At 49.1% G+C, this 70,611-nt stretch overlaps 4 protein-coding genes across 6 annotated transcripts; 2 read left to right on the top strand and 2 right to left on the bottom strand.

Annotated features, from left to right (window-relative positions):
- Positions 1-30,939: 30,939 nt before the first annotated feature.
- Positions 30,940-45,709, top strand: LOC120658319 (serine/threonine-protein kinase STY17-like). Of its 3 annotated transcripts, XM_039936574.1 has the most exons (15): positions 30,945-31,266; positions 32,358-32,472; positions 33,282-33,382; positions 33,632-33,686; positions 34,709-34,819; positions 36,238-36,285; positions 36,637-36,812; positions 36,888-36,995; positions 37,457-37,530; positions 37,637-37,809; positions 38,421-38,516; positions 44,789-44,869; positions 44,961-45,014; positions 45,204-45,335; positions 45,411-45,709. In XM_039936574.1, exons 1-15 carry the CDS (start codon positions 31,067-31,069, stop codon positions 45,480-45,482), a joined length of 1,596 nt encoding a protein of 531 aa, XP_039792508.1. In that variant the 5' UTR covers positions 30,945-31,066; the 3' UTR covers positions 45,483-45,709. The 3 variants fall into 3 exon arrangements, with proteins under 3 accessions (XP_039792509.1, XP_039792507.1, XP_039792508.1); XM_039936573.1 differs by having other exon boundaries at positions 30,943-31,266; positions 36,637-36,995; XM_039936575.1 differs by lacking the exons at positions 44,789-44,869; positions 45,204-45,335; positions 45,411-45,709 and having other exon boundaries at positions 30,940-31,266; positions 36,637-36,995; positions 44,901-45,014.
- A 3,594-nt stretch (positions 45,710-49,303) lies between these two features.
- Positions 49,304-49,891, bottom strand: LOC120662809. Its single transcript, XM_039941878.1, has one exon. It carries the CDS (start codon positions 49,889-49,891, stop codon positions 49,304-49,306), a length of 588 nt encoding a protein of 195 aa, XP_039797812.1.
- Positions 49,892-55,734: 5,843 nt separating this feature from the next.
- Positions 55,735-58,013, top strand: LOC120658391 (probable rRNA-processing protein EBP2 homolog). The gene is made up of 2 exons (XM_039936665.1): positions 55,735-55,900; positions 56,904-58,013. The coding sequence occupies exon 2, from the start codon at positions 56,909-56,911 to the stop codon at positions 57,770-57,772; it is 864 nt and encodes a 287-aa protein (XP_039792599.1). The 5' UTR covers positions 55,735-55,900; positions 56,904-56,908; the 3' UTR covers positions 57,773-58,013.
- Positions 58,014-62,728: 4,715 nt separating this feature from the next.
- LOC120658455 (auxin-responsive protein SAUR68-like) lies at positions 62,729-63,603 on the bottom strand. Its single transcript, XM_039936736.1, has one exon. The coding sequence runs from the start codon at positions 63,503-63,505 to the stop codon at positions 63,164-63,166; it is 342 nt and encodes a 113-aa protein (XP_039792670.1). The 5' UTR covers positions 63,506-63,603; the 3' UTR covers positions 62,729-63,163.
- Positions 63,604-70,611: the final 7,008 nt, after the last annotated feature.

Here is a 70,611-nt window from a genome sequence, read left to right as displayed (position 1 = left end):
ATATGGTAATCGGTAAGCTTAAGTACCTGATCGGCCCGGAGAGTGGACTTTTCCCTCACCCTCTTTGAACGTTGTTTCTCATGCGGCCACATGCGGGTGCAAGCGTGGTCACGACCCGGCGTCGACCGTGGCGTGGGGCTCTTGTAGTCGAAGGGGGTGACCCTAATCCACGAGCCCATTACGTTGTTACATAATATTCTTTCTGCTTGTTTGTAATTTGCATTTGGCCTTTTAGCCCACTCCATGTTCTATGCATGCCTGTTGCTTTTCTTAGTGTTCATGTTTGTCACGAGAGTATATGGTTAAAATTAGTTCAATCTCAAAATGTAAGATTTACATGTTGAAACATATGTTAGGACATTAGAATACAGATGTGCATGAATCATGGAAGCAAAGAACCACTTTAAAGAAAAGCTGAATATCTCATATTTATTTGCATGAGTGTTAATATTTGGATAAATCTCTATTTGATTCCCTTATGTCTTTGTGGATTTCCACCCATGAATTTATTCAACTTTGGGGAAATTTTGTCGCTTGATGATTCATCGACATTTCTCATGGCGGAATGCATATTCATTTTTTTATGGGAGCAAATGTGTATATCATCTAGCTTATCTTATGGAAACAAATAAATAAAAAGGTTATCATCCACCAAAACTATATTTGTCCAATACACACAAAAACAACCATAAAAGTAGGCATATTGTATCAGTACATTTTTCCAATAATGGTTAGCTGAGATATAACTGGTCAGTGAACCTCATAGTCTGAACTTATCATGTATTCCATTGTACTGATCCGATGTTTTTACTCTTGCAAGTTATATAAATACCAGCTTGTATCTGAGGACTTCGATTATTAGGGAATTATGTATAAATGTTATTGTTTCAGATAATTTGTTTGCTTCGTTTGGCATTATTTTATTTGATCTTGAACTATAGCAGGTTGTCGAATGATGATTCACATTTGTTACAAAATGATGTTATAAATTTTGGGAATATGATTATTGGTGACATTGCCATCGATATTTCTACCCTTGAACGAGAGATTAGTTATTGGACTACTTTCATTTTCTTGACATCGAATGATGGAGTTAGGGAAAGTTTCTCACTTCTAAAGAAACATGTTTCAGATCTGAGTAAGCTTACAACCATACAAAGATATCCCCTTACATTTTATGATCTGGTACATCACCCTAAGATGGTTCATGTTCTTAAAATTCTTTTTGGTAATTAGCTTCTATGCCTAACACAGATTGTTATTATAAGAGCAGGATACTTGCCAACGATTTTTGGCTATCTATGTAATTGTTCAACAAATACTCAGAGTAGCTACAGATTTTGCAAAACATGCATCTTTCAATAATAAAAAGATTCAAAGTTACCCATCGTTTGGTTACATCAAGATAGGATCTTCAGATATTCACACTGTTCAGGTACAGTTTTCATTGCACATACAAGGTTCATAAATGCATCTATCTGAACTGTTAGTGTCATTTTTTTTAGCGAAACTGTTAGTGTCATTTTTAGTTTCTTTTATTTTAGAACAATACAAGTAGAACAGCATGTTTGAGAACTTAACTGAAATGAAGCAAGTTCGTGTAATGTGCCAATTTGTAATGTATTGATCAACAGCAATGCATAGTGTGAATTTACAAAAATATCTCTTTGCTTTTATGAGAAAGATACGGATACTATTTTGTCTTTTTTGTAAGAAGACTCCGGATACTTTTGTTTTTTATGGTAGTTAGGTCAAAGCATCAATTTTTATGGAATAAATTTTAAACTCTATATATGTAATTATTTTGAAATCGAGGGAGTATGTTGAACTCTCTTTTGCCTCGAGCACAGCTGAACGCCTGCTGACCATGTTGCTGGAATGCTGATACTCGTTGGGGGCAGCAGCAAATCAAGGCTCCAGCTAGCTTGCTTCGCGTGCACCGGCCGGGCAGCGTCGACGAGCCCGGCCACATGCCTAGCCTATGCATCACTGTTATCGCTTTACAGTATCGACGAGACGACGCCGCTATCAGACTCGAACACCTGTGCTTGGATTCCCCGTCTTGCACCTGCGAGCAAGCAGCTCCGCGCTTCCGCCCTCTAATCGTTTCCTGTGGAGGAACTATTCCAGTGGTAGGCGCCCTGCCTCTCTGTTGAGAAAGATGTTCAGAAAGAGTGCAATGCAAATTTTCAGAGTCTTCTTCACAAGGTAAGAATGAGGTATTCTCTATGGAGTAATCTAGAATTAATAATAAATAAATTTAAAAAATACTAAAATATTTAGAAATTCTCAAGAAGGGGACACTTGTCTAAATATCATGCCCCCTTTGGCCTATAAATAGAGACCCCCCTCCCTTGCCATGACATCCAATCCAAGAGTATGGTAGATAAGAAGGGTGAGTGCTATAATAGCCACAAAGAGAGGATGTGTGTTGTGTACTCTTGTGTAATACTATTGTGTTGTAATAAAGTAAGTGTTTTGTAAGTGTTAGTCTCCCAGTTTATAAGTACTTAGTGTATAAGTTGTGATCTATCGTAGGCTGGCTCTGCCACCCGGGATCACAAAGAGTATGGGCTTTATCGTAGGAAGGCTCTGACTCCCGGAAGCTAGCTTCATCTGTTGGTAGGTTCTGCCACCCGGAAACAAAAAGGCGGCTCTGCCGTCGAAAGGATTTTATACACTAAGTAGCTAGAAATTGAAAATGCTAACCGACGCTAGAGTGAGTTGGTGTGTCATAGGTGTAGGTCCTCAACTTAGTGGGTATTAGGTCCACCTTGATTCCCAACACTCTCCGATAAGAAGACATCACCCCCTCTAATTCTGCTATGTACTTATTCCCGTTCATGAAAGCTGCTCCTAGCCTCCTACCTCTCTGATTTCCCTGCTATAGCAGTTGTATGCCACTCTGTACTCCAGTTTCGTTGCCGCCAAATCAAGTTCTAGATGGGAAATTAAACCGGCATATTTTCAAATGGAGCTTTTCATCATCAAAATTGAGCTCTCAAACTGAGCAGTAGAGGTATCTGATACTGTTGCACGGCAAGGAACCGATCAGTGCAACCGAACACTAGCTACCTGAGTTGGAGCGAGGAGGGAGATGTGAGGGAGGAAGAGGGTGGAGGGCGCGGCATTCTAGCGAGGAGGGAAGATATGAGGGAGAAGGGCGCAGCACAGCACTAACTGCGTCGAAGGCCACCTTTGTGGAGTGTGCACGATGACCCTACGACCACTGCCTCAGTGGTGTAGTGGAGCGTGGTCCGCGCTCTGGCGACGGGCGCCACACCACATGGGCATTGCATGAAGAATGACGGACCCGCGATGCGAGGAGGCGGCGGCGGAGCCCTCGGCAGCGCGGACTTCCGCAGGGAGACGAGCACCGACGACGCCCGCGGGCGCCAAAACGAGCCGCGCCGAGCCGAACCCCATGGCGGGCTCAAGGAGCAGGAGTCGAGAGCCAAAGCTGGTGGCAGGAGCGCCCATAGCATCGGTCGCCCATAGCTGGTGAAGCAGTTGTTGCTGGATTTCGAGGGGGTGGCATGGGTGGCTGGGTGCGATCGTGTATGCGGCCGGGGCCGAGCAGCGAGGAAGGGAGACGTGGGGAGAAGGGAATGCCAGTGCTGGGGCAGGGAGGAGCGGCATTTTTATGCCAGCTGTGCTGCTCGTGCGATGACAGATGGGGACACCACATGCTGTGGCCCACCAGTCAGTCGGCGAGGGAAATATCTCTCATCTGAACCCTACCGCTCCTTTCCACTACAACACAAACCACCCTCTAGCAATGGATAGGTCGGAACGGAACACTATAGCGTTGCAAGCCCTTTGCCGTAGCAACGCTAAACCACGATGCCCCTTGACCACGTCAGAGAGAAAAAATCAGGGCTAAATTCTGGCCCACACATCGTCCTTTGTATTTTTTATTTATTTTCTAAATCTGTTCAGTAGGTTCCTATCTCTATATGTACCATATGCGGCAACCACCACTGCTCCAAAATAGATCGAAGGGGCGGACTGCCTAGGGTTGCGCTGTAGTAGATCAACACTGCGATTGCGCCGCCGTCCATGTTGCGGCCGCTCCCCGAGCGTGAGTTTTCCGTCCAGTCTGATCAGTGGTGCTCCATTATGGTATGGTTGCTCATCTACGTCATGGCCTGTTGATTTCCCCTGATCTCCCATGTCTCTCTCACCGCTTGGTTCCTGGTGATTAAAGGATTGCATCAACACAACAGCATTGATTCACGGAAATTAACCATGTGCGATGGCTTTAGATGGTAAAATTTTGTGTTCTTTTCCTTAATTTATTTTGATCGCACCACTACTCTGGTCTGATCTACACTGCTTTGATTAGATCCAATAGAGCAGTCGTGCAACTGTGGTGCCAAGGTGGAGTTGTTGATTTTTGACGAGGATGATGCCTGCTGCTTTAATCATCCCATATTTGTCTTTCTCCCCTTGCCCTCTCGGATCATCCCAATATGTTGACGGCAACCTCTTAATGTTGCAGCTTCTGCTATCATTTCTTCTTTTAAAATTTTGACCTTAACTTGGATAGGAGTGGATAGTTGGAGTCGCTTTATCTCCTGTGCAAGATATCCACCGTGGTGGTGTCCCTGACAGATTGTCAGCCTTTGCTTTTTTTTCTCAGGTAATTACGTACACACATCCTGGTATGATTGTTTAGAATATTCAATCCCTCAAGCACTGAAGAATATTTTTTACAAAAAAATTGCTTGATTCGTCTTGGCAAATATCAGTATTTTTCTAAGAGTCCTCTAATTATGATTTCTTTGTTATGTAAATCTGGAATTCAGACTCTTTCAAGATCAATATGACTATCAAAAACAAGAATGATCGATATGTCTGACAAACAACATCAGATATCTATAACCATCTTACTTCTTTGCAAATATTTATTTTTCAGAAATCTCGTGAGTCGTTGGTATCAGTTATTCTTGAAAGGCAGATCAAGCAAGGTAAATTAATTTTGATCAAGTAGTTAGAAGATTGATCTATCCCTAGTCTTGTCCCAAAAATACTAGAACATAATTACCCTGTACAGTACAGTACAATTTAAATAACCAGATACAAATTTGTTGGCATATTTTCAGAACTAGTTTTTACCCAATTGCTTATATTCGCGTACTATTTTTTCCATACAGGATTGATCAAGTGGATATATCTTCTATTCTTGCTGAGTGCCTGGTTTATATTGAAGGTCAAGATGGTTTCACTTGAAGTTTTGAAGGTGCTGGAGCGTAGGAAATTCAATCATGCTTGTAGAAAAAAGCACATTGCAAGGCATATTAGATATTACGCATGTGTTTGTCATGCTATTGAGATTAGGAAAATAGTGGACGATCCAAGCGAGCGCATTCCATGATAAATTAGTCATATACGTTTGATTTTTGTTTTTTCTATTTGATAAATTAGTCATAGATGATCCTTGTAACTGAAATTATATGTATGTAATAAGATTATTTCAATTTCAGTGGACATGTTCAATGTTTTATAATTTTGGAATGAATACACTATTTAGGATTGTCTAGTTCCTGTGGAAAAAGCTATGGTGTATATGAAAACTCTAGTTTTTTAGTCACCAACGCATAAGATGTGTTGCAAATATGTGTTGTAAAGCTTGCAAAACTTTTTAGCACTAGTTACCAACGCATGTGTATATGTTGCCATAGACCATTGCAACGCCACCTATTGCAACGCATATATAATGCGTTGGTACAAACCTTTGCAACATTTATTTTTAGTTCTAGCAACGCATATATGCGTTGCTAAAGGGGTGTTTCTCTTGTAGTGTTCACACCGCAGGCCCGCAGCTCCCTCCCATGCGGGGGGGGGGGGGGGGGGGCGTTGCCGCTCGACGTGGGTGGGCATGGTGGAACGACGGCGCGCGGAGGCTGGATGGCTTGGAGGCCAAAATGCGTGTGGGTCCGATGCGGCCCCACCGATGGCACTGCTGGGGCTCGCGCAGCGTGGAGTTTGTTGGGGGCTGTACGGCCAGCTATCAGCGCAAGATACGATATTGATCGGCGTGACTGGTTGCCGACACTGGCCAGGCATGAGACATTTGTTGGGTATTTTAACGACTGCGAATAAATCCGCAAGCGCACGGATACCGTTGTAGTTTTCACTCGTAAGTATTCAGGGTATCGTATCCACAGGTAACGTGTGTGCACTAACTTCTAACTGAGTCGATCCAAGGACATACCAAGATAAGTGGCTAGGATAGAGAGGATTCCTGAGATAGTACTAGAGGTGAGTTAAGGTCGATCTCTCGGGCTAGATACTCGCTTCGGGTACTGGCTTACCCCTGAAATGGTCAGGAGACTCCGGCCAATGGCTCTACGCTATATCCGAACGTGGAGGGCTACAAAGGACCAACAGGGCTGTCACCATCTGTGGACTACCACACAGACCGTGGTGTATAAGGCAAACAAAGGTAACCCTTAACCTAGACACCACGTCTATGCTACTGATTACTATCGCAGTCTAGCTACGTTTGGTACCCCGTAGCAAACTACGACACTATGTATAGATACAGAGCGACGAACTCGCGAGTAAGAGAACTGATCTCACTCAAAGATAAATACTATGCAAGAACAGGAAATCACAAATACTAACTTACTTTACTCCGAAAAAAGCCAGTATCCGTAGAGGTACAGCTTGGAGAAGAACACCGACATGCCCATCGCTTCTCCGAACTACTCCTCACTCTCCTCCTTTATTCTAAGCACTAGCGAACTAGCGCGTCGCCTTTGCAATGTGGCACTACTCTACTCTTGGATGGTGTGTTGAGAGGGGGTAAGGAGGTCCTATTTATACTGCTTGGAGGTCAGTTCCCGCCACGCGCACATATGGAAGGTTGTGAGGTGTCTTGGCCGTGACTCTTCCCCAAGATGCACCTGGACGGGAGTCGGGCCAGGTTCGGCCGACCCCTAGGGTTGGCCGACCCTAGGTGAGCTCTCCCAGGTCCACCTTCCTCTGGTAGGCTGACATGTGAGTCCAAAGCCTTATCCTCATATGTATCTTGCGTGGCGCACCCGTTTCATCTGGTTTGTGGGCCCTTCTTGTAAGTGAGACACAAATCAGGATCTTTTGCGTATTTCTCCTTGTGTTCACTTGTGTTTTCTTCCATGTTCTAGCTGAGGGTGGCTGCAGATCACAATTCACCAAAACTCGTGGAATTTGATTAGATATAAGCCCTACAACTAAGTTTGGTGATGCAATGCTATGAAAAGCTACAGAAAGTTGACAGTTGATTTTATGACTTAAGGACTGTCAACAACATTGTAATGTATGGAACGACCTGTTGCAATGCTGACGATAATGCTAACGTGGTATATACTAGCCTAACGAAGATTAGAACAACAATAAAAATGGAGCAACACTCCACATCAACTGCTAATCAAGTACCTTAGATCTGGACAACAAGAAAAATGGAGTGTAGAACCACTCGCTGGCATGTTGCGCTGGGCCAAAAGCTAATTGGGCCGTCAATTTGGACCCGGCCACTGGCCCAACGCTATTTATCTTCCTCCACAAGGCCGCTTTGAGCTTCAGTTGAAGTTCCAGCTGCCTAGAACACCATTAATTGGGGAGGGGGGTTGTGCTCCAACAGACAGCTGCCCACCGTGCTAGGGATGAAAACGGTCGAGAACGGTTGGGAAAACTCCCTAACTGTTACTGTTTCTGTTTTTCTCATCCCGTTTTCATCCCTACACCTTGTTGTATGGGGAGCTACGCCTCTGCTTGGAGATATATACTACAATAATCTGTCTTTTAGATTGTCTCTTGTGAGGTATAGAAATATTAAATTTTTTACATATAAAAATAAATGAAAGCTCATGAGATGCGTGCGCAAGAGACGGGTTGGGCTCTAAAATTGACTCTTATGCTTTGTCTTCCGTGCTGGAGGTGTCTCTTGCAGAAGAGCTCGTGATACTCTTTTACCTCATTTTTCTCTTATCCACGTAGGGCTGATGCTAATATGAACGGGCTAATAAATCCTTATTGTATCTGGTCTGAGATATTATTGAGCCTGTCCAGGCGCTGCTAGCTTCACGGGCTGGCTCTTCTCGGTCCCGAACGAATTAAAAGGCTCGGGCTGACGGCGGGACGCGATATAGGCACATAGGGGTGCCAATTGATATCCATTAAGTGTCCCTCCAACTCTCTCTAATTCAAAATTTTATACTAATTTTTCAAATTGAGATATGATTTTAAAAATTTAGTATAAAAATTTAAACTAGAGAGGATTAGAGGAGAACCCATTGGCACCCTATACGCACACGCCGCGCGGCCGGCCTAGCGGGGCGGGCGTTGAAAAACGTACGGATGATGACAGACGTCGTGTTATCGGCCCACTAATCTCGTTACAAGAGGGATTCAAATAGTGGAAAACGCCCGATAGATGGATAGAAAAACCGAAAAAATAAGCAAGAATGCCGACAGGTTCTCAGCCCAGGAGGCCGACTGCACGACGGATGGGCCGGGCTGGGATGTCGGCAGGCTTTTAGCCCACCGGTTGTTGTTGCTGGGCTGGTCCAGAGGACAGACCAGGCGCGTTGTTAGTTGGGCAGCAGGTGATGATGTTTGATTACTATTGGTTTACGTGTGGTCTCTCGCACGCAAAATCCTTAAATATTTTTATTGTTTGTTTTGTGGATTACGATTGCGATTTTCGAACAGCGCTCGATCCAGATCAACTGGACGAGAGCAGTGGGAGTCCGCTCTTCACAGCAGCTTCCCAAACCTCTTTAATTAATACTCTCCCTTCATCCCAGAGTATAAACATTTCTAACTATGCACCATATTCATACCATCTTCTATATACTTGGAGAAATAATTGCCTAGATACACTATAGATGCTACGAACCTGGACAATTAGAAACATAGTAATATTTATATTGCGGAACAGAGGAAGTATTTTTAAACACACCCATAGCACGACGTAGCGCACTCACGCCACCACAGACGCACACATGCTGACATGCATGCCCTACCCACCTACTCTGCTATAATTAAAATTGATTCAATCACCATTTTGGTTGAAATCGCGATGAGTTCCACGATATTTTGTTTAAAAACGGTTTTAACAAGTAGTAATTTTAAGCTGCTTCCTACGTTCCAAATTAGTTGACACTGTAGATTTTGTGCCGCTAGCACCATGCATACTATATACTTCATCCGTCTAAAATTATTAGTCGTTCTAACTCTTCGGGATATATAGATTTTGCTATGCAATTTAGATGTATAGTAAAATTTATGTATCTAAATAACAAAAATAGCTAATAACTTAGTAGGAAGGAGGGATTAATTATTAAATCTCTCCCTATCCATCCATCTATATATATTATTGAGAGGTTGATTCGCATAATCCCAACTTACTAGTAGTAGGATTGATAGGAGACCCCACACCTAACCTAACACTCTAACACAGCTTCAATTTCACTACTGTTCACGCCGCCGGCGCGCATCCATCTCGGCATATTCGTCCTCGTATGCCGCCGTACAATTTCATATTTGATTAGGCCAATCGCCGAGCGCGGCAAGGCGACAACGTACGGTCGCGACGCCCTAAACAAGATTATCCCTCACTGCTCGATCGGCTAATAATCTAATCGCCCTCCGATCCTCATCTTCAATTCCACGCAGCGTTGTTACTTGCGCTTGGATGGATATGCTCGCTCTAGTTTATGACCTCTCTGCAGCTATCAATGATGCCGATCTATCCTTATTGCAGGCCGGCTGCATGCCTCTGCCTGACAGTATTGTCCCATTTTCTAACCTGCATGCAAGATTAAGGTGCAAATTGATAACCCTTTAGGTGCTTCTTCGATCCTTTTTAGTTCAAAATTGTGTACTACTTAAAGTAGTACAAAATTTTGAACTAAAAAGGATTGGAGGGGCACCTAAGGGTCACCAATTAACACCTCTAATGCAAGATTTCGGGTTCAGAATTTATTTGGTTCGACAATCACAAACAGACCCAAACAAGTAAGAGCATCTCCAAGAGCTCTTGTATAATATTAGCTAAACATAAAGATTTGAAGGCTATGTAAAAGATATACAACTTCCAAAATTGAGGGCTAAACCAACAGTCTTTCTAAATTAGACTCTTCATATTTTACTTTACTAGTGGGCCCCACATCTCCGGCGCTCACGCCACCTCGCCCTCGGCCGCGGTGGGGGCCTCCTCTGACGGCGGCGCCTCGGCCTTGGCGCCCGCGGAGCGGGACTTGACGAAGTCGAGGAGGCGACGGCTCACCTCCTTGGAGTAGAGCTTCAGCGCCTCGATCCCCTCCTCCACGGAGGCGGCGGCCGCGGCGTCGAAGGCCTCCGTCTCGATGGCGCGCGCCGCGGGCCATGGGCCGTTGCGTATCCCATGCCCCGCGGCTGCCTTCCGCCGCCTCCTTGGCGCACTCGCCGGAGCGAGCGCCAGCGACGGTGGGCTCGGCGCTCTAGAGGACCTCTCCCATGGCGATGCGGCAGGGGGGCCGGCGGCACGGTGGAGCCGCGGAGGCGGCGGCGGAGGGGAGGGAGGGGGTGCCGTAGCGATGCAGAGCAGGCGGCGGGGCGGGGCGGAGCCCTGAGTGAGGGGTGGCGCGCGGGACCGGCGGCGGCGGTGCGGAGCAAGCGGTGGGGGCGGCCGCGGAGCACTGGGAGGGAGAGAGGTGGTGGGAAGGACGACGACCTGTCGCGCGGAATGGAGCAGCTAGCGCGGAGCAGCCAAGTCCAGGTGGGAACGGGGGTCAACGCGCGCGACGCAGGGGATGCCGAGCACCGAGCGCTGGCAAAGATGCAAAGCGGAGCTCCCTGGATACAAAACTCGGATAGAAGAGGACATCGATACAAGGTCTGTTGGATGGGGGTTTTTGGACTTCCTTTTCTTTAGTTAGCTACATCACCTAATATACAAGAATTCTTGGAGATGCTCTAATCTGATCTTTGACTTTTACTTCACGGCCCAGCATGGCAGCACGGTCAAAAGCAACGTGTTCGGGGAGTGTCTGCCACTTCTCTTATGAAAAAGCCATTCTAAAATAATCTATACAGAATGAGGATTAAGTTTGTTGTACTTTAGCATTAACCAAGTAGGTAGACAAATAAAATCCAAGTGTACTGTACAACTCCTCTTGGTTTCGTAGGCTAAGAAAATTTTTCTTTATAGTCTATATGCATAGCATGTCAACTATTATTTCTAATAAGACTCCATCTTTGTATAGCAACATGATTATAAACGATCTGGTTGTGGAGTAATTAGAGACGTTATACTTCACTATTACAGAAACCTATATCACCGCCTGTTCATATAACCCATCACCGCCGGTTTCCAACCCAGTTGGATTTAAGTTGATGGTGCTAGCTCGAGCTATCACCGCCAGATCTAGACCGGTGATGCCCATTTTCGAAAACAAAAAAAATTCCCTAGCTGCCACAAGCATGGCTCCGCGCCGCGGCTCCAGTCCCGCTCCGCTAGCTTGGCGCGTTGTGCCGCCGCTCCAGCTTTGGCCGTGTTTGGATACTACAGTAAATTTTTCGCGCACGTTTTTCGAGAAGAGAATCTCACATGCATGGAGTACTAAATGAAGTCTATTTGCAAAACCTTTTCAGAGATGGTGTAACTTTTCGAGACGAATCTAATGACGGTAATTAATTGATGATTTGCTACAGTGATACTATAGTAACCATCCTTTAATCCCGCGGTCAAAGGTCTCATTAGATTCGTCTCGCGATTTACACGGGGGTTGTGGAGGTGGTTTTGTAATTAAACTTTATTTAATACTCTAAATTAGTGGTCAAATGGCCAAAAAGTTTCCGCGAAATTTTTTACACCCTCAACCAAACACGGCATTTGGCTGCCGCGCCCGCTCTGCCATCCCAGTTGTGGCTGTCGTGCCCACTCCGTCCCCTCCGACCGTCGCGCCTACTCCGTCCCCTCCGACCGTCGCGCCTATTCCGCCCCACCTCCTGCCACGCCGCTCCGCCCCCTCCGGTCACTCCACCCTGCCAGACGCCACGCCTGCTTCGCCTCGTAGCCTTGCCGCCCCTCGCACTGGCGGTGTGGGAGGGGAGGGGGGCCGGCCAACCGGCGATGGGGCGGCGGGGAACCGGCGGTGTGGGAGGAAGGGAGCCGGCGGTGGGAGATAGGATGGGATGGGCGGATCCAGAGAGGACCGCGCGTGGGGAGAGAGAAAGGGGACTAAAGGATAGAGAGCGGGACCAAGAGAGAAATGTTAGGGATAGTGAGATAGGAATACAGAAATAGGGTAATTGCATCACCAGCGGATCGTGTTATGAACCAGCGTTGATGCCTAGTATCACCGCTAGTTCCGATTGGACCCAGTGCTAATGAGACGTTTGCAATGATAGGTTCTGTAGTAGTGCTTGGGAAAGCACGATATATGGCGGTGATAGTCTATTACCGCTAGTTTGAACTAAACCAGCGGTGATGTAGCGTTTGCAATGATAGATTGTCGTGGTGCTGCAAACCACAGCCGGGTGGCGGAAGGCACCCGCCCTAGCCCAGAGGGTGTGTACTCGGGGGTTAGCTAGTCTTAGATCAATCTTCCTCCAGAACTCGATGAACACAACGGGATTTAGAGTGGTTCGGGCCGCCGGAGCGTAATACCCTACGTCCACTGTGTGTTGTATTGCCTTCCACGAGAGTGAGAAGGTGCGAGAGTTTTTGCCTGTCTGGATTGTGTAGATCGTCCTGTGCACAGCGGGCACCTCCCTTTTATATCTCAAGGGGGCGCGTACACGACTGTTGGATCCCCGACAGGTGGGCCCAACGATGCGATATAAAATAACGAGGTGTTCACACATTATGGCGTTGCAGGCGAAGGAGATCTCTCTCTTGGATTCGCTCGCCTGCTCCCGGAGCCCTCCGTCCATCATGTCTTGGCGCTGTCTTGTCGAGACGGAGCGCGACGCAGCTAGTAGCATCGCTTGTTACGTAGCTGAGCGGCTGTGTAGGGTGCGGCGTAGGCGGCATGATGGAAAAGTGCCGGGCCATCGTATCCAATTAATGCGGCAGACGGGCTCTGCGCGGGCGCGGCTCAGGCGGCTCCACTGTGCTCCTTGGTAATACGCGGCGCGCAGCGGGGCCTGACAAAAGGCTGTCTTGTGTACCGCGGTGGCAGAGCACGCCTTGTCCATCGCATTAAATGCGGTAGGTGGGCGAGTCTTCCTGCGGAAGACTCGTGCACAACCCCACGTCTCCGGGACACGTGGCGGCTCCGGACCCCTACACGGTGAGGGGAGTCCGGACGGGCGCAGGAGGTTCCGGACCCCTCTGGGGGTCCGAGGCCCCGGCGGTCAGCTCGGAGCTTCCCTTTTGTGTAGACACGTGGCGTCACCGGACCCATCCTCAGGCGGGGAACGGTCCGGGGCCGTTGGCCTGGTGAGGGAAAAACCTGGCCTGTGGGGCCTGGCTACTCCATCTTTCCCGCGCAGCTACGGGTAACTACGCGGGTCCTGCCTTGCTGCAGTAAGAGTGGGTATCCCTGTTACAGGGTACCGACAGTGGCCCCCGGGCCCACCTTGGGAGAGGTACGAACCCACAGGTGGGGCCACTTCAGCGATTTGGCTCTGTATAGCTTGAAGCTCCTTTCCGCAGGGGTCTTGACCGGCTTTGACCGCCCATTGGGTTGGTTGCTGCTTCATCACGTCGCAACGGATTACTGACTACGGGCCCCACGATCAATGGTTCACCTAGTCACACGCGCGACGTTCGGCATTGCTGCGGCCGGAGTAAACAGGTCATTTACCACCGGCGCAGCTCCCGAAAAGCTCGGCCACGCCTGCGATTAATGCGCGCACGTCAGCTCGGCTTTCGCCTTGCTTCACGCGCGCAGGCGACGGTTCGGATCCCGTCTTCTCGCACCCTCGTTGATTACCCACCCTCCCTGACATGTGGGCCTGGGCCCCCACGTCATGGACTGGGCGGCCAACTCCGGGTGCGGGCGTCGCTTGAGTTCCGGCGACTGGTTCCGGGGCGCGCCGGTTGAGTCAGGCTTTATAACGGGGCATACCGCATTCCACGGTTGCTTTCCCGCATTCGTCTTCTTCCTCCAGCCTTTGCGCCCCTTTGCCTCCGAGCTTTCCTCGCCCTTCTCTCCCCCTTACACAGGCTCCTTCCTCACTCACCAGAGATGGCATCCCTCGTTCATCCCCGTCGCTTCCAGACTGAGGGTGAGCTGAACACAGTGCGTCGCCTGCTTGGGTGGAGTGCTCAGGAGACCGGCTGGGGGGTGCGAGCAGGCTCGGTTCCCCTTGGCAACCTCCGCGCCGGGGAGTTCGTGCTATTCACCTCGCATGTCTCCGCCGGCGTGGGACTGCCGATTTCCTCATTCTTGCTGCTGCTGCTGGAAGACTTCGGCCTCCAACTTCAGCATCTGACGCCGCACTCCCTCCTCCTGACGTCCATCTTCGTGCACCTATGCGAGATGTTCGTAGGAGTTCGGCCCTGCGTCATCCTCTTTCGCTACTTCTTCATTCTGGTGAGGTCCGGAAGGAGCAGGGACGAAATGGGAGGGTACTACTTCCAGATAAGGAGCGACCTGCCGACTCCTTACATTCCCGGCCTTGCTGGCGGAAGGTGGGAGGAGTGGCGCAGGGATTGGGTGATCGCCACCACCGAAGCCAACGAGCGCCTTGCCCTGCCGATCGCGGGGCCCGCCTCCGACAAAGCATCCTGGAGGGCCAAGCCGTCGCTGCAGCCGGAGTTCGACTCCGTGCTGGACAAGATCAGGTCGCTGGCGGAGAGCGGCCTCACCTCATGGCACGTGCTCGGCGACTTCGTGAAGCGGCGGATCGCCCCCCTGAAGCAGCGGCCACGACCGGCGTGGAGCTTCACCGGCCTCAACGATTGCAGCAGGACCCACCGCGGGGAGGGAAGCGACCTGACCCAGGAGGCCTTGGAGGTCCTGGTGCGGAACGTGACGGGAGACACCTTCATCCCTGGAGAACCTGATCCTCCCGCAGGGCATAGTCCCCCTCTGCGAGGACTCCGCAAGGGTGGCGGTGCTGGCAACCCTGCCGACTCTGGACAACGGGGGACTGGCCCCACGCCAGACCGGAGGCGACGCGAACCGCGGGCTCCGGATCCCTGGCACGTCCGGGGATCAGGCTATGCTGGGCGCTGCGGGGTCCGGTGTCACTACGAAGGGGAAACACGCCGCGGCTAGCAGCGCGGCCGCGGCCGGTTCTAGCCGGGCTCAGAGCAGCTCCGGTGCGTCGTCGGGGGACGCAGGCCGGCGGAGTCTACTCCGGGGCGACGGGACCCTGGTCTCGGAGCCCGCCGCGAAGCGCCAGAGGTCTTCTGAAGGTGCAGGCCAAGGTAGCTCCCGTGCTGCCGGCCCCCACGGGTCCTCTGGCGCAACTGGACCACCACCATCGCCGCCGAGGAACTCATCGCGCCGGCAGCGAGAGCAGCAGCAGCAGGAGCAGCCGCAAGAGCAGCGGCAGCAGGCGCACGGACGGCAGCAGCAACAACAGGTGCGACCCCGGGTTGCGCCCATGCCGCAGCCGCAGGAACAGCAGCAACGGGTGCAGGCCCGGGTTGCGCCTGCATTGCAGCTGCACGGGCAACAACAGCAACAGCAACAGCAACAGCAGCAGCCACAAGAGAAGAGGCCCGGGCTCCGAGGACGCTGGGTACCCGATACTGCTGGGTTAGTGTCATCCTGCTCTCCTTGCCTGCACCGGTGTTCTGTTTGTTTTTGTTGATGGCTTTCCTGCTTTGCTACCAGGGCTTCCCGCCCCAGCGGTTCTTCTACCACCGTTGGCACATCAGCAGGTGTCCGGGCGGCGGCGACCTCGGCATCGACAGCGACGGTGGCAGCAGGTGCGGGACCCTCAGGTACGACGTCCTGCTGCTTACTCCGTGGCACATGATGCGATGCTGACTGTCATGCCATTTCCAGACTCTGCAGTGCTCAGTGCAGCAGCGGCGGCGGCGGTGGCGCCGGTGCTGGGTGCAGCCGCACCCGATACGGTGGTGGAGGTGCCAGTGCAGGGCGCAGCCGCTCCTGACGCATCGGTGGAGGGGGCACCCGGTGCGGCCGCGCCCGACTCGGCGGCAGCGGGGGCACCAGAGCTGGGTCCGGCCGCGCCCGACTCAGCAGCAGCAGCGGGGGCGCCGGAGCTGGGTCCGGCCGCGCCCGACTCGGCAGCAGCAGGGGCGCCGGAGCTGGGTCCTGGCCGCGCCCGACTCGGTAGCAGCAGGGGCGCCGGAGCTGGGCTCGGCCGCTCCCGACTCGCGGCATCCGGGGCGCCGGAGCTGAGCTCGGCCGCTCCCGACTCGGCAGCAGCAGGGGCGCCGGAGCTGGGCTCGGCCGCTCCCGACTCGGCGGCATCCGGGGCGCCGGAGCTGAGCTCGGCCGCTCCCGACTCGGCAGCAGCGGGGGCGCCGGAGCTGGGTCCGGCCGCGCCCGACTCGGCGGCGGCGGAGGCGCCGGAGACAAGTGCCTCAGCGGAAGCCCCTACCTCCAGCTCCGGTCCTGTTGCGGAGGAAGAGTTGGAGGTGGTGTTTGGCAGACGGCTCCTGCAGCTCCAATCCCCGGAGAAGGATGCGACTCCGCTTCCTCAGGTGCTGTTGCGAGTTCGGCGGTCGATCGAGGAGCCAACCTCCTCTGCCGAGGCGGCCTTCCGGCGGGAGTGGTCTGCACTGGAGAGCGAGCGCCAGCACCTCTCCGACTGGCACACCCGCCTAGAAGCGCACACGAAGGCAGAAGCCTCCCGCGCTGCGGAAGCTCGGTCGAAACTCAAGTCGGACCAAGAGGCCTACCGAGCCAGCCTCAAGAAGGTGTTTGACCGAGAGCTCGCAGTGTCGAACCGGGAGAAATCCTTGGCGCAGCGGGAGCAGGACTTCACCCTGGAGGTTGTTGGCTTCGCTGCTCAGTGGTCCGACCTCGAGGCTCACCTCGCAATTCAACAGTCCGAGCTGGAGAGTCGCAGCGAGGACCTCGAGTTCCGGAGGCAGGAGCTCGACGTCTTCTCTGCGACTCTGCAGGGATGGCGCGAGCAACTGCAGGAGAGAGCCAGCCAGCTGGCTGCCGACGAGGCGGATCTGGAGGAGGGCCGGAAGTCCCTCGCCAAGCGGGAGGCCCACGCCACCGGCATAGAGAAGGAGCTCGGGCGCCAGCGAGAGTCGCTCAAGAAGCTGAAGGGATATGCGGAGCAGAAGGAGGCCAAGCTGGAGGAGCGGTCCCGCGAGCTCGAGGAGAGGTCCCGCGAGGTGGAGGCGGCCAAGGCGGCCTTGGACACCCGGGTGCAGGAGGCTGTCCGGGAGGCGGTCCAGAAGCAGCAGGAAGACCAGCGAGCTGGAGCCCAGCGGATCGCTGACTGGGCGGCCGAAGCGAGCCTCGCACTGGTGCCATTTGGAATGAGCCCGATCCAGGTGGCGGGGCCGCCAGCTTCGATAGCTGACGCCCTCCCAGTGTTGAGCTCTGCTTCGGATAGGCTCCAGCGCCTGGGGCCGGTCCTTACTGGACAGCTTGAAACCGAGGGCCGCGAGCTGATCCGGATGGTGGCGGAGCACATCCTGACCTGCCTCCGGAGCCACGACCCGGCCATCTCGCTGGCGCCCGTGGTCGATGGCCCTGTAGCAGGGACGGAGGCCGCCGCTCGGGACAGCGTGCAGGAGGTCGTTGACTTCGTCGCCGCCTACTTCAAGCGAGAGCCTGCGGACCCTTAGGCTGGGGATTGTATCTTTTTTCCTTTGCATTATGTAACAAACATTGTATTAGTTGAAAGTTTTTGAAATAGAAGAAACTTCAACTTAGCTGTTTGTCGGTTGTTGATTTGCGGTATGCGGCATCCTGGCGCCCTGGCCCCCTGGCGGATAGGTTCAGTTGTTTGGACCTGTCTGCCACGTGAGCCGCAGAAGATACTCCGGACCTCCTTGGGCATAGGTGTCACATAGTTTGTAAGACGAGCAAGCGTCTTGTTCCCTGCGTAGCATACAGAACTACAGAGAGAAAAATCAAATTTGCTTATATGGTAGCAATGATACTGCAACTTAGCTGTTTGGCGCATGCAGAATCCATTCATGGTGTCTGGGACAAGGTGGATGCTCGGGCCCCCTGGGAGATAGACTCAGTTGTTTTGAGTCTGTCTACCATTGAAACCAGACCTTGGTCTGCATGAAGGCTTTGAAGCGGATGCCAGGACCCCCTGGTAGGTAGGCTCAATGGTTTGAGGCTGGCTACCACCCTAGAGGCGGCTTAACCTGTGTACCACTTCAAATTCACAGCTTAGTAGCAGGCCCGCGGGACTTATCCCTGACCAGTGCCAAGCTGGTACAGGGTCCGGGGCTCAAGATGCGCAGGTCCAGGTTGGTCAGTGCTTGTTACAGAGTGGTGGAGTGCGTAGGCTTAGGGTCGGAACCAGGCTAAAGCGCTACGCAGGGCTCCGGACCATTCCAGGAAACAGCACGATCTTTCCGGACCTGGCTTCACTGTCCCAGACCCTTCGCAGCAGTGGGTGAGGCCACTTTGCTGTGCTCGATCCTTTGAGATATAGTGCTGGACATGCCGTGTTGGACTTAGGAAGCCAGCTCTTGAGTTGGGACGAGGTCCGGGCCCCTAATTACCCGGCTCCAGGTACTAGAGCACTCGTTACAGGGTGGTGGAGAGTGCAGGCTTTTGGGTACGGAACCAGCTAAGCGGCTACACTGGGCTCCGAACCGCCCCAGGAAACAAGTACCCGCTCCCCAGAGTAGGTCTCTAGGGGCCCGGACCCCTCTCCAGCAGCAAGAGGGTCCGGACCTGTACGGTAGTCCAGCAGCTCAATGCGGATCTTAGTTGCAGCAGCAAGAGTGGAGGTCCCGCGGGGGTTAGAAAAAAGGCGAAAATTCCGAGAATCGAAATGCGTAATTTAGCTTTGACACAAGGATAGAACTAGGAGAAAATCTTTCCTTTGCAAAACTCGATGTTCATGGCTGGCACGATGAATGTCAGAGGCCGGGTTTATGAGGTCGGACCTCTACCGCTCTGAGCCGCGCGTTAGCCGACGGTGCGATGGATGCCAGAGGCCGGGTTTACGAGGGTGGCCCTCGACCGCTCTGGCCGCACGCTGACTCTATCTTATTACAAAGGAAAAGTTATTTCCCTGCTCTGCCTAGGTGTAAAACTTACGCAGATGCTCTATGTTCCACGGGTTGGGCAGCGGCACTCCGTCTTCTGTGGCGAGGCGAACGCATCCGGGCCGGCATACCTCCGTAACCTTGAAAGGCCCCTCCCAGCTGGGGGAGAGTTTGTGGAGCCCCGCTCGGTTCAGGATCCGCCTGAGGACAAGGTCGCCAGCCCGGAGCTCCCTACTGTGCACGAACCTTTGATGATAGCGCCGGAGCGCCTGGTTGTAACGTGCATTTCGGATTGCTGCTCGCCACCTTTGCTCGTCAACGAAGTCCACGTCATCGCACCGCAGCTGCTCCTGCATGGGTTCGTCAAAGGCCTGGACCCGTGGGGAGCCCAGGTGAATTTCTGGGGGAAGGCATGCTTCGGCCCCGTAGACCAGGAAGAACGGAGTCTCCCCGGTAGCTCGGCTGGGTGTGGTCCGGTTGCCCCATAGTACACTCGGAAGCTCGTCAACCCATTTGGCTCCATGCTTTTTCAAGCAGTTGTAGGTGCGGGTCTTGAGTCCCCTGAGGATCTCTGCATTCGCTCTCTCAACCTGTCCATTGCTGCGGGGATGTGCCACGGACGCAAAGCATAGCTGGATGCCGATGTCCTCACAGTACTCTTGGAAGAGTCTGCTTTTGAATTGGGTCCCGTTGTCCGCGATGATGCGGTTTGGGACGCCGAATCGGCACACAATGGACCTGAGGAATGCGACTGCTGATTTCTTAGTAATATTCACCACAGGAGTAACTTCCGGCCACTTGGTGAACTTGTCGATGGCGACATAGAGGAACCGGTACCCGCCGACAGCCCGGGGGAAAGGCCCCAGGATATCCACACCCCACACAGCGAATGGCCATGAGGGTGGAATCATCTGGAGGGCTTGAGCTGGGGTGTGTATTTGCTTTGCATGGAACTGGCATGCTTTGCAGGACCTTACCAGCTCAGCCGCATCCTGGAGTGCTGTTGGCCAGTAGAAACCATGCCGAAAGGCCTTGCCAACAAGCGTGCGAGAGGAGGAATGACTTCCGCACTCGCCTCCATGGATCTCCGCGAGCAGTTCGCGGCCCTCTCCCTGGGAAATGCATCGCATGAGGATTCCGTTGGCGCCACGGCGGTAGAGATCCCCTTCTACCACCGCGTAGCGTTTAGCCAATCGGACTATGCGCTCAGCGGACACATCGTCATCAGGGAGGATGTTATCCCTCAGGTAGCCCCGGATCTCGGAGATCCATGCATCGGGAGCTCCCAAAGCAGGTAGGGGCGGCTCCGTGAGGTCACCAGGTTCCTCATCAGAACACACAACCCCGGTTGGGCACCATAGGTGGAATGCTGCCGGGACCGCTAGCTTCGAGGTGCCAGCTTGGTCCCCCTCACCCGGCTCGGCAGGCTGGGCGGTAGGTTTCAGCAGCCGTCTTTCAAAGACACCCTCGGGCACAGATGCCCAGGTAGATGCTCTCGCAGAGAGATCATCTGCTGCTGAGTTGTGCTCGCGGGGAACGTGTTGCAATTCCAAGGCGTCGAAGTCCTTCTCGAGCTTCCTCACGTGAATGAGGTATGCCGCGAGCTGGGGATTGTTGCAGTTGCAATCCCCTCGGACCTGCTTGATGATCAGCTGGGAGTCCCCCTTCACCAGAAGCTGCCGGACCCCCAATGAGAGGGCTTGCGTCAGGCCGAAGATCAGAGCCTCGTATTCCGCCATGTTGTTAGTGGCCTTGAACTCAAGGTGCACCATGTACTTCAGCTGATCTCCGTTTGGGTCGATGAGGACCACACCAGCCCCGGACCACTTCTCGCGGGCGGACCCATCAAAGAAGAGTGTCCAGTGAGGCTCGGTGAAGACTGGTGTCCTGATTTCCGGCTCCGGGAGTCCAGCATTTATGACCGGACCCCCAGGGTTGCTTGGGGAAGGAGTCCACTCCGCTATGAAATCAGCCAGGATCTGGCTCTTGACCGCGTGGCGCGGCTGGAAATCCAGTTGGAATTCTGCCAGCTCTGCTGCCCACTTGGCGATATTGCCTGTGGCGTTGGAGTTGTGTAGGATCGCTCTTAATGGGTAAGAGGTCACTACAACAACTCGGTGTGCTTGAAAGTAGTGGCGCAGTTTTCTGGATGCAATAAGTATTGCATAGATAAGCTTATGCGTCTCAAGATACCTGGCCTTTGCCTCGTGGAGGACTTCACTGACGTAGTAGACTGGCTTTTGGACGGTTCGGACCCTAGTTCCTGGGTCTGGCTCGCCCTTGTCCATCACATCCGTCCCTTGGGCCCCCAGCGGTTCTGGGTTCCCACTGGAATGAGGCTCCCCCGGACCTGCCTGTGCAGGCCCCGGACCTTCAAGCTGGGGCGAGGCTGACGGGCCCCCGTGTCCGGGGTCCGGCTCACCACCCTTGGCCAAGGAGTCCTTGGTGCTCCCCTGGGGAGTTTGCTCCATCCTTTCGGCGACCAGCACCATGCTGACCGCCTCCGCAGATGCAGCAAGATACAGAAACAACGGCTCACCGGGTTCTGGAGCCACCAGTACTGGCAGCGAGGTGAGGCGCTGCTTCAGCTCCTGGAAGGCTTGTTCAGCCTCTTCGGTCCATGAAAATGGACCGGACCTCCTCAACAGCTTGAAGAAGGGAAGGGCCCTCTCAGCCAGCCTCGATATGAAGCGGCTAAGAGCAGCGAGAGATCCAGTAAGCTTCTGGACGTCCTTGATATGGCCTGGAGGCCTCATTGCTTCGATCGCCTTGATCTTGGCTGGGTTTGCCTCAATGCCTCGATGTGAGACCAGGAAACCTAGCAGCTTCCCTGCTGAGACGCCGAAGATGCACTTCTCTGGGTTCAGCTTGGTGCGCGTGGCGCGAAGACGGTCGAAGACGAGGGACAGGTCCTCCACTAGTGTTGACCCTACCTTAGTCTTGACCACAATGTCATCGACATAAACCTCAATAATATTTCTAATTAGATTACAGAAGGTTTTGTTCATAGCTCGTACAAACGTGGGTAAGGCATTCCTTAGACCATACGGCATGACAATGTAGCAATAAAGCCCATCTACTGTTACAAAGGCAGTATGCTTCCTATCCTCTCTAGACATCTGAATCTGGTGGAAACCAGAGTATGCATCTAGGAAAGACAAAAGTTCACACCCGGAGGTGGAGTCCACGATCTGATCGATACGCGGAAGAGGATAGGGTCTCTTGGACATGCCTTGTTGAGGCTGGTGTAGTCGATGCACATCCGGAGCTTCCCGTTGGCCTTTGGGACGACGACCGGATTGGCCAACTACTCGGGATGGTGGACCTCCTCGATGAAGCCGGCGTGTAGGAGCTTGTGGACTTCTTCGCGGATGAAGTTCTGCCGCTCCACGGACTGCTTCCGAGGCTTCTGGCGCACCGGCGTGGCGTCAGGGTAGATCCTCAGATTGTGCTCGATCACTTCCCTGGGGATCCCGGGCATCTGTGACGGTTCCCAGGCGAACACGTCGACATTTGCCCGGAGGAAAGCGATGAGCGCGTCTTCCTATTTCTCCTCCAGGTTTCCCGCGATGCGGGTGGTCCTGGTGGAGTCTGTTCCAATCTATACCGACTTCACGAGAACTTGGTCCGGGTCAGATGGTTGGACCTTGGGAGCCTTTGCAGGCGCCCTGGGTTGCGAGGTGGACGGATCCTCCTCGGAGCGTGCAGCCTCTGCCGCCAGAGTATGCAGTCTCTCAACTGCAGCGACGGCAGCGGTGCGGTCACCCTGCACGGTGAGGACTCCGGCAGGGGAAGGCATCTTCAGGACCAAATACCCGTAGTGGGCAATGGCCATGAAGCGGTAGAGTGCCGGTCGGCCAATGATGGCGTTGAACGGGAGGTTCACCTCCGCAACATCGAACATGACGCTCTCTGTGCGGAAGTTCTCCTCGTTCCCGAACGTGACCGGCAATGTGATGCTCCCCAGGGGGAACACCGGGTGTGGGCCCACTCCGGAGAATGGGCGAGAGGGAGTCAGCTTGGACTCTGGGATCTGCAGCTGCTTAAATGCTGCATAACTGATGACGTTGAGACCAGCTCCACCGTCAATCAGCACGTGGTATAGCCTCACGTTGGATATGACAGGAGCGGTGACTAAAGGTAGCACACCAGCTCCGGCCATATTCTCCGGGCAGTCGGATGGCCCGAAAGAGATGGTGGTGTTCATCCACCTCTGGTGCGGCGCCGCCCTCGGGACCCCCGGCTTCACCGAGAGGACCTCCCGGCGAAGGGTCTTCACGTCCCGCCGGGAGACAAGCTCCCAGCTCCCGCCATACATTACGTACAGCTTCTTGCGGCGGTCGCCGTTGTCGGAATCGGAGTCGTCGTTGTGATAGACGCCCTTTAGCTCTCGGGCGGGGGATTGGTACCCCAGCTCCTTCTCCCCGGCCGCGGCCCCACTGTCAGAGGCCTTCTCCTTGCCGGCCCGCTGGCGAGGAGGGGGTGAGCCATCCTTAGAGGACTGCTCACGCCGCCCACTGACCCGTTTCGCGAGCTTTTGGATCTCGCGGCAGTCAGCGGCGCTGTGGCGAGCGGTGGGATGCACTGGGCATGAACCTCCGCTTCCACCTTGCGGGCGAGGGCGTTTGCCGTGTGTATTCTGGCCCCCAGCCGCTGCAGCCGCAGCCGGCGCCGCTGCTGGCGCTGCTGCTGCAACGACTGGTCCGCCGGAATGCGGCTCCCCGCGATCCCGGTTCTTCTTCTTCTTGCCACCGCCCTGAGCGGTAGCACTGGAGCCACCAGCTTTGGTGTCTCCATCTTGGGGGGCTGAGTGCCATGCACGGCCCTCAGCGGCCCTGGCACACTTGTCTGCCAGGGAGAAAAGCGTAGTGACGCTTTCCACCTCGTGCGTCGCCAGCTTCTCGAGCATCTTCTCATCACGCACCCCCTGACGGAAAGCAGTAATAATAGATGCATCTGAGATACGAGGAATGGTACCCCATACCTTGGTGAAGCGCGAGATGAAAGCCCGAAGCGTTTCCCCGGGTTTTTGCCTCACGGCGTGAAGGTGTGCCTCCACACCATGCTGCTGGTAGGCGCTGGCGAAGTTCGCTGTGAACCTCGCACAGAGCTCTTCCCAGGACTGGATCGTCCCGGGTGTGAGATTCATGAGCCAGGTCCGGGCTGGCCCAGACAAGGCTACATGAAAGTAGCTTGCCATGACGGCGCCGTTGCCACCAGCCGCTGTGATGGCGGTAACGTACACCTGCAGGAATTCCGACGGGTTAGTAGTACCGTCGTACTTTTCCGGCAGGTGGGGGCGGAACTTGGGTGGCCACGCCACGGCGCGGAGGTGCTCCGCAAGCGCAGCACAGCCCACCCCGGCCACCGGGGCACCCGACTGAATCCGGGCGTTCACCGGAGGCCTGGGTGCCGCCGCGTCCAGATCAGCATTGAGGTTGCGTCCCTCAAAGTTGAGGCGGCGCTCTCGCGCCCTCTCGACAGCGATGCGGGCATCCTCCCCCGCGCGCCGGCGGTTGAGCTCCGCCCGCAAGTCTTCTGTTCGTGCACCCCTCACGGTAGGGGAGCGCACAGATGCCGATGCTCCGCCCTGACGCTGGTGGTAAGGTACCACCGCGTTGCCAGGCGGAGGTCGTTGCCCAGTCTTTGCAGAACTGGGGGAGGCCTGAGCCAGATGGAGGAGACGATCGACGTCGTCCCGCCACTGCCTCAGGGCGTCTGGTGAGGCTGCCTCAGCCGGGGGGTTGCGAAGCAACTCCCTAGCCGCTGCCAGCGCTCCGCCGCTCGCAGCCTGTGAGGGGACCCTTGACAGGCGCCCTGACTCTTGCCGGCGGGCGGCACGCGCCACCGCCAACGGTGCCTGCTCCACAGGCACAGTTGCCCCTGGAGCAGGGACGCGAGAGGCATGTGGCGTGGAGGACGCCACCCCCTCCGTCATCTCCACGTCGTCTACGCGAACCATGGGGACGAAGAAGATGATGGAATGCGACCAGCTGGCTGCCCCTACCTGGCGCGCCAAATGTCGTGGTGCTGCAAACCACAGCCGGGTGGCGGAAGGCACCCGCCCTAGCCCAGAGGGTGTGTACTCGGGGGTTAGCTAGTCTTAGATCAATCTTCCTCCAGAACTCGATGAACACAACGGGATTTAGAGTGGTTCGGGCCGCCGGAGCGTAATACCCTACGTCCACTGTGTGTTGTATTGCCTTCCACGAGAGTGAGAAGGTGCGAGAGTTTTTGCCTGTCTGGATTGTGTAGATCGTCCTGTGCACAGCGGGCACCTCCCTTTTATATCTCAAGGGGGCGCGTACACGACTGTTGGATCCCCGACAGGTGGGCCCAACGATGCGATATAAAATAACGAGGTGTTCACACATTATGGCGTTGCAGGCGAAGGAGATCTCTCTCTTGGATTCGCTCGCCTGCTCCCGGAGCCCTCCGTCCATCATGTCTTGGCGCTGTCTTGTCGAGACGGAGCGCGACGCAGCTAGTAGCATCGCTTGTTACGTAGCTGAGCGGCTGTGTAGGGTGCGGCGTAGGCGGCATGATGGAAAAGTGCCGGGCCGTCGTATCCAATTAATGCGGCAGACGGGCTCTGCGCGGGCGCGGCTCAGGCGGCTCCACTGTGCTCCTTGGTAATACGCGGCGCGCAGCGGGGCCTGACAAAAGGCTGTCTTGTGTACCGCGGTGGCAGAGCACGCCTTGTCCATCGCATTAAATGCGGTAGGTGGGCGAGTCTTCCTGCGGAAGACTCGCGCACAACCCCACGTCTCCGGGACACGTGGCGGCTCCGGACCCCTACACGGTGAGGGGAGTCCGGACGGGCGCAGGAGGTTCCGGACCCCTCTGGGGGTCCGAGGCCCCGGCGGTCAGCTCGGAGCTTCCCTTTTGTGTAGACACGTGGCGTCACCGGACCCATCCTCAGGCGGGAAACGGTCCGGGGCCGTTGGCCTGGTGAGGGAAAAACCTGGCCTGTGGGGCCTGGCTACTCCATCTTTCCCGCGCAGCTACGGGTAACTACGCGGGTCCTGCCTTGCTGCAGTAAGAGTGGGTATCCCTGTTACAGGGTACCGACATAGATGATGTAGCAATGTTTTGAAAGACACTATATATGATAATTATTATTTTTATCAACTAGGCATATCCACACAACTGGCACAAGCTTGAGAATTGTCCTAATAGTAGTGAGATTGTACTGACAGTAGTATAATCTAGTAATAAAGGACGATTCGGGATCAAAGTTTGCAATCAGCAGGAGTGAGACATCCGCAGGCACTCAAGCCTTTTAAATACCAATAGGAGACATATAACGATTCAGTGCTCATTATAGTTATATGAATCAATCCGTTAGACATATAGCTTATTTTAGTAACTGAAAAAAATATAACATTATGCCACTTGTGTTATTTCAATTTATAGACACTGATCTGTCCTACCGACATCAAACTTGCGTGTTGACCACCACATGATAAAAAAAAGTTTCTATTGATGTATAGTTTCTATAACACTTCATCTAGCTCTAACTGCTAGTTTTTCTTTCAAAAAATGAAGACACAATTTTCCATCATGGTCCAACAAAAGTCACACAGCTATATTAGAATTATCTAATAATTATTTTCTTGCGAACGGGTTGTCTTAATATTTATGATCTTATACTTTCTAAGCATACAAATATCCTTAATGTGTACTTCCGAACTAATACCTAGAGCTCATTGTTTAATTTCTCTTATTATATATTACTTTTTCTCCTTAATATGCAAATTTAGTTGGCATTATTGAGTCAGATAGTTTAATGAGAGTGAAATATAGTTTAACGTATAAATCTTTAATTGGTAAATAAATAACTGTTACAGTTAGAACTTTGTAGCACAAATTTATTTTCCTCTCTTCTTCGAACATTGTAGTTTCTTTAGGTTGAAGTCGAACATATAACCTACTATTCCACATGTTCACAACATTGATTTATTATGATCAACAACATATCTTTCATACAATTAGCTATCTATTTTTCTGATTCTTTACGATTTACCAGTGATGCTGGCTTTTTATGAAAACATAAATAAATATAAGTAAGTGTTGGTCAACGATATTGATTTAGTGTAGATTGCAGAACATATTCATATATGCATGGTATTGATGGTCATCAACACTTCTGCAGTATATAGGTTGGGTTACTTGTGTCCAATTTATATTCTAGTTGAATATATAAGACAATTTAAAACTGCCACTGCTCATTATATCATTTTAGGTACAAAGCTAAAGTCTTTCAGTGAGCATACTCCATGAATATATGGTGGTGATAGTTTTCTATTATTTGACTTTCTAGACTTATACTAGACTTCTTATTTCTTTTTTTAATAAAGACTTTTTATTTCTTATATTACATTGGAATAAAGAGCTTTTTCTATAAATGACTTGGACCATTCTCGGTGAGGAGTTTTATTTTACCGTTTTAAAAAATGTCACATCATCAATCTAAAGAGGTTTGAGTACATAAACAAATTAAAACAAGGTCTTTTTCATGGATGTGCCTGAGCACGTATTTCATTAAAACAATGCCTTCCATGTACAATTTCATTATTTTGCGTTTTCACAGGTGCTATAACATTTACTCTAGAAAAACATGAACCAATACATATAGAATTTCATGCCAAAAGAGAAAGTTACAATAAAACTCAACAAAATTTCTTCTCTAATGCACCTATAGTGTAAATCATGGCCGCTCTGTATTGTTCCCAATCACCGTCCATTTTACTGGAAGAGAGAATAAATATATAACTAAACAAGATATGGACAAATCCCAATCACATATTTTGTTTTTGAACTGCAATAGTCATCCGTCTAGAAGAATGGATGCACATCCACCAGGACTGACGGAGAAACATGAGCTAGGCCACGCTGTCCTCGTGCCTGTCCAGGTGCACGCTGAACCTGGCTGGAAAGGTAACCCTTAGTAGCATTTGGGATAAGATATTGCCGCATTGGAACCACACCTGCCGCTTCGGTCCAACGAAAAGACAAAGTAATAGATCTTGTCCAGTAAAGTAATAAATATATTTGCACATTTTCCATGGGTGCCAAAAACAATTTCATGAGTGCAGCGTTTTGGTGTAATCATGTTGAAATGAAGTAGCTAGTGGCATTTTGATATTTGTTTATTTCATAAAAAGTAGTAGCTTGTAGCACACTAATTACAAAGTTTGCATCTTTTCCTAAGGTGTACACAGTGCTCTATAAAATGCCACATGGCAGGACACTTTTCTCTGCCTACTACTCCATCGACTATAGGTTTAAAGTTTTCTCTGAAAAATAAGACTACAGAAACCATAAAATGGAAAATATTTTCAGTTATTACAATATTATGAAACACAGGCATTGATGGTTTTGGAACAATATTATGAAACACAGGCATTAAGACATGTTATATTCTGAGTGAATATTAATCCCATGTTACGTGGTGATTAATTTCTCTGCCTTGACAAGTTGGATAATAAACAGTATTTTAGTAAAGAAACTGTTCTTTTTAGCCAAGGAAATAGCATAAAGTTAGACAAGGACATGTCCGAGCACGTGAAGGCACTTTTGCAGATCCAACCTTTTCAGAGCCACTAATTAGCTGTACTCCGCTGTTCAACTGTTTAAATGCATGCATTCTTTTACTGTACTATCTAGATTAGCTTTTGGTAATCATGTGTTTATAGCACCAGAAAACACGAAACCTTCGAGAAACATGGTTATTAGTCTAACACTAACAGCCTGGTGCAGTGTTGCTTCTCTGGTGTGACGATAAACTCTTTGCCTCCAAATGAAACATGCTACTCCCTCCGTGGCTCCGTTCCAAATTGTAGGTTATTTTAGTAAATTTTGATGTATAATTTTTATTATGTATCTTATTTTAAATTGTAGTTGTAGACCATTTTGACCTAGTTCGGAACGGAGAGAGTGTGACCTAACCTAGGAGCAGCCGTACAGAGTCATTAGCAAGTGACAGAAAAACAATCATAGAGTATGCTCCAACGAAAGGAATATGCCCCGAGATGCCATGCAACCTCTAGGAAAAGAAGTAGACGCCACGCGTCCACAAATGCCTCTTTGTTGGGATGCAGCGAGTAATATTCGCTCGATTTTTTTTTGCTTGTGGCAGTTGACTGGTGTTAATTTATTATGAGAAAAAAGTATTATTGGTTGGCTGGTGGCTGGTGCTGATTTGGTGTGAGAGAAAAACACTGTTGGCTGATTGACTGATAAGCCAAGCGAATAGAGTAAGTCTGCTACCAACTAATAATGTCCAGAATTTGTGTTGATTATTCTAAAGTATCATTCGACTTATGTCGAAATGACTTCTGTAAATAGTATATCCCTATATCAAGTTGTTAGAAATCGATATGCTTTTGGATAAAATGTCTTGAAGACAAGCTCAAAGTTTCAGTGAGTAGCATAAGAGAAAGACCACACTGAAACTAGCTCGCTTTTGGCAGGGGTTTTCCTGCTAGTTTGTCTCGTTATTTTAGACCTCATCATTATTTATTTTAGGTCCAAGCCTACCCAGTACCCATGCCCCGGAGCCCGTTCTCAAGCAAACCTGATAGGATAGGCTGTGTTTAGTCGGTGAAAAAGTTTGGATTTTGATATTATAGCATATTTTGTTATTATTTGACAAATAATATCTAATTATGGACTAATTAGGCTTAAAAGATTTAGCTCGTGCTAATCAGTTAGACTGTGCGGCAGTGGGACTCTGTTCCCAACTGTTGTTTGGCTTGCTGTCGTCATCTTGCGTGCTGCGTTCACGTAATCCATGTTGTCACTGCACGTGTCAGTGGATCAGAATCAGCTGTTATGTTGACAAATGCTAAAATACACAGAGGTATAGCTTCTAGGATCTGTTAGCAATGATGAGGCATATACGCCGTAATACTTGTTTAGATTTAGCTCGTGCTAATCAGTTAGACTGTGTAATTAATTATTTTTCAATTGCATTTAATACTCCATGCATATGTTTGAATATTCGATGTGACGAATACTGTGTAAATTTTTTTAGAAACTAAACAGGGCCCGAATGAGTTTGGATAAGGTTAACAGGGCCAAAACTAGCCTGAGCCCCATTCAAACAAGTAAAGGAGTATATGCGGGATGGTCTGAACGCATCGTGTGAGGGGAAGCTCTGTTTTGAAGCTTGAAAATTACACACACATATTTTGTGTGAAGAATTTGTGACATATGACCAAGTGAGTAGTTTAGTGGCCTCCAGGACTATACTGTTTTTTTTTTGCTATTTTTCTTCTCATGGTTCTAGACACGAGAGGTGGCAGATATGATTTTCTGCCACAGTACCTAGATAATCTCTCATGCGTGTAAAAACGTGTGGAAATGAGGCTACTGGCTAGGAACCATGAGTGATGGCCCTTTTCGTGCAATTCTGCATGGTGCTGCCTATACAAGCATACTACTTCCTCTTATCACAACATAACTGTATTTAGGTTTATTCTAAGTAAAAAAATTGTTAGTGAAACTTCTTAACTTTGACTAGCAACATCTATAAAAATGTATTATTTCAAAAAAAAAAAGAGTTTATACATGTTAAATTGCGTCATCATTCCATTATATATGTCAAAAAGAGTTATTAGTAAATAGCTTACCATGGGGTGTTTTTTCGAACGAAAAGAATGAAAAAAAGAAAAAAAATGAAGGAAACACCGTATATTCCATATCCGTGTGCTTGGCAAAAAAAAATGAAATTCGGAGAAAGAGAGGGGCTGAAGTGCGAAGCCGGGCGCCTCGAATCCGGGCCCACGGCGAGCAGCTTCCCGTCTCCCCGTCTCATGAGTCATGACTCAGCACCACCTGCCCCATCCTCCTTCTCTCTCCTCGTATAAAGCGCCGCAACCCACGACGGCGACGCCGCCCATGGGAGCTCCACCACGCGCCGCTGCCCCGGCTCCACGCCGCGAACCCTAGCCGCCCGCCCCTATGGCCGCCGAGTCCTGCGGCAGCCGCGGCGCCTCGCCCCCGCCGCCGCCGCCCGCCTCCGCTGGCCGCGCGGCCGGGAGGCAGCGGAAGGCCGAGGCCTACGCCGAGGTGCTCCGCCGTATCCGCGCCGGCGGTTACGGCGGCGGCCGCCCGGAGTTGGAGGAAGAGCTCTGGGCCCATTTCCAAGGCCTACCGGCCAGGTCCGCTTCTCTCTCTCTCTCTCTCTCTCTCTCTCTCTCTCTCTCTCTCTCTCTCTCTCGCATGTAGGCTGTAGTTGCTATAGCACCTCTCTGCCAAATTTCGATGCGTCGCGCCGGATGCGTAGGATGCTCTACTGTTGGATCGCATGAAGGAGTTGATCTATCTTCTCCTGGCTCGATTATTCTCCGTTTCCGCTGTTGCGATTGGGGTCCAGTAGATCGCACAGGGAGCTGATCCGCGCCGCAGCTGCTCGTCGCCGCTGTAGCTAAAGCTAAGGCTAGCGCCTTTTTGTCGCTGATAAGATCTGTGTTCGCGTTCGCCGTGGCGCTTGTCGTATGGTCCACCATGGGCCATGGAAACTTTCGTGATGTTTTATTTCAAAATAAAAAACTTTCGTGATGCTACGTAAATACACTCGGATCAGGATGCAAAGGTAAAGCTAGCCGTTTTTTCTTTCTCGGTGATTAGTACATGCCATTTGGATTGATTAATGCTCAAGCTTAACTAGCCTAGTGCTCTGCAGGATGTAGATAAACACAACCCAACTAGTCTTGCAGACAGTACATGCAGTACAACTCCTCGTAGTACAACAAGTTGCTGTTTCCTTTGCCTTTTCTCTTTAATCTCGTGAAGACTAGTTTTATAACACGTTGCCAGTCTGGTTGGATGGTCGGCACACTGTTTATAAATGGACGTTCTATCTCTCTCTGAAGTATCACAAAAGTTTGTCGCATTAATTGACACTAGTAAATCTACTCATCTACTGGAGATTTTGTGTAAACACCAAACAGTCATTGCTTAGGCATTCCTCGTGATCGTCACCATTTGATATAAGTGGTACTATGCTTCTTGTTTTCTTCCGTACTTGTCATGTTGCTGTTTACTTCTTTAGAATGGCCTGGCCTGTTTATCAGAGTATTTGTCACAACATCAAAACAGCAAAGTTGTCCAGAAGGGTACTGTTAGCGACTCAGTGTTGTCAAATGTGTGTGTCTTACTGTAGCTCGCTGTGGCGAGAACTAGCACTTATTTAAAAATTGCATGTCACTGAAATCTTATATTAGGCTTCCATGACTATGTGATCGGACAGATACGCTTTGGATGTCAATGTAGAACGGGTAGAAGATGTCTTACTGCACAAGAAATTGCTTGAGCAAGCCCGTGACCCCATGAATGGGCTGGTCTTTGATGTTCGTCCTTCACAGGTGATTAGCTCATACAGCATATATAATTATATATACTTTATTTATTCATACTGACTAGACATCAATTAGTGGCTATTATTTCCCCATCTATTTCTATGAAATAACCATAAGCTCTTCTGTAAAAGAGCCTTAGACTATCTCTATCTAGTTTAAGGTCTCAAACTCACGCAATTACATGAGTTATGTTTGAGCTTCTCGTGTCTTGTATGAATATGCATGAAGGGATGGATGCCCTAATCATTTTAGAATAAAAAGTTCGATATGCACTTATTCAAAGGACATCTCATATATTTCTTCTTGTATATTTTCTTTTGGCATTTGTTTCTCTGATTTCGGAGCTTTCAAAGTAGATCACCCTCATAGTTCCCTATGTTTTCTTGTGTGTTTTTTATCAAGAAACAGAGGGAGATAACATACAAAATTGCAGGCTCGGCTTTTACATAATTCTTACTGTATTAGTCACTGTGTCCATGGAGTACATGTTGCCAGAGCACTGTAGGAGTACTATTGTTTGAAACTATAAGTAGTGGATATCAAATGTCCTGTACAAGAATTGATTAGGGATTTATTTAGCTTTTACTGTGTTGAATGGAAATAGCATTTTGTTACAGTGTGGAACAACTTTGAATTTGAGCCAATGAATCTCTTAGCAGGATGTTGCAAACTTTTAATCCATGAAAACTTGTCCTGTTGTAGTATAGATATTGATACTGTGAAATTTAGCATATATATTGTAGTATCTTTCATTAGCATTGCTATTAACTCACTAAATAAACTACATCTTTATGTTGACAATGATTTAGTTTTAGGTTGTTACTCTGGAGGAAAACACCGGATTCGAGTCCTCAACCTCCTTTAAGCAAGAAGAACAAGATCCCCAATGCTCAGCATTTGCATCAAGAGATCAAAGGTGATTTGATCTAGTCTTCTTTGATATTATGCAGTCCACCTGTAAGTTTGTTTGCCTGTGTCCTTGAGATGATCTTTTAATGCTTCTTATAGTATAGTTTAATTAGTTATTTTTTAACACTTCCGCAGTTTTTGCAGTAGTCTTTTGCTTGCATTTCTCCCAATCTCTATGGAGCTTCTGTAGGTCTTATTATGTTTTAGTAATGATAAGTGAAGGGCCAATATTTTCTGATATGCAATACCATTACAGGCCTTTGCATGAAATTATATTTGCTTGCGACGATAAGCCAAAGCTTCTTAGTCAGGTAAACCATCAACTTCTTGTCTGAACTGGAAAGTATTATTTGCATGGCAGTAGCATTTTGATGTGATTGCACTCTGTCTGTGGCCACTTGATACTATATGACCTTGAAATTTGGAAACCTCAATCAGCATGGAACTGCTAACACAAGTGATGTTTTTACTTAGTGTTTTAGTAGTGAGATATGCTGCATATGTAAGCTACAGCTATCCTGTGGCTTGTTGATATGATGTTTTTCCTGTGATTCCTGCTCCTTTCTGCATAGTTATGCTCTGTGTTACCCGGACACCCGTGTCTTAATTTTTTTGCCGAGTCGGATACCCCGCACCCGTATCGGATTCCGACACCTGTGTCGGATTCCAAGTGTTATTTGCCGTGTCCCCGAAAATTCTAACGAATCGGACACCCGCACCCGAGTCGGACACCGACACCCGCACCCATGTCCAATTTCATGTAGGATTACTTGTTTCAAATCTTGTTTTGTCTTGTATCTGTACTTTTTCTTTGGATGCTGTGGATCCTTTACTACTTTGTAGCTTGTACTTTATGTTATCATCAGCAGTATGGTTCCAGTAGCATGCTACCCTACTCTTTCCATAAAAAACTGTTCACACACTAAAGTTATATATTGATCAATTGATTCTGTTTTCTAATTCTTCGTGACTCCACTTAGTTGTACACTTGGTCGCATGTTTTGGGACAGCTATTAATTGTTTGGATGTCAAAGTTTTAGAAAACTATAGTATAAAGATACTGTGGTTTTATAAGCTAAAGGCATGCAAAACCATGGTTTAGAAAATGAAGTCTTGAGTGGAGTTTATAGAACTCCAAAAAAAGACTACGGTTTGAGTTTTGACAATACCATGGTTTTAAAAACTAGAATGTTTGTTGCATCCAAATACCCAACAACTTTTGAAAACCATATTATTTTTGCTAAACCGTAGTATTTGTCTAATACTCCAAAAATACTTTGTATCCAAAGTTCCAAACAAGGCCTAAATGTATACATCTTTTCTTCTTATCCAGTTAACCTCTCTTCTTGGGGAGCTTGGTCTTAATATTCAAGAAGCACATGCATATTCGACGAGCGATGGCTGTTCCTTGGACATATTTGTTGTTGAGGGCTGGGAGTATGAGGTAATTCAACTTTTATGGGGAAAAGACAACTGAACAATCATTGTTTGACAGAGCCATGTATAGCTACTGTACATCTATCCTTTAGACAAGGTCATATAAGCTGAAACTGCAATGCTTAGTACCGGTGTACTGTTTTTGGCATAGATATAATATCCAAAGAGTTGTAGGGTCTGAATTTGTTCTTTATGTAATGATAGAACCTTTTGGTGTTGTATATTCCAGATTACAATCGAGTTCAGAATCAGATAGCATATTGTGTGTTATACTATGTCATCAATCTTGCAAATTCCAAAATTATTGTACAGGTCTTGTCAACACCTCATAAATATGATGACAACACAATCGAACAGTGACACTAAAAGTATATAAGTCCACCTTATCCATTAATTGAGCTAAAATCAAAGCTTGAAGTAATGATAGTTCAAGCTCTTCTAAAGTATATTATTTCCCCTTGTTCATAGTTTATGTGTGAGGGCATTCCTAAAGGCACAACGGAAGCTATTCAATTACATTTAATGCTTTTAGGCCCTTCAGTTTATTTTGACAAATCAACATTCCATTTTCCTGTCATAATTTTTCATGGTTACTGAGTTCCCTGGATTAGGGTAGGTTTTATAAACAGGATGTTGTCTCTTGTTATGAATGCCATCTTCAATTGCTTTCCTTTTCTTTTTTTTTAACTAAAGTCATGAATCCTTTTGGTTAGCAAAGAGGTGACGTACAAAACAATAAATAACAACACAGGAGTGTTGGCATGAAGGGAAAATAAAATAGATTTTGTAGCTGAGGATCTGTTTATATTGGGGGCAGTTACGACTGTTTTCCTGTGCACTTGCGCATGAACTCAGGATCTGCAAAGGGACATATTTCGAGGTGCTGGTACTGATTTGTTATTTTGTTATGCCTCGCGCAATATAGATGAAAATAGACGATGCTAGGTGGATCCTTGTTTATTTTCAAACTAAAACAAACTCTGGAACAACCATAATTATCTTTTGACTTCAACCTTCTGTCAAACACTCTTCTTGACATCCCTCCATTCCTGTTCATTGATAAAATTCAATGCTGTTTCTTGATGACTTAATCTCTGAATTTTTGACAGAGATCGAAAGGATTCTACAGTTTGGGGTGTTAATCATTTCTAGAAATTTGATTTGAAAGCAAACATGATTTTAGACAGTTTGTTGCCCTGCTGGTAGCTACCAGAAATCACTGGATCTCACACACCATTGGCTACCAATAAGGATGGTAGACCTACGCTGGAAAATAGTATGTTGATTGTGAAATGTTAGAAACTAAGAAAGCTTCAGAGTTGTAGCAAACTTGCAATGACCACTTAACATTTGAATCTGCATATATGTTTGACCGTTCAATGTTTGTTAGCCTTTTGTTTCATCCTCTTCTCCAACAATGTCCAGGTTGACATACTCCGAAATGCATTGAGGAAAGGTGTTGATAAAATAAAGGTAAGGTGGCAGACCAATGCTTTAACTGGAATATGAATATATGATTGACTCTAGATTCCTTTCTATATCATATGGCAAGTCTCATGTTAGTTGCTTCTTGGTTTGTACAAATTTAGTGTATTGCTGATGCAATTTCAGATTTTTAATTTGTTACTTTTCTCTTTACTGCATTTTATTGTTTCTAAGCAGTACAAATTGCTCGTCTATCAAAATTAACAACAAACCGGTAAACTTTAGTGCCATTTAACCATGGAGCAACTTGAATAAGACAACACCAGCACTGCTGGATCTTGTGCTGCTCATGCAATTATATCATCCAAAAACTTTATGTGCATATGGTTACTAATGCAGTACAGAGCATGGCCGTTGGTCCAGTCGATGTCTGCTAGGATTGATCACCAGCCATTGGAGGTTTCTGCTTCATCCAACTTCGTCCAAATACCAGTTGATGCAGCTGATGTTTGGGAAGTTGATCCCAGGCTTCTCAAATTCGAACAAAAATTAGCGTCTGGATCATTTGGTGATCTGTATGTTCAAGAAGTAAATTGTAGTAGTTTCTCTTATTTTTATGTAACTGAGTTATTTGGTGTGCCATCCATCAGATACCATGGGACGTACTGTAGTCAGGATGTAGCTATCAAAGTACTCAAGCCTGAGAGGGTTAGCGTTGATATGCTGCGTGAGTTTGCACAGGAAGTATATATAATGAAGTGAGTAATGAGCTTTACATATTCTTGGACTGAAAAAAGTGGTGTAACTCCACTCTTTACAAAATACAACATTTTAGATTGATGTTCCATTATTTCTTTATGATCGCTCAAGCGAATTGAATTCACTATAATGACTTTGCATTTGAGAATTAATGTGATGCTACTTTAACAAAAAAGTATTTCATATTTCTGCAATTTGGGTTTGCTGACCATGGGTTTAAGAAGTAATTTTTACTTTATTTGACATCATCTTCTCAATTACAGCTTAATGATATATTGTATAAAAACATAGACGAGCATTAGCCCTTTTTTTGAGTCTTGATGCTTGGAAACTTACTGCTCTTGACATAATCGTTACGCTCCATCCTTCATAGTTTTTTTTTCAAAATTGATTTTGGATTGTCATTCTCATTGATCTGTTATGTCACCTTCTCCAACCATGTTTAATCCAATTTCTACAGAAAGGTTCGTCACAAGAATGTTGTCCAATTTATTGGCGCATGCACGAGACCACCTATTTTGTGTATAGTTACAGGTACATAGGCCTAACACTGAATAATACCTCCTATTTACAGTGCTGCTGCTTAGATTCTCGTGTTTTAATTTCTGCTCTATTTATTTCTTCTCCTTCTGTTTGTCAGAATTCATGCATGGAGGGAGTATTTTCGACTTCCTGTACAATAGACAAGGAAGTTTTCAGCTCCCAGATGTGATAAGAATTGCATCTGATGTGTCCAAGGGAATGAATTACTTGCATCAGATTAATATTGTTCACAGGGACTTGAAGACTGCAAATCTTCTTATGGATGATCAGGTACTTGGCTGCTCATCATATTATGAACCTTTGTTACAGCATCCACATTAGGAAAGTAGAAGTCTGCTACAATATTCACTTCTCAGCATAGTGGAATATTAGCTTTGTCAGCAAAGGTTTTGGTCCTGATATCCTGACATTGTGAAGATACTTCTGCACCTACACTTGTGAAATTGAATAAGATATGGCCAAGCTCCATGGCTGTAATTACATATGGTAATACAAATCAAGAAATCATCTGCCTCTGATATCCTATTTTTCTTCACATATGTATGTCAACTTATATCACAAATGCTTCACTATATGATAATGCATAGGTGTGCATGCTTGGCCAAAGTTGGCACTCATAACCCACAAGTAAAGATTGAACCAGATTGCCTACCCTGAAACCAATCAATTTATCAATTGTATCTGTGAACCATGGCACTTGCTTTTGAGAATGTCTCATTATCTTGTTGACAGTCGACCTGGTTATGTTTGCTTGCCCTTGGCACTATATATATGTTCCAATATATGTAAGTATGTGTTACCTCGAATTACTGTGCCGCTTGAATGATATAGTAAGTGTTCCTTGGACTTGCATCTTGTTACGTACAACACTTATCTTGCAGGTTGTCAAGGTTGCAGACTTTGGGGTCGCAAGGGTTAAAGACCAGTCAGGAGTTATGACTGCAGAAACCGGAACCTACAGATGGATGGCCCCTGAGGTTGATTTTGCCAAATCCATGTTCTTAAACATTGACAAGCTCTTAGCATTAATAGAATCTTCTATGAAATTCGTCCAATCTTAAATGTGGTTTTGTATCAAGTGGATTACAAAATGCCCAAATGTTTGAACTTATTCTCCCTTGACCACCTTCTGAGAGTTCTGCTTGAAGCAACAAATTTTTTGAGGCCTTTTATTGTTGTACCTAAACCTTACTTAGTTTGCAATGCCATTTTTCAAAAAAATCAAATTATTTTTTCTTTGAGCAGCTTGCAATACCTGAGCTATTGTGACATAATTCATTGTTGTCCCTGTGTGTGCTTTCTTTGTTCTCCAGTCCTGAACTCCGCTGCGCCGGTAGTTCAGACTGCGCCGGGGGGGGGGGGGGTGGGTTAGTGTATATATGTTTGGTCCATCTAGAGGCCCATGTACAGCTACTATATTACCCACCCTTCTAGGGTTTGGAGGAATACAATCTGAATATTCCCTAACATGGTATCACCTTAGCCTCTCCTCTCTCTCCCTCTCTACTGCCGCCGCCGCCGCCGCCTCCATGGCCGGCCGGCCGCCGGCGCCACCCCTCCTCCTCCCCTCCCCTCTCCTCTCCTCTGTTGCCGCCGGCGGATCCTTTTCCTTTGCTCCCGGCGTGCCGCGCGCATGGCCCTAGATTCCAGCGGGCGCGAGCGCACGCACCTCCACTACCGCCGCTGCGCTTGCCGCCGTCGGCGCTCCTCCTCCGTCGCCGGCCACAGGCGGGCCGGACGCCGCCGCCGCAGCCGCCATGGGCGCGGGGGCGCGGCCGCTGCTCCTCTCTGGTGCGGGTTGGGTATGCCCCCCGCGGATGCGCCGTTCACCGCCGCTGCCTTTCGCGGTACGAAGGCCCCCGTCGCCTGAGCTGCTCCGGCCGACGCTGCTCTTGCCGCGGCCCTCCGCGTCGCCAAGTCCGAGGCTGCGACGGCTCAGGAGCGGGTCCGTGCGGCTGCCCTCGTTTGGGAGCGCGAGCGCTCCGCGGCAGATGCTCTCGCTCGCCGGGTCGCCGAGGCGGAGCACTACATCCTTGTCTCCTCCAGCCAGCAGCCTGTCGTCCCCTTCACCGAGCATGCCGCCTCTGGTTCTGGACCCCGACTCGACCCGACCGACCCCATGGTCGCCCAGCTTCACCTCCAGGCCGCCGGTGTCCAGAACATCAAGGCCCTGGTCTCCGTCCTCCTCGACCCTATGTCCTCCTACGGGCACTAGCAGGACCAGGTCCTCCTCGCCCTCCGCCGTTACGCCCTCGACGACCACGTCCTCCTTGACACGCCGGTCGAGGCGCGTGACATGGTGTGGCTGCGCCTCGACAGCATCGCCATGTCCTGGATCTTTGGGACCATCTCCCTCGATCTGCAAGACATCGTCAGGACTCACGGCGGCACCGCGCGCCAGGCCTGGCTGGCGTTCGAGGGGCAGTTCCTCGGCAACGCTGAGGCCCGCGCTCTCCACCTCGACGCCTCCTTCCGCACCTTCGAGCAGGGGGACCTCTCTGTTGGTGAGTTCTGCCGGAGGATGAAGGGCATGGCTAATGCTCTTCACGACCTCGGGTGCCCGGTGCCTGATCGGGTCTTGGTGCTCAATGTCCTGCGGGGTCTCAATAGCACATATGACCACCTGCGGACATGGATCATCAGCCAGAGGCCCTTCACCTCCTTCCTGCAGGTCCGGAACGACCTCGTCCTAGTGGAGATCACCAGGGGTCCCGCGACTGGCTCGTCCTCCACCGCGCTCGTGGCTGCACCACTGGCTTCCTCCGCCTCGCCTGCCACCTCTCTCCTTGGTGCTTCTCCCCCCGGGCTGAGCGGTGGGGGGGGGGGGGGGGTGGGCGTCGTCGGTGGGAGGGGACGTGGTGTTGGTGGTGCTGGTGGCACTGCTACTACCGGTGGTGGTGCTGGTGGGGGTCGTCGCGGCACGCCGACTCCTGCTCCGGCTCCGGCTCCTGCTTCTGCCCCTGCCCTTGGAGGCACGCCCTGGCCATTCTTCAGCAACCCATAGTTAGGGCGCATCTCGATGTGGCCGTTTCAGGGTCGGAGGGGGGGCCTCGTCCTCAGCTCCAGCCGGCGGCCATGTTCACCAGTGCTGCTCCCCTGTTCGCGCCGTCCTGGACTCCACCCGCTCAGTCCAGCCAGCCTCCGACCTGGCCTGGGGGGTGGGACCAGGCTAAGCTGGCGCAGTCCTTCAGCACCATGGGGCTGACACCGCCAGTCAGCGCCGAGTGGATCGCTGACTCGGGTGCCTCCTTCCACACCACCCCAGATGTTGGTATCCTTTCTTCTGTCCGACCCCCACATCCTTCTTGTCCTTCTTCTATCATGGTTGGTGATGTGTCTTGTCTTCCTGTCACCTCCGTGGGTTCTGCTCCTGGTTCTTTTCATCTTCCCAATATTCTTGTTGCTCCTTAGATGGTTCATAACCTTCTATCCATTCGCCAGTTTACAGTTGACAATTCTTGTTCTGTCGAATTTGACTCCTCTGGTCTTACTGTGAAGGATTCGGCTTTCCGGCGTCCGCTCCTCCGATGTGACAGCTCGAGGCCCCTTTACACCCTTCATCTTCCTGCTTCCGCTGCTCCGCCTTCGACTTCTTCGTCAGCTGCCCTTGCCGCGACTTCTTCTTCCACCACCTGGCACCGCCGGCTTGGTCACCCCGGCCGCGATGTTTTGGCACAGCTCCGTCGTAGTACAGATGTTCCTTGTACTAGAGCCCCTGCTGAGCACCTGTGTCATGCGTGCCAGCTAGGTCGTCATGTTAGACTTTCTTTTTCTTCTTCTTCGCATGCCACACATGCCTTTGATCTTGTTCACTGTGATCTGTGGACATCTCCTATACCCAGTATTTCTGGTTACAAATACTATCTGGTGGTGGTTGATGATGTCTCTCATTACTCTTGGACTTTTTCTTTGCGCACCAAGTCTGGGACTTTTCCCACCCTCCTCCACTTCTTTGCCTATGTGTCTACTCAGATCGTCCTCACCATTAAAGCCGTCCAGTGTGACAATGGGCGTGAGTTCGATAACAACACCTCTCGTTCTTTCTTTCTCTCTCGGGGTGTTCAGCTGCGTATGTCTTGTCCGTATACCTCTCCACATAATGGCAAGGCTGAGCGGATGATTCGCACCACGAACGATGTCATGCGCACCCTTCTGATCCAGGCCTCTCTGCCGCCCCTCTCGCTTCTGGGCTGAGAGTCTCCACACCGCCACCTACTTGCTCAACCGCTTTCCGTCCACGGCTTCCCCTGCTCCCACTCCACACCACGCTCTTTTCGGTACCCCTCCTAGCTACGATCACCTTCGTGTCTTCGGGTGTGCGTGTTACCCTAATATCTCCGCCACTGCTCCTCACAAGCTGGCGCCCCGCTCGACTCGTTGTGTGTTTCTTGGTTACTCCCCTGACCACAAGGGGTACCGCTGCTTTGACCTCACCTCTGGCCGGGTCCTCATCTCCTGGCATGTGTTTGACGAGTCGGATTTTCCCTACTCCACCTCCTCTACTTCTGCCCCTCACCCCGAGTTGGAGTCCATGTTTTCGCCTGACCCGGTGGTTTAGCCACCTTTATCTGTCTGTCCTTCTTCCGTAGGTTTTCCTGGTACACCGACACCGCTTCCGGTGATCTCTGCTGCGCCACGCGCGGCCCCGGTGCCTCCTGCTGCGCCACGCGCGGCCCCAGGCTTCCTCTGTCTGTCCTTCTTCCGTAGGTTTTCCTAGTACACCGACACCGCTTCCGGTGATCTCTGCTGCGCCACGCGCGGCCCCGGTGCCTCCTGCTGCGCCACGCGCGGCCCAGGCTTCCTTGCGCGCTACGCTCAGCCAGTGCAGGTGTACCGGCGTTGTTCGGTGCCGACACCGGCGCCGGATTCACGACCTCCGACTCCGCCCCCAGAGGCTCCAGCGCGCTATGCGCACAGTACACCGGAGCCGTCGCCTCCACCGACTCGCTCTCGTGTTGAGCCAGTAGTGTACCACCCGCCCGTCATCCATCGGGACCTTAGTCATATTCATCCCATGGTGACTCGGCGGGCGGCTGGGGTTCTTCGGCCCGCAACTCTCTCTGCCACCTAGGGAGCGTAGCGGATCTCTCCGGTACCCTCATCTGTCCGCGACGTCCTGGCGGATCCTCACTAGCGTCGCACGATGGAAGAGGAGTACGAGGCTCTTCTTGCCAACCAGACGTGGGATCTCGTGCCGCGTCCGTCTGGTTGCAATGTGGTCACTGGCAAGTGGATCTAGACGCATAAGCGTCGGACTGATGGTACACTGGATCGCTACAAGACTCGCTAGGTTCTCCGGGGTTTCACCCAGCGGCCTGGTGTGGACTATGATGAGACCTTCAGTCCAGTGGTGAAGCCTGCTACAGTGCGCACGGTCCTCTCACTTGCTCATGGCCTGTGCACCAGCTGGATGTGAAGAATGCATTTCTCCATGGCACTTTAGCAGAGACAGTCTACTGCAGTCAACCAGCGGGATTTGTGGATTCCAGTCGCCCGGACATGGTCTGCCGGCTCAACAAGTCTCTATGGTCTGAAGTAGGCTCCTCGGGCTTGGTATTCTCGATTTGTCACGTTCTTGCTGACATTGGGTTCACAGAGGCCAAGTCTGACACTTCTCTATTCATCTACCGTTGTGAGGATGAGGCTGCATACCTACTGCTCTATGTTGATGACATTGTTCTCACATCCTCCAGTCAGTAGTTGCTTCAGCGCATCATCTTGTCTCTGCAGCAAGAGTTTGCTATGAAGGATTTTGGTCAGCTCCATCACTTCTTGGGTATTACTGTTGAGCCTCGTCCTTCCGGCCTTCTCCTTCGCCAGCGGCAGTATGCACTTGATATTTTGGAGCGGGCTGGGATGACTGATTGCAAGCCCTATTCCACTCCTGTCGACACTCAGGCGAAGCTGTCTGTTGATATGTGTGATCCCGTAGCTGATCCTACTGCCTACTGGAGTTTTGCTGATGCCTTGCAATACCTCACTTTCACCAGGCCGGACCGTCCGGCAGGTTTGTCTTCATATGCATGATCCCCGGGAGTCACATCTTGCTGAGCTGAAGCGTCTCCTCCGCTACGTCCGTGGCACAGTTGACTACGGCCCGATTCTTCACCGATCTCCCTCTGCTGAGCTTGTTGTCTACACCGACGCTGATTGGGCTGGCTGTCCGGACACTCGCCGCTTCACTTCCGGCTACGCCGTCTTCCTAGGCGGCAACTTTGTCTCCTGGTCGTCCAAGCGGCAGTCGGTTGTCTCCCGCTCCAGTGCCGAGGCGGAGTACCGTGTTGTCGCTAACGGCATGGCGGAGGCATCTTGGCTACGACAGCTCTTGGCTGAGCTTCATAGCCCGCTCGCCAAGAGCACGCTTGTCTACTGCGACAACATCAGCGCCGTGTATTTCTGCACCAACCCCGTACAACATTAGTGGACGAAGCATGTGGAGATCGACTTGCGCTTCGTTCGCGACCGGGTTGCTATCGGCGATGTTCGGGTCCTCCATGTCCCGACCACCTCCCAGTTTGCCGACATCTTCATCAAGGGTCTCCCCTCCTCAACTTTCTCGGAGTTTCGCTCCAGCCTCAACGTAGCAGGTGGCTAGTTGTGGCTGCCGGGGGGGGGGGGGGGTGTTGTCCCTGTGTGTGCTTTCTTTGTTCTCCAGTCCTGAACTCCGCTGCGCCGGTTGTTCAGACTGCGGGGGGGGGAGCGGTGGTGTTGGTGTATATATGTTTGGCCTATCTAAAGGCCCATGTACAGCTACTATATTACCCACCCTTTTAGGGTTTGGAGAAATACAATCTGAATATTCCTTAACATTCATTCTTTTTTGTTATTCTGCTTGATCTACATGAATGAAGCTTCACCAGGCCACCGGCTGTAGCATGCCTTAGTATAATTTTCTTATTTGGTCTGCCGTAGGTACCAATTAAAATATTATAAAAGAAAATCCTGATTATTATCAGAAAGTACCTTGAGAAAAGAAATCCAAAATCCTTTTGTTGGATTACACTGCGGGTCTCAACTAGAATAAAATAGCGACCTGACAAACTGAAGGTAGTCCAGCAAACTCTTATCACGTTTCTTTTATCTCTAGATTGCTTTCAGTAAAACATAACAAATAATTTATTGGCGTATTGGGTTTAATGAGTTCCTTAGGAGGTGTCATATTGATGCACCATCTTCACTCTGTGCTTGAGCTTTGTGCCACTGGAAGAGTTAAGCTTGTAGCATCTGTTTCACTAGAAACTATTTGCAGGTCATTGAGCACTTGCCGTATGACCATAGGGCGGATGTTTTCAGTTTCGGGATAGTTCTTTGGGAGCTGCTGACTGGAAAGGTTCTTTACTCTCACGAGCTTTTTATTTCAGGCATAATGGTAGTGCAGAATTGTGGTTTTGCTGATTGTGGAGTTGGCTTTTCCTTTCCAGCTTCCATACGAAGACATGACACCTCTTCAGGCGGCAGTTGCTGTTGTTCAAAAGGTATCATAGCACATCAGTTCAATTTGCTGAAAGGGAAAACAACAAAAAAGGCATATGTTGAGTTGTAGATTTGTTCGGGGTGATGGAATCTTTTCCGGTGCTTGCTGGATTTGAACTTCTCCTTGGGGCATTGCTGCAGAATTCCTGTTGGGGATAGTAATATGCTAGACCCAATATCTCTGCCTGCAGGATCTGAGGCCTACTATTGCTGCTGATACTCATCCTATGCTTGTGGATCTACTTCAGCGATGCTGGCAGAAAGATCCAGCTCTAAGACCAACCTTCGCAGAGATTGTGGATATACTGAATTCCATAAAAGAGGTTCGTTCCACGCAAAGATATACATGCATTTTGTCTGTTTTCTTTTTAATTTTGTGTTTTTTCTTTTATTGCCAGGTGGTTCGGAGTTCTGGGCATCACAAGAGACATTCAGGTCGATCTCACTCTGGGAAGAGGCGAGGCTGTTGATGCGGCAGTTTTGTTTAGTGTTCTACGCCTTTTCTTTGTTGCCCTTTCATCATTTTTCATAGGCCTTATACTTTTTTCCAAAAGTTTTCCGTCTTTGGTCATAGTTCAGTGATAGCTTCAGAATACGGCCATATGAGTTTCTTGTGTTCATTTTGAGGGGGTCGGTTACATTTTTTAACTTTTGACTAATGTTGCAAGAGGAATTCCACTTTTTTGACGTGTGCCCATTTTCTGTTTCTCATCCACCTCATGCAATACTGACACTACATATGACGTTGTCATAATCTGCCCCTGGTATTCATCCACAACCGTTTTTTTCTTTCTTATGAATAGCTTTTCTTCTTGAAAACCATGGGCGTTCTTTCCTATCCAATCTTCACCACAGGTTAAAGCCTTCTTTGCAGCTGCCATCATTTTAGAAGTGGGCAATGGCAAGAATACTTGTTTCTAGACTGACAGATGTCTTGATGGTCAAAGTCTACAAAAATCCTTCCCTAATCTATTAGCCACTAGTGCTTCTTACGGGAAGAAACGCCGTAACTGTTCTATATTCCATGAGTTGGTCAGAATGCTACCGTCAGAGTCTTTTAGCTTGTAGGTGCCTGGCCGTATCACCTCCGCGATGCTGTAGGGTCCTTCCCATGGCGGCGAAAGCTTGTGCTTGTCCTTCGTCGACATGACCCGTCGTAGCACCAGATCTCCGGCCAGCAGTGTCCTCTCCCTTATGCGCCTCTCATGGTACATGAATAGAGTTTGTTGGTAGCGAGCCGATCAGTGCAGCGTAGCTAGCCTTTTCCTCCAAAACTTTCATGGCGTCCCTCTGGGTTTCGGCTGTCGTTGTTGGGTCAAAGGCTTTGACTCTTGGCGCCCCGTAGTCCAGATCGGAGGGCAGGACGGCCTCGGAACCGTATGTTAGGAAGAAGGGTGTTAGTCCTGTGGACCGGTTAGGTGTGGTTCACAAGCTCCAGAGCACTGCCGGCAGTTCTTCCACCCACGACCCGTGAACTTTTTGAGCATGTCAAAAATCCGCGGTTTGAGCCCTTGGAGGATTAAGCCGTTAGCTCTTTCTACTTGCCCGTTCGTGCGCGGGTGTCCGACCGATGCCCAGTCGATCCGGATCCCGTATCCTTCCGCGAACTCTTGGAAGTAGTGACATGTGAAGTTCGTCCCGTTGTCGGTGATAATGGAGTTGGGCACACCGAATCTGTACACGATGTCTAGGAAGAACTTGACGGCCTCCTTGGAGTCGATCGTGGTTATCGGTTTTGCCTCTATCCATTTTGTGAACTTGTCGATTGCGACAAGTAAGTGGGTGAACCCCCCTGGTGCCTTCTTGAGTGGCCCCACCATGTCCAGACCCCATACTGAGAATGGCCATGTTATGGGGATGGTCTGGAGGGCTTGGGCCGGCCAGTGGGTTTGTTTGGCATAGAACTGGCATCCTTTGCATGCACGGACGATGTCTTCCGCATTGGGCAGGGCTGTTGGTCAGTAGAATCCTTGTCGGAAAGCCTTTCCGACCAAGGAGCGTGGCACAACGTGGTGTCCGCAGATCCCGACGTGTATCTCGAGAAGTAGCTCCTTGCCCTGGGCGATGGGGATGCACTTCATGAGAATGCCAGTCTCTGAGGGGCTGCGCTTGTAGAGCTCGCCGTCAATCACAGCGAAGGTTTTGGCTCATCGGGCTACCCGACGGGCTGCGTTGCGTTCCTCGGGGAGGACTTTGTGGAGGAGATAAGCCAATAGGCCGGCTCTCCAATCTGTGTTGTCTGCCTGGCTTGGGTCGGATTGTTCTGTAGCGAGGCAGGTTGGGCCCCCGGGTACCTGGTCGGGGGCTGGGTCGGAGGAAGCGTGCTCTGTTTTTTACGCATGCTCTGCTTCCTCTGTTTTTGCTCTGTCTGCGGCCAACTGCTTCTCTCGTGCGGACGGCGCGTTCAGGTCATTGACGAAGACACCACTGGGCGCCGGCTTGCGCTCGGCGGCCATTTTTGCGAGAGCATCCGCATCGGGGTTTTGCTTTCGTGGGATGTGGTGGAGCTCCAGACCCCGAAATCTGCCTTCTAGCTTGCGGACTTCTTGGCAGTATGCGTCCATGAGGGGGCTCTCACAGTTGGAGTTCTTCATGACCTTGTCGACTACGAGCTTGGAGTCACCGTAGACGTACAGGAGGGTTGCTCCGATGTCGATGGCTATGCAGAGGCCGCTGATGAGTGCTTCATATTCTGCAACATTGTTAGATGCAGGAAAGTGGAGGCGAACTTCGTACTGGAACTTGCCTCCTTCTGGGGACACCAGGACGACCCCGGCCCCCGCGCCGGGTCCCATGACCGACCCGTCGAAGTAGAGGGTCCAGTACTCGTGAGAGATTTTTGGGGTCGGTGCTTGGACTTCCGTCCACTCAGCGATGAAATCGGCGAGGGCCTGGGACTTTATCGCCATGCGTGGCACAAACTTGACGTCGTAGCCCATCAGCTCGACTGGCCATTTGGAAATTCGTATCACAGCGTCGCGGTTGCGAACAATTTCTCCGAGTGGGAACGAGGTGACGACCGACACCTCGTGCTCGGTGAAGTAGTGATGCAGCTTCTTGGCTGCCATGATGACGGCGTACAGAAGTTTTTGTGTCTGCGAGTACCGCGACTTGGTGTCGGTCAGCACTTCACTGACGAAGTAAACGGGTCGTTGGACCTTAAGGGCATGTCCCTGTTCTTCCCTTTCGACCACCAGGGCGGCGCTGACCACATAGTTAGTGGCAGCTAAGTAGCAAAAGGGGGTTCGCAGGGGTCTGGTGCGACGTGCACCGGCGGAAAGGATAAGAGGGCCTTGAGGCGGTCGAGGGTCGTATGTGCCTCCTCTGTCCAAACAAAGGTGTTGGATATCTTGAGGAGTTTGTACAGCGGTAAGCCTCGCTCTCCCAACCGGGCGATGAACCGGCTGAGCGCCGCCAGGCACCCGGTTAACCTCTGGACACCCTTAACACCGCGAATGGGCCCTATGTTGGTTATGGCTGTGATTTTGTCGCGGTTGGCTTCGATGCCACGCTCAAACACCATGTACCTGAGAAGTTTGCCCTTGGGCACACCGAATGTGCATTTCTCGGGATTCAACTTGATGTTGAATCTTTTGAGGTTTGCGAACGTGGCACTCAGGGTGGCGACTAGGTCGTCCGCGCGCGGTGTTTTGACGACGATGTCGTCAACGTAGACCGCGACCATCGCCCGAGGCGAGTCCGGCCGGTCGGGGTCGATCGGCGGGTTGATCTGGTCGGAAAAGCAGGCTTGCATGCATCGCTGGTACATTGCCCCTGCATTCTTGAGACCGAACGGCATCGACACGTAGCAGTATGAGTCAAACGGTGTGATGAAGGATGTCGCGAGCTGGTCGAATTCCTTCATTGCTATCTGGTGATAGCCCGAGTAGGCGTCTAGGAAAGACAAGATTTCGCACCCGGAGGTGGAGTCGATTATCTGATCTATCCTAGGCAAAGGAAAAGGGTCTTTGGGGTATGCCTTGTTTAGGCTGGTGTAATCACCACACATCATCCATTGACCGGTTTTCTTTTTTACAAGGACTGGGTTAGATAGTCAGTCGGAGTGGTAGACTTCCTTAATGAAGCCAGCAGCTAATTGCTTAGCTATCTCCTCTCCTATGGCCCTGCGCCTCTCATCGTCGAAGCGGCGCAGTCGTTGCTGGACGAGCTTGGATCCCGGCAAAATGCGGAGCTCATGCTCGACGACCTCCCTTGGGATGCCCGGCATATCGAACGGCTTCCAGGCAAAAGTGTCCTTGTTGGCGCGGAGGAAGTCAATGAGCGCGTGTTCCTATTTGGCCGGCAGCTGGGAGCCGATCCGCACCGTCTTGGTTGGATCGGCGTCGTCGACCACAACCGTCTTGGTCTCGTCGGTTGAGACGAAGGCCAGTGCCTGGCTAGGCCTGCTAGGGTCAGGACGGCACTCGGCGGTGGCGGCGCGAAGCTGGCCGAGCTCAGCCGAGTTTGCCGTGGTGGTGGCGAGGTCATAGTACTCGCGGCTGCTTATGTAGGCCTGTTCGAATGAGCCGCTCACGGTGATGACACTGTTTGGGCCCGGCAGCTTGAGCTTAAGGTAGGTGTAGTTGGGCACCGCCATGAACTTGGCGTAGGCGGGGCGCCCGAGAATGGCATGGTACACCCCCTTCCATTCCACCACCTCAAACGTGAGGGTTTTGGTGCGGAAGTTGGCTTTGCTGCCAAACATAACCGGCAAGTCGATGTTGCCAACCGGGTACGCCTTCATGCCTGGCATGATGCCGTAGAAGGGGAAGAGGGATTCCCGCAAGCAGGCTCGGGGGATTCCCATGGCGTCCAAAGTGTCAACGTAGAGGATGTTGAGGCTGCTACCCCCGTCCATCAGCACCTTGGACAGACGCATGTTGCTGACGACGGGGTCAACGACGAGAGGATAGCTCCCAAGTCGAGGGATGCTTGCCGGATGGTCATCCTGATCGAAAATAATGGGCGTGGACGCCCACTTAAACTTTCTAGGAATGGAACTTGCGGCAGCACATACCTTGCGGAGCCGAACCTTCTGTAGTCATCTGGAGCACTCGTCCTCCAGGCCGCCGATGATCACCAAGCATCGATCCACGTCCGGGAACTCTCCATCCGCCGGCTTCCCTCTGTCCTAGTCGGCATCGGGCCTCTTGTCGTGGCCGTCGCCGTCGGGCTTGGCTGTCCGTCGGAGGAGGCGCTTCATCATATCGCAGTCCCTGAACTTGTGGTTCACTGGATAGCCATGGTTGGTGCATGGCTTTTCCAGGAGCTGGCTGAAGTGGTCGTTTCTCGGCGGGCGCTTATCTTGGCGTGCCGCTGCCGCGACCTCGCCGGCAATGGGAGGTCGGTGGTTCTTCTTGCTCTTCCTATCCTCGCGGCTCGAGGAAGTCTTGTCGCGGTCACATCGCTTTTCTTTCGCCGCGTGCTGGTCACGCTTGAAGACAGCCCCAACCACTTCCTCGCCGGAGGCGTGGCTGGTGGAGATCTCCAGGAGCTCGTGCGTAGTGCGCGGCTTCTGGCACCCTAGTTTGTGGACCAGGGTCTTGCAGTGCGTCCCGCTAAGGAACGCACCGATGGCGTCGGCGTCGACGACGCCTAGCAGTGAGTTGCACTGCTTGGAGAAGCACTGGATGTAGTCGCGCAGAGACTTGCCGGGCTCCTGCTTGCAGTTCTTGAGATCCCAAGAGTTGCCAAGACGTACGTATGTGCCTTGAAAGTTGCCGATGAAGACTCTTTGAAGGTCTGCCTAGCTGCCGATGGAGTCGGCGGGCAAGAAATCCAGCTAGACGCGGACGTTCTCTCCCAGGCATATAGGGAGGTACTGGATGATGAAGAGGTCGTCGCTTACCCCTCCGGCCCGGCATGCAAGCCGGTAGTCTTCCAGCCACACGCCGGGGTTCGTATCCCCAGTATACTTCACGATGTTCGCCGGCGGTCGGAAGCGCTGGGGGAAAGGCGCCCCCCGGATCGCTCTGGAAAAGGCGTTTGGCCTGGTGGGGTCAGGGCTCGGACTCCAGTCGCGATCCACGTCGAGGTCGCAGGGGCGTCCCCCACACCGGAGCGGTGAGCGCTCCGGGTGGGGCGCGTATGCCCGCGCATCTCCTGCTCGAGCGGCCGCGCGGTCGACGTCGGAGTGGTGCCTCGCCTGCCGCCGGCCTCAGATCATGTTGCGCGCATTGTAGATGGGACCGACGCGGTCGTGAATCAATGGCCTTGGCGGGAGAGGGGCGGATGCCGCCGCTGGGGCTGCCGCGTCGCCCGCGTCGGGCTGCCGTGCAGGTGGGTCGCGCTGCACTTCGGATGGCTCTCGCCCACCGTGCCTTGTGCCGCCGGCAGGACACGAGGCAGCGGCCTGCTAGCGGTTTAGCGAGGAGCTCTCCGCCTGCTGGACGGCGGCGAGTTCCACCAGGTTCCTCACCTGGCGGTGAAGGTCCCTTTGGGCGTCGTTGATGATGTCGTGGTTGACCCTGCGTGCGCGCTGACGCGCGGAACCCACAGGGTTTATCCCTTTTGACCCGGAGGGGGCCCGCGGGGGCTGTTCCACAGGCGGAGGCGTCTGCTGGCAACGACAGAGATCTTTGCCATGGGCCTGCGCATCGGTGAGCGCTCGCTCGCGCTGGTCCGCTGGGGCGTGCGTCTGCTCAGACGGCACCACCTCCGGCGGCGGGTCGCCGTCGGCCATGGCGCACATGCGCGTTGGCACGGATGTGCCCTCCAGGCGATTGTCCCCCATGCTAGAGGAGTCACTCAGGGGATCCTCGAAGCACAGGAGGTTGTGGACAGAGTCAGGGTAGCTCTCCGTTACGCCCACGAACTGCGACACGGGTTGGAACCCTTGGGCGGCCTTGCGCACCTATCGAGCGTGGACGCTCACGGCGTTGCGCAGGCCGAACGGGAGTCACTCTGAGGACGAGCTGGTGTAACGAACATGGCACCATTGATGCCATTTCGAGTGATTTTGGTGATCGAATGACAACACAACACTTGGACTAATATGATTGTTAAGATGATCATTCTCAGGCTTTTAGGTTCAAGTGATGACAAAGAGAAAGAGAAGACAGGCGTAGCAAGGCCCGATGGACTGCCCCTACGGGTTGATACTTTGGTGCAGAAGGGAATCGAAGCCAAGTCAGCCTATAGGCACCGGTTGAACCGACGGTCCAAAATAGGGCATCGGTGCAATGGCCGTCCTTTGTACCAGAGACGATGTCAAGTGCCCAGAAGAAGTTTCTTCAGCACCGGTTCAACCGACGGTGCATCGGTGCATACCACCGGTGTAATGACGTCAGCATCCAGGAGAAGATTCTTTCAGCACCGGTTGAACCGGTGAGGCATCGGTGCAAAGCATCGGTTCAACCGGTGGTCTCTGCGTCAGCTGTCAGGACTTCAACGGCTACTTCATGTTGTGAGTGACCGGATGAACCGACGCTACCCTGCCAAGAGGCATCGGTTCTTCCGGTGGTAGCAGATTTTCAGCTGACCGTTGGAGCAACGGCTACAAGACTTGGTGGCCTATATATACGCCTCACCCCAGACATTTGAAGGGTGCTGGAGTTGCTGAACATCCCAAACACACCCAAGAACATCTCCAACCACCATAGAGCTTCATTGTACATCATATAGGCTTAAGCACACTTGTGAGAGTGCTTAGTGCTTGTTTAGGGATTAGTTCTTGCGAGAGCTCCCTTGAGAGAAGTCTTGCTGCGGCAAGCAACTTGTGATCCGTCGTGTGACTCTCCGTCTTGGTGTGGAGTGGCAACGACACTTTGTGCGGGGGAAGAGGAGGCCCCCTCCTTGGTGGAGAAGCTCCGTAGTGGATTTCGGCCGGGTGACCGAGAGAGACGGTGGCGGTGCTCTAGACTCGGTGTCTTGTGCGCACTTGCCTTTGCTTGCCGGCATCGCCTTGGTGGCGTAGTGCAAGACGGTGATCGGAAGAGCCTCGGTGTCCCGTGGACGTAGGCGTTTGTGCCGAACCACGTTACATGACCGTGTCTACTCGGGAGTTTGCATCCCTCTTGCACTTATCTCTTTACTTACCTTATTACGTTTCCGCATTTACTCTTTCTTGTGTGCCTTTACTTTCCTAGTTAATTTGATTAGGATTGGCTATAGGTTGCAAGTTTTTTGGGGTAAGTAGAGAGTTGCATAGATAAACCTTAGTCATAACTAGCATGTGTAGGACGTCTTAGGTTTATCGTTTGCAAGTAGATTGAGCCCTAGGTTAAAAAGCGATTAGCGACCCTATTCACCCCCTCCCCCTCTAGGGTCGGACACCCCGGTGATCCTTACAGCTGGGCGTCGAGAGCGGAGGCCCGCCCGCGAGCTGCCGAGAGATGTTGGCCAGAGAGAAGAGGACAAAGTTGACATCCTCGACGGCGGGGTTGGAGGCCATCATGAGCGCGACGCAGCGGAGCACCGCGCGGGTTGGCTGTGATGGCCTGCGCTTCTTGATGCGCCAGCGAACTGATCGCCGACGCCTCAGGTCGTGAGGCTTGGTGGGAGCAGAGGGCTCCTCTGTGTCCGCTAGGGCGGCTTCCTCCTCATGGAGGTGCAGTGTACCGAGCTGGTCGGTGACGAACTCCAGGCTTTCGAACTGGAAGGTCTGGGAAGGCGGGAACAGTGTAGGCGCCCACAATCCGTCGCGGGGGATCATGGGAAACTCCAGGGAGCCGAAACGGATTGTCTCACCGCGGCTCGCCGCCGGAGCGGTGAATGGGGTGATCGAAACCATCCGATCGCCGAAGCAATGAACACACAAAGCGGTCCCCACGGACGGCGCCAAAACTGTCGCTGTGGGAAATGGACGACTACAAAACTACTCGATTGATCATTGGTTGTGCGCTTGATCGGATATGGTTTAGCACGCAAAGACTCGAGGATTTAGACTGGTTCGGGCCTGAAATGCCCCAAGTCCAGTATGGGGGGTGGTGTTCTCGCTCTATTGTTCTCGAGCCCGGGTGCTCAAAGTTCAGAGGGGAGCTTACAAGCTGGTCAAACAGTGTCGAACCCGTGGGAGTCCAACCCTTTCCTACGTAGGGGGCTTTCCCTTTTATAGTCCAAGGTGGGGCCCCCATTTACAGATATCTAGCGCTGTGTCTTGACACCGCCGGGGTGCAATTTGTCCTTGTCAGTCGTCGGGGCCCACTCGGTCGGTCGGGAGTGGGCAGGCTTGATCCTGGCGATCTTCTGGGGCAAGGGATGATCCTGGCGATCTTCTTGGGCGGTGCGTTCCCCCGGTGGTGTCCCATCCTGGCTCAGTCGGGGCGGCGCGACCACTCGGACGGTCGTTCGGGGGTCTCTTCCGGTCTTGTCCGCCGGAGCCCGCGTTCCTTGCCCGCGGGGCTATCTTACGTAGCTCTGTCACCGGACGACGCGCCTGGTGAGGGGTGTCTTACCGAGGCCTGCCCGGTGGCGTCCGGTCACACTCACTGGCGTAATGAGGCGAGGCACAGCGGCAACCATCATTACGGCGAGGGGAGGCAGCGTATGCGGACGCCCCCTCCTGTTGTGTCGCGGGGCCTGCGTGAGCGGCGCTGTCCCTTTGTCAGGGAGTCCTCCTGGCTTAGCCCTTGCCGCAAGATAAGGACGGCTGGTGTCTCAGGGCTCGCACGGAGCCTGTTTTGGCCGGCACGCCTGTCAGGAGGCGCGGCGCCCTTGGAGCGCACGTCCCGGGTCACCGGCATGGCTCTGACCCGGGGTGCTAGGTCGGGGAGCCGCCATGTGTCCTGGGAGGTCGGGCTCCCGGACCCGCTGGCTTAGCAGCGAAGGCAGCTCCCCACGCGGGTTAGCAGGTTGTCCCGTTCTTAGCCCAATAGGCTTGCTGGGCCTTCTATTACATGAGTCGGGCCCGTTAGGGGTCCTGGGTTTGTACCCTCGTCACCCATGGACCAACATGTACTCATTTTTCTCTCAAGAAATTGTTAGTCCATAAATATTATTATTAATTAGCAAAACTTAAAATAGGAGCCTAGATGCTTTCAAGGGTCTCGCTAGAGCTCCGCGCCATGGTGGCGGCGCGGATCCCGGCGAGACCCTACCACGCCGTGGCGGGGAGGTGGACCGTCTCGGCGGCGGCCCGCGGGCAAGGGGGGAGGGGATAAGAAGAAGCTCGAGAACATGACCGAGCTTTTTGGTTGGAGGTAGAAGTGGATGGACAGCCTTTGGATGCTGATCCAATGGTCGAAACAAATTGGAATGTAGGAGAGGCTACAAAAATGCTCGAGTGTGATACAGATAACCCCGATAGAAAATTTTCAGGCCACATTTAAGTCTTACTAGAACCTTGGTAGTGCGAAAAATCCCATCTTGCTACGTGCATAACTGCATACGTACAATGTTCTCAATAAATTCGCATCTGAAACTTATTGAGCGCATACGCATCATTCTGTTTCTTCTTTGTAAATATAAATAAATTGTAATAGAACAAAAAATCGAGTGAGACACGAAACAGAGTTTTACTCGAGTGTGTGTTAGAACTTCCAAGGGGCACCTTTTTTTTTTTTTGAGGGGGTTCCAAGGGGCACCTGACCTGAGGAATTTCATGGCCCAAGTGTCCAACTCGTGCCATGGAATTACGTTTCGGCCTGATTAGACGAGCCCAACAATTGCCCCCCACCCACCCCCTGGAATTTTGCTAGGCCGTGGCCCACACAAGGCCCATTTCTTTTTTTTTTGAGGGCAAGGCCCATCCCATTGATACCTAGCCGAAACGAGAGAAGAGGCGAGGGAAAACCTAGCTCCCTTGTTCTCACGCGCACGCGCCGCCCCGCCCCGCCCTCCCCTCCTCTTCCCCTCCCGCGCTCTACTCACCGGCCGCCACGCACGCCGGCGCCGTTCGCTCCGTCCCCGTCCCATCGCCGGCAGCCGCCGTCCCCCCTCCCCGTCTCAGGTAAACGTCGCACCAGTCATCCCCCACTTCCACCTCCCTTTCACCTCGCAAGTCGCCCGCCGGTTACCCGAACGGGTGGTAGCTCTTGTTGCCCGGTTGGCCGGCGTGGTTCCGTGGATTCAGTCTGGGTAAAAGGATGGTTCTGGTTTCGAGGCGTCTCTGCGTCGCAACGATATTTAGGTTTTTCGTGAACTGCTGTGGGTGTAATTTCATCCCGTCTGTTGCCGAGTGGTTTGCGATGTATGGAGTGGATGGTTGCGTCTGTAATTGACGATAGCATGATTACGAATTTTTTTAGTCTAGTGGTTTGAGATGTATGGAGTGGATGATTTTTAGTCTTTGCTGCAGCAGATTTTTTCCTGAGTACCCGCTTTGACATCTAAAGGCATGGCGTTTCACTGATGCTTAATCAAGACCGCAATATGAGAACTTCAAGTTCATGGTCATTTTTTAAGTATATGTGTGTTTTATTTTTCTTATGTAGATAGTGGCGTCATATCCATTAGGTTGCTTGTTGATTTGTATTTTGCAGCAATGGTTGAGCTTGCAGGAGATGAGTATGTAACTTTAGTTGGTTTATTTCTTACCTTACCTAATTAGATATCTGAAGATGAAGAATTTAGACTGGACTGCAAATGCTGCACAAGTGTTTTTCCTACTTCTCACAACAACATGATAGGCGAGAATGGACTGAATCTATGTTACTTATGTAGTCTACTTTTTATATCTCCCATGACACCTTCCCTCTCGATGTTCATCCAATTTAGCTGTAGTTCAAGGCTGTGTATCATGTTCCTTATGAACTAGGCATTTGCACTGTACTTTTGTCATGTTTCATCATGAGAAGCACCCAGCATTAGTCTCACTCAGTAGTACAAATTAAGGTTGGGGCTTTGTGGAATCTGAATTCCACCAATCCCTTTAATATTGTTTTTATATAACTTCCTTTCTAGTTTTTCCATTTGGTTCTGCTGATTAATATCTTCTTTTCTTTGGCATACAGTAAAAATGGTGGGACGTTCAAGTGAAGAAGCCCAGGCTCATGATGAAGTCATCATGGATGATGTTGATTCTGATGTGGAAGAGTCAGACTCGGAAGATGATTCAGGGGAAGAAGCTCAGGCTAAGCCTTCAGACAAAGCTATATACAACAAGGATGCCATTCTTGAAAAACTTGAAGACATAGCCTGGCCCAAGAATGTGGACTGGATGCACAAGCTCACCATTGAGTATGACCAGGGGGAAAAAGTTGATGTGAATGATGATCTTGCCCGTGAACTTGCATTTTACACCCAAGCTTTGGATGGCACAAGGCAGGCCTTTGAGAAGCTGCAGTCAATGAAGGTTCGGTTCCTCAGGCCAACAGATTACTATGCTGAGATGGTCAAGACTGATGCACATATGCACAAGATCAAGGGGAGATTGTTGTCAGAGAAGAGGAGGATCGAGGAGGCTGAGGAGAGGAAGAAGGCTAGAGAGGCCAAAAAGATAGCAAAGGAGGTGCAGGCAGAGAAGAACAAGCAGCGGGCTAAGGAGAAGAAGGAGCAGATTGAGTCAGTCAAGAAGTGGAGGAAGCAGAGGCAGCAGGGGGGATTCGCCAAGGGAAATGATGATGTGCCAGACCTGAACTTTGAGGGAGAGGAAGGATTTAAACAATCAAAGAAAAAGAGGCCTGGGGTTTCTCCTAGTGATAGGTCTGGTGGTCTTGCTAAGAGAGGTAGAGAAGGAAAGAACAGGAGGTCAAGAGATGCCAAGTTTGGGCATGGTGGGCGTAAAGGGCTGAAGAAGCAAAACACTGCTGAGACCACGAATGATTTCAGAAGCTTTAACAAGGGGGGTGAGTCTCAAAACAAGAAGAGGAAGAGGGCTTGATGCAATATTGTAATAATTTTGTGCTCAGTCCCTTTTGCCGTTATTGCTATTCTTGTTGCAACTTTGCTATGGTGCGTTGTTACCAGAAGCAAAAATTAGCTGAAAAGATTATTCTAGGGAAGCAATCCAATCACAAGACTTATGTTTTACTTTTTCTGGTGATGGTCTTCTTTTGTTGTGGAATGCAGATGAATCTTACCAACAATGAAATTATCTTAAATCGTGTACAAGTTCTGCTGTTCTTCCTGTTGTTACCTTCTGTACCTTTTTTTTTGTTACTATTCCTGTGCAGCCAGAGTTAAGGGAGTGATAATTTTCCTTATCAGCAAGCCACATCTCCCTTTCTCAATTTTGAGGATATACAGTTTCCTCACTGCACAGTTGTGATGCAACATAAGAGTGCTCTCACGGCATTTGATTATTATGAAATTTAAAAAATGTTCATCATGATTGTTATGGTCTTGTGGATCTCACATGAAGCTCAGATATATCATATCAGCTTTGAGGTTCCGCTTTAGTTACGACATACTTTGTACAGTTTTAATGAGCTATACTGTTTGCCACAAAAGCACATGCCTATGTTTTGCAATTTGCTCCTTGTTCGGTGCTAACTGCCCAGTACAGTGTCACACTATTGTGAACCGGATATTGTCATACATGATGTGCTAGTCCCTTAGAGAATCACTCATTACACAAATAGAACTCATTACACAAATAGAGTCCTAGAATACTGAACTCCTCCCCGACCCACCCAGAGATTAGCTGCATTTATGAGTTCTTTCATAGATTGACATCCGACCTTGTTTTAGAAGTGAAAATACTGATGCTGTGCTCCTTAGCAATGCTTTTAGGTCTTACTGTCTAACTAGGATTATATTTATGCTTCACTGGTTGCGCAGAAGTTGTATAAAGAAAAGTTCTTGTTTACTTAGACAGTATCCGATGTAAGCCCTGGAGAAGATTGCCAACGAAGTTTGTTTTAGTGTGTCTGTGAATCGACCATGCTTCCTTGCTAGTATCCAGGATCAAGTAATATTGATTCACATCCAAATCATACTTTTTCAAGATGTATCAATTCCCACGGCACAGCCTGCAGACAGTTTTAGCTTGCTTGACCAGTGCTAGAATTTCAATACGATAAGCGTAAGCAAGCCATAGATCAGTCACTAGAAGTAATGGTGTTTTCTCGATGATGTGTAGCAAAGGTATTCAAAAGTAGTAGTTGAATGAGGTTACTTGATTGTCAGTATTCAGGAAGAGGCAACAATAATGCCGTCATGCCTGATCCTGCATCCTGTACAGATCACTGGCTTATCTTGATGAACACTCTGAAATAGTGAAACGCATGACTTGATCTGTATAGTTTTTTTTTTCTGAAACGTAGGTGTCAACTGCAACCAAGCAGATGGAGCTAGCTCTCTGTTCCTTGTCCTCGTTCACTTCAATTCATAGGTTTGTTCTCTTCATGATCCCATTATTTTTTTTTTTTTGCCATTTAGTATGTCCAGCATCCCAGTAAGTGCAGATAGGACATCTGTTCGTGTGCACAGCTGAGCGGCTAGGACATGTTTGTTATATACCATGAATTATGTTTATGTTTCCATGAGGCTGACGAGAACGTCTGAATCAGGAAATTTATTTCTTTTTATTTGCTACATTGACATTTCGTTCTTAGTTTCCCGGATACGGAATTAAAATTGTGTCATCGTCTTTTGTGGACAGAAATTGTTTCTTTGTTTGCAGCGATGTGGTGTGATGATTGTTCATGATTAAGAGGAATTGACCGAGTGAAAGCAACTTTCCCAATGCTATTGGAGTATGTAGTGGCCGATATCTGTAACGGGTTTCTTTCTGTTGATTTGTTCTGATAAGCAGTAACTGGCGATCATCTGAATGCAATGGGACCTGATGGCTGCAAACAAAAGGCACATACTTCTACCGATCGACTCGAAGGACACAACAGATTACGGATCTTGTTACTTATCCACCAGCAAGTTGCTGGCCCAAAGTGCAGACAGCCAGACACCAAGGAAGATCAAGAACTGTCGAGAGATCTAACTCAACAGAACCTTAGCCACACCACGAGCAAAAAGGATATATCTACAATCTGCAATCCATTCCTGTTCTGTGCATTCAGAAAGCATGTGAAGACTGGTCCTCCACATGCATGCCTTGATTAGATTACCTATCTCTTGTCAACAACTTATCCATACCTTGCAAGTTGCAACCAAAAGAAGAAAAAATTATGCATGAATTCCAGGACATTTCTGTTTCATCCAGTCGAGGAACATAAGCTAGACAAATGAACTTCTCCAAAGCTAATCATCACCATGCATGTAACCTAGGATTGAACTTCCCTGGAAAAAAAAAACCTAGGATTGAAGCGAGAATAAACGGTAGATAAATCATTTGTTGACATAGCTCTGATTGGACAACACAGGTGGCAATCGAAATAAGTATGACATTTAAATTCAAAAAGAAAGAAATAAGTATGACATCTATAGAGTGGCATTAGAATTTGTATGGATGGTTTTGCTTGGCATGTCGAGACAGGGCGAGCACATGCGGCGCCTTGCAGCCATTGACGCTATTCCCCGTCGTCCCCACCCGACCCAACACGCAGCTGCTCTGATCGAAAGGCCACCTCCATCCCCTGAGCAGCCGTCACTTTCTCCTTCAAGTTCCCCGTCCAAAAACGACCAAGGACAATGTGGCACCTTTCATGACCCCGCACACTGTAGCACGTATATCTATATATACAAATCCTAATTCGCAAATTGTTGGGCGCCATTGATGCACTACTTGCACCGGTTTTCATTTGATCCTCCTGTAGCTTGTGATCTACACTGAAGTTGCGAGTGCCCTGGCAAAAGAAGAAAGAAAAGACTATGTATATGCATTTTTCTGGTTGCATTTTGAACAGCAACAGCTACTAAGAACCCCCCCCCCCCCCCCCCCCCTGATTAAGGCAAACGAGAACTTCTTATTAAAGGATAATATGCAAAGCATATATTAATTGCCAGAAGCTGCTAAGTGTTAATCTTCAGTTAATCAGATGATGCTTCCTTCAGAAAATGGAAGAGTTCAAATAATTAAAGGCCCCACAGCTATACTTTGCTCATCATCCCTTGCTTTTAGGGAGAAGTGGTCCCGGCGCAGAGAAGGGCCGGTGGTGATGCTAACGATTTTCCTTACCATTTGGCAGCACAGTCACACCACCGCAGATAGCCCCCTCTCTGCTTTCCGTTGCGATGTATCTCTTGGCTTGCATTGATACCTCACTCTCAACACATTCCTGTCCAAGCAGCCAAGCCCCATGAGCATCGCCAACCAACCATCCAATTGCAAGCCCCAAAACCTTGCACACCTCTACTACTTTGGAGTTTGGACAGCGACATATCACGGACAATATGAGTTCATTGGATTTATCCATATATAATACATATGTATCTATTTTATTTCTTTTTAATAACACCAGATATTTAATTTCTTTTTTTATATTTACATCCCATATTACTGTATTTGATAAGACACTTCTAATATCTCCTCTAATATACCTAGTGCTCCATCCATTCTAAATTATAGGCCGTTTGAATTTTATAGATGAATCATAGTTGCTATGCTACTAGATATACATTATATCTAAATACACAGCAAATACTATATATCTAGAAAAGCCAAAAGAATCTATAATAATTTGGAACTGAACGAGTATTTATATATGGTCCATGTATAGTCACCAGAAAACGATTAGCATTTAGTGACACTAATGAGGCCCCTAAGTCGCATGCCGTCACTTCATAAATCACTCAATAACGTGCAGTCATACATCAGTTTTTCCTTTTTGATCTAGATGTGCGCATAGGTTAGTTGTTGAGCCATCTTAGGCGTTCAGATTGAGAAGCATGCAGCTCCCATGTGCCTTTGTTCCACGATGAATGCAATGTTTCACCTGAACCCAATTGACGTCCATCCACTTCAATTCCATCATTTTACATATTATCTTGCATTGTGTGTGTGTGTGTGTGTGTGTGTATATATATATATATATGTATATGTATATGTATATATATGTATATATATATGTGTATGTGTGTGTGTGTGTGTGTGTGTGTGTGTGTGTGTGTGTGTGTGTGTGTGTGTGTGTGTGTGTGTGTGTGTGTGTGTGTGTGTGTGTGTATGCGTGGACACAATAATTTTCAATATTTTAATTGGTAGTTCATATTCCTACACGTGCATAGGCAACATTCTATTCCATAGATTTCATTTCATGATATATTTATACACTGTATATAGACATATATCAATGTAGCATGATAATATATTCATGCTAGAGTATGATAAATATATTACGTACTGTAGAGCACGTATGCAAGCTAAGGTTAATGCATGACATGGAAGCATGGGTATGAATAAGGGTGAATAATGGTCTCGATCATTCTCTATTTTCATTATATAAACCATTTTATTTTTTTAACGAAAATACCTTGTGAAGCTATCTTGATTCCTGAATATGTTTTGGCTATGTACTCAACTTTATTGATGTCATTACACAATACTAGTTCACATCTTGTATATCCATGCATCCTGCAAAAGAAAAAGGAAGCACCTTCGTGTGGTGGTTGAGTTGTGGGCCCATGACTCCCGTAAACAAGACTGAAATCCTGGTGCCCACATTTTAAAGATAAAAATGACCGTGCATACATGGTTAATGCATAAACCGGAGACTTTCTCCATTTTTTATATTAAAAAAATCTTGCAAAAACTAGAATACATTCCCGAATGTGTCCTTTTCATCCCGTTACGAGTTACAACTAAGCTCAACATTTAGTTGTGGGCTAACACACATATATGCAGTTTACTCTCAATGTATCCAAAATGAATTCATTTTCCTCTGTAAATTTTATTAATTGTTTTTTTTAAAAAAAAAGTTGCAATGCACCATCAACCAACTAATGATTTGCTGCACGACTTAACCAAAATAACATCCAACAACAGTTATATGACAGCGGAAAAAATGAAATAATCTCAAAGAAGAGAAAAAGAGAAGTTGGGAAAAAAAAACCGAACGAATGAACAAGTACGGAGATGTTACATCATGGCAAGTTGGCCATAGTACTGCCAGCCACAGCTGGTCTCCTGAAAACACGCCCATTGGCATGTACGGCCAGGAGAGCAGCAAAAAAAACATCCACTAAACAGATCGATCACAACACATAGATTGATCAGCAGTTCAGTGCCAATGAATCAATGGATCGAAGCTAATATACAATCTCACAGTCATCGTCGTCCAGACTAATCAATCGATCAGCCTGGCAGCAGCAGCAGCAACAGCAGCAGCAGCGGCTAGCAGGTAGCTGCAGCAACATGTGTTCTGCAATGCCACTGCCGCTACCAGATCTTGCTGATCCTGCCGGCGGCGCCGGCGCACTTCTTCTTGGCGCCGCCGCCGCCGCCGCTGCGGAAGGCGTCGAGGATCTGCTCGAGGCGGTCGGCGGAGCACGGCAGCACGATGGGGCGGCCGCCGGGCGCGCCGAACTCCTCCTCGGCCGTGTTGAGCAGCTCCCGGAAGGTGTCGCTGCCGAGGTAGGCGATGGGGATGAAGAACCGGCGCCCGTCCCGTGTGTAGGCCGCGAAGTGGCCCCGCGGGCACGGCGCCGCGCTCGGCGAGGTGACCTTGCCGCCGCCCAGCTTCTTGGAGACGATCTCCGTCAGCTTGAGCGAGCCCATCATGATCGGAATGCAGAGACGTGCTTGTGCAGTTGTGCTGGTGGCTCGCTAGCTTGCGTGTGCACATATATATTATTTGTTGGTGCTGCACTTCACTTGTGGCTGGTGAGGTGTGTGGGAGCAGGGGAGGGGGTATAAATAATAGACGTGGGGGGAGTGTTATATTGTGATCCAAATTCTGATGGAAGATTGTTGGAATTTGGGCTTGGCCCATTAAGGCCCATGTGATGCAAATTTTTAATCCCACGTTGCTAATAGAAGTTGAGGAGACCACGTGACTCTCCTATATATCTAACCCATAGGCTTCACCGGAGAATATCAATCCTATTATTCCTCTTGTAAGCCGCCGCTAGGCGTTGTACACAAACACCCGATATAGTGAAGTTCTTACTGGCTGGCGCCCGTGGTTTTTACCCTTCGCATTGGAGGGGTTTTTCACGTTAAATCCTCGTGTCTTTCTACGGTTTGATCTTTCTATTTTTCATCGTTTTGTTCGCCGTCGCTTCTAACAAGTGGTACCAGAGCTGTGGTTTCAAATTAGGGTTCCGTGATGGCGTCGATGAAGTATGATCTACCGATGTTGGACTACAAGATAAGGTTCTCGCTGTGGCAAGTCAAGATGAGAGCTATTCTGGCGCAAACCAATGATCTTGATGAGGCGCTGGAAAAATTCGGGAAGAAAAAGAAGGATGAGTGGACCGATGAGGAGAAGCGCAAGGACCGTAAGGCTCTTTCTCTTATTCAGCTTCATCTATCTAATGATATTCTACAAGAAGTGCTGCAGAAAAAGACTGCTGCAGAATTGTGGCTAAAACTGGAATCGATCTGCATGTCGAAGGATCTTACCAGTAAATTGCATATGAAGTTGAAGCTGTACACGCTTAAGATGCAGGAGGGTGATTCGGTGATGGGTCACCTATCTGTCTTCAAGGAGATCGTTGCTGACCTAGGGTCGATGGAGGTTAAGTATGAAGATGAGGACTTAGGTCTTCTTTTATTATGCTCTTTGCCAAGTTCTTATACAAGTTTTCGTGACACCATACTATTAAGCCGTGATGAACTAACTCTTACGGAAGTTTGTGAGGCACTCCAGTCTAAGGAGAAGATGAAAGGCATGGTGCAGACAGATGGCTCGTCCTCTAGGGGCGACGCTTTGCATGTCAGAGGCAGATCAGAGCAAAGATACTCAAGTGATAACAACGATCGTGGCAAGAGCAATGACGGTAGAGGCCGCTCCCAGTCCAAAGGTCCCAAGAAGAAATTCTTTAAGTATTGCAAGAAGAAATCTCATATGATTGAGGATTGTTGGAAATTGCAGAATAAGGAGAAAAAGAAAAATAAATCTGATGGTAAGGCTAGTGTTGCTTCTGCTGGTGAAAACTCTGAGTCAGATTGTTTGGTTGTCTTTGCTGGTTGTGTTGCTGGTCATGATGAGTGGATTCTTGATTCTGCATGTTCTTTTCATATCTGCACTAATAGAGATTGGTTCAGTTCCTATGAGTCTTTGCAGAACGGTGATTTTGTGCGCATGGGAGATGATAACCCGTGTGAGATTATTGGCATTGGCTCTGTTGAGATCAAGACCCATGATGGCATGATTCGCATACTGAAAATGTAAGGCACATACCAGGGATGAAAAGAAATCTGATCTCGTTGAGCACACTTGATAAAGAAGGACTCAAATACACCGGTTCAAGTGGAGTTGTGAAGGTATCTAAAGGTTCTCTTGTATGTTTGCTGGGTGATCTCAATCCTTCAAATTTATATGTTCTCAGAGGTTGTACTTTGCATGGTTCTATTTCTACTGCTAATGTTGCTAATGCTGAACCTAGTAAGACTGACCTTTGGCATATGCGTCTTGGACACATGAGTGAACTCGGTATGGCAGAATTGATGAAGAGAAACCTGCTGGATGGCTGCATTCTGAGTGGCAAGAAGTTCTGTGAGCATTGTGTATTTGGTAAGCATAAGAGGGTCAAATTCAATACCTCTGTTCATACCACAAAAAGTACACTTGATTATGTTCATGCTGATTTGTGGGGTCCTTCACATAAGCCTTCATATGGTGGTGCTCGTTATATGCTTACCATTATTGATGATTACTCTAGAAGAGTCTGGCCTTATTTTCTGAAAAGCAAAGATGATACTTTTGCTGCTTTTATAGAATGAAAAGTTATGATAGAAAGGCAAACTGAGAAGAAGGTCAAGGTGCTTCGAACTGATAATGGTGGAGAGTTCTGTTCGGATGCATTTGATGATTATTGCAGAAAAGAAGGCATTGTTAGGCATCACACCATACCATACACTCCTCAGCAGAATGGTGTGGCCGAGCGTATGAACAGGACTATCATCTCGAAGGCTCGTTGCATGCTGTCCAATGCCCATATGAACAAGCGTTTTTGGGCTGAGGCTGCTAATACAGCATGTTATTTGATCAACAGATCGCCTTCTATTCCACTCAACAAGAAGACTCCTATTGAGGTATGGTCTGGTACACCTGCAGATTATTCACACTTGAGAGTTTTTGGCTGCACTGCTTATGCTCATGTTGATAATGGAAAATTTGAGCCTAGAGCTATTAAATGTCTGTTTCTTGGTTATGGTTCGGGAGTCAAAGGATATAAATTGTGGAATCCTGAAACTAGAAAGACTTTCATGAGCAGAAGTGTTGTTTTCAATGAATCTGTGATGTTTATTGACAGTTTGTCCACAGATGATGCTTTAGTTGAGAAATTGCAGTCACAAGTTAGTGTGCGGGTGGAGCTTATGGATGACCAGGAAAATGAAGTTGTTGGTAATGATGTTTCAAATAGTGTTCCTGATACTGTTCAGCACTCACCTCCAGTTTCACAGTCTGATTTGCAGCATGAGGGGGATGTAGATTTACCTATTGCTCTTCGCAGATCAAAGAGGAGTTGTGGACCTCCAAACCGTTTAATTGAGGAGTGTAATCTGACTTATTATGCTTTGAGTTGTGCTGAACAGGTGGAGGATGCTAGTGAGCCAGCAACATATTCTGAAGCCATTGATTCTGTTGATAAGGAGAAGTGGATCTCAGCTATGCAGGAGGAGATGCAGTCTCTTGAGAAGAATGGCACATGGGAGATTGTAAGCTTGCCTGAGAAAAAGAAGACTGTTCGCTGCAAATGGGTCTTCAAGAGAAAGGAGGGTTTGTCTTCTAGTGAGCCTCCAAGTTTTAAGGCAAGGTTAGTTGCAAAGGGTTTCAGTCAGATTCCTGGTGTTGACTATAATGATGTGTTCTCTCCAGTTGTGAAGCATAGCTCAATTCGGACTTTCTTTAGTATTGTTGCTATGCATGATCTTGAGCTTGAGCAGTTAGATGTGAAGACTACATTTTTGCATGGAGAGCTTGAGGAGGAAATTTACATGGATCAGACAGAAGGATTCATAGTGCCAAGCAAAGAGAATTATGTTTGCAAATTAAAGAAGTCCTTGTATGGTTTGAAACAATCTCCTCGTCAGTGGTATAAGAGGTTTGATTCATTTATGTTGTTACATGGTTTTAAAAGATCTGAATATGATAGCTGTGTTTACATTAAGATTGTTGAGGAATCACCTATATACTTGCTGTTATATGTTGATGACATGCTTATTGCTGCCAAGAGCAGAAAAGAAATCACTACAATAAAGAAATTGTTGAGTAGTGAATTTGATATGAAGGATCTTGGTATTGCTAAGAAAATTCTAGGTATGGAGATTACTAGAGACAGAAAATCTGGTTTATTATTTCATAGTCAGCATAATTACATTAACAAGGTTCTTCAGCATTTCAATATGCATGACTCAAAGCCAGTTAGTACTCCTATTGCACCTCACTTTAAATTGTCAGCTGCTCAGTACCCTAGTTCTGAGGAGAATGTTGAATACATGTCAAAAGTCCCATATTCTAGTGCTGTTGGTTCTTTGATGTATGCCATAGTTTGCTCTCGCCCAGATTTATCATATGCTATGAGTTTGGTTAGCAGATACATGTCTAATCCTGGTAAAGAACACTGGAAGGCAGTTCAATGAATTTTCAGGTACCTCAGAGGAACATCAGATTCTTATTTGAAGTTTGGGAGAACTGATCAGGGACTCATTGGTTATGTGGATTCAGATTATGCTGCTGATTTGGATAGGCGCAGGTTACTCACAGGTTATGTGTTCACTGTTAGCAGTTGTGTTGTGAGTTGGAAGGCTACTTTGCAGCCTGTTGTTGCTATGTCTACCACAGAAGCAGAATATATGGCTATTGCTGAAGCATGCAAGGAGTCAATTTGGCTGAAAGGTTTGTTTGCTGAGCTGTGTGGAGTTGATTCTTGCATTGATCTATTCTGTGACAGTCAAAGTGCTATTTGCCTCACTAAAAATCAGATGTTTCATGAAAGGACAAAATATATTGATGTCAAGTACCATTATGTTCGTGATGTTATTTCACAAGGTAAATTGAAGGTATGCAAGATCAGTACTTATGATAATCCAGCTGATATGATGACTAAACCAGTTCCTATAGCTAAGTTTGAGCTTTGCTCAAGCTTAGTTGGTTTGACAGTTTAGCCCAAGAGGCTATTTGGCTTCAGAAGTTCTGTTCTTTGTTGTGTTCAGGTGATGATTTTGATATGCTACAAGAAGGAATTTGTCTCAAGGTGGAGTATGTTATATTGTGATCCAAATTCTGATGGGAGATTGTTGGAATTTGGGCTTGGCCCATTAAGGCCGATGTGGTGCAAACTTTTAATCCCACATTGCTAGTAGAAGTTGAGGAGACCACGTGACTCTCCTATATATCTAACCCATAAGCTTCACCGGAGAATATCAATCCTATTATTCCTCTTGTAAGCCGCCGCTAGGCGTTGTACACAAACACCCGATATAGTGAAGTTCTTGCTGGTTGGCGCCCGTGGTTTTTACCCTTCGCATTGGAGGGGTTTTCCACGTTAAATCCTCGTGTCTTTCTACTTTGATCTTTCTATTTTTCATCGTTTTGTTCGCCGTTGCTTCTAACAGGGAGCACAGTGGGGTTGTGGTTGTGCATGTGGAGTTTTGGTGCATTTTCATGGATGAAGAGGACTGGGATTGATGAATAATAATAAGTGTGTTATTAATTACTTAATTATTAATTAAGAGACGAGCACATTCTTGCTAGACCACTGGTCCTGTTGGTGATGTTGGCCTTGCAGGAGGAATGGTGTACTTCCATTCCTAGAATTAAAAATAAATAAATGTGCCAATGTGAAGTATAAGCTCCGTTCTCAAATAAATGATGGTGATTAGGGGATGATTCAGTCAAATGTAACGAGGTTTATTTGGCCATTTTTTCGTGACCGTGCCTGAGTATATTTTTCTTTAAAGCAATTACAGACACAATTTCGATGTAGCCAAACCGAGCTTGACCACCAACATAAGCAGTTACAGTCAAATAGATTATGGTGATGCTTGCTATATATATATTGCCTTACGGCCAAAGAAATAAACGCTAAGGCATCACAGTAAACTTGGGCACAAATTTGCAAACAATAATTGACAGTGTAGTAAGTGATCTCTATATGCATACAAGGATAGTTGACCATTATCTTGGAAAGATCGCCATGGCCACGAGGTAGCTGCCAAGATCCAATGGCCTTGTTTGGTTAGGCGCCCTAGGATTCTAGCGCCCCTATTCTAGTCTCCGTATGAAAGATTAAATAAAATCTATTTGCAAAACTTTTTCACAAATATGTGTAATTTTTCGCGACGAATCTAACGACGATAATTAATCGATGATTTGCTACAATGATGCTACAGTAACCATTCTCTAATCGCGCGGTCAAAAGCCTCGTTAGATTCTTCAGGGTCACTAGCGCGGGGTTCTGAAGTTGGTTTTGTAAACTGGTTTTGTTTGACACCGTAATTAGCGGTCAAACTGCCACTATTCACTAGCACGCTGCAAACCAAACGGAACCAATGGTTCATTAGAAAGCAGCGGTTCCACTCCGTTCTCCCGGCTGCTCCAGCTGTTCTACTGTTCACATCTTCTATAATCTCTCTCATGAAATACTATTCAACCAGCCGCAACCAGCCGGCTAGAGCTGTCATGAGACATGACATGTTTTTTGTTCACTAGATCTTTGCGACAACAAACAACTTAAGCTATAGGCAGCTTATATATATATATGGTTCAATCTGATCCATACAAATATAATAGTACACAAAACAATAATATATTTTAATATTCAAACCGATCGAAAATATTATATATATTTATGTTTGTCGTCGTACTTGTTTCCATATCTTTACCTCTTTTTTCATTGGTCACATGCTGGTCATGCTTGTACGAAGGCTGCATTCTGTATATGAAGCATTATTGTACCAATGTATAACATAATCAGAGCTGAAGCTAGACAACGTAGGCTGTGTTTAATTCATGAAATTTTTTTAGTTTGGCTACTGTAGTATTTTATTGTTATTTGGTAATTAATGTCCAATTATGAACTAATTATGCTTAAAAGATTCATCTCGCCATTTTCAGTTGAACTATGTAGTGAGTTATTTTTTAATTACATTTAATGCTCCATGCATGTGTCCGAAAATTCGATGTGATAGGTACTGAAGGAAAATTTTTGGGAACTAAACAGGGCCGTATATGTAAATTGTACTTGAAATTTGCTTCAGTGTGTCAGGAACAAAAGAAAAACTACAGATTTTAGAAAATCTTTTCGCCCACATCTGATGGGTTGATAAAATTATTGCATCTCTGGTTTTCTGAAAAATGTTGTGTAAATTTTTCCATGATATATTGATTTGGGTGTTGATACTGCATGCACCTGCATGAATTTTCGTGCATATGAGATATTTTGCGCCCGTTATCCATAGGAGAGAAAAAATCATCGCAAATGTACGTAATGACATAGGTGGTCACTCTGTCAGCATAGAGAAGAGGAGGCAGGCAGCGTGCGGCCATGCATGATTAATTGAAACTGGACAGAGAGGCTGCCCGTGTGCTTCGCTAGCAAAATCTGGAGTATATTGGACCACCGTTTTTATCCATATATATCTATGTATGCATACAGTTTATTCATGACTAATCAGCAGCGGTATCTATATTAGGGTGTGTTTAGTTGGTGAAAAGT

This window comes from Panicum virgatum, chromosome 2N (assembly GCF_016808335.1).
Source record: "Panicum virgatum strain AP13 chromosome 2N, P.virgatum_v5, whole genome shotgun sequence".
Lineage (NCBI taxonomy): Eukaryota > Viridiplantae > Streptophyta > Magnoliopsida > Poales > Poaceae > Panicum > Panicum virgatum.
This window is presented reverse-complemented; position numbering and strand designations above follow the sequence as displayed.

Coding starts and splice junctions, on each gene's coding strand:
- LOC120658319 (XM_039936573.1), top strand. CDS start 31,067: ATGGCCGCCGAGTCCTGCGGCAGCCGCGGCGCCTCGCCCCCGCCGCCG. Junction 34,820..36,237: donor TTGAGGGCTGGGAGTATGAG/GTAATTCAACTT, acceptor AACAATGTCCAG/GTTGACATACTCCGAAATGC. Junction 36,996..37,456: donor CAGGAAGTATATATAATGAA/GTGAGTAATGAG, acceptor CAATTTCTACAG/AAAGGTTCGTCACAAGAATG.
- LOC120662809 (XM_039941878.1), bottom strand. CDS start 49,891: ATGCGTCTGTCCAAGGTGCTGATGGACGGGGGTAGCAGCCTCAACATC.
- LOC120658455 (XM_039936736.1), bottom strand. CDS start 63,505: ATGATGGGCTCGCTCAAGCTGACGGAGATCGTCTCCAAGAAGCTGGGC.
- LOC120658391 (XM_039936665.1), top strand. CDS start 56,909: ATGGTGGGACGTTCAAGTGAAGAAGCCCAGGCTCATGATGAAGTCATC.